Here is a 60,900-nt window from a genome sequence, read left to right on the forward strand (position 1 = left end):
TTCTCATAGAGGTTTATGCAAAGTATTTAAAGACTATTAAGAATAATTCTTTGCGTAATTGAATTGGTCTGTACATGCATGAAAATTTTGAATTGCATATTACTTAAAAATTAAGAAATAAATTGGGGGCAGGCAGTGGTGTACCTCGTTAAGCATGCACACTGCAGTGCACAAGGACCCAGGTTCAAGGCCCTGGTCCCCACCTGCAGGGGAGAAGCTTCACAAGTGGTGAAGCAGGGCTGCAGGAGTCGCTTTGTCTCCCTCCTTATCACCTCTCTCCTCTCAGTCTCTATCCAATAACAAATAAACTTTAAAAAATTAAGAAATAAGTCAATCATAGATGCTTATGAAAGGATTTATTCTATTTTTTGTTTTATTTATAAAATGGAAATATCGACAAAACCATAGGATAAGAGGGGTACAATTCCACAAGGTTCCCACCACTGGAGTTCTGTATCCCATCCCCCCCCCCCTTGAAAGCTTCCCTATCCATTATCCTTCTGGGAGTATGGACCCAGGATCATTATGGGGTGCAGAAGGTCGAAGGTCTGGCTTCTGTAATTGCTTCCCCACTGAACATGAGTGTTGGCAGGTCAATCCATACTCCCAACCTGTCTCTCTCTTTCCCTAGTGGGGCAGGGGTCTGGGGAGGTGGGGCTGTAGTATACACATTGGTGGGGTCATCTGCCCAGGGAAGTCAGATTGGCATCATGGTAGCATCTGGAACCTGATGGCTGAAAAAGAGTTAAGATATAAAGCAGAACAAATTGTTGACTAATCATGAACCTAAAGGCAAGAATATTGCAGATGAAGATTTGGGGGTCTCCATTTTGGAGCTAGTAGGTCTATTTTAGATATATTCCAAGGGACCCATGACTTTACTAGTTTTTGCCTGAGTCTGACAGCTAACAGGCAGGTGGACCCAAGATATTGTCAGGGAAGATAATGTCATAGTTGGATGGGGTTTACAGTTAACAATATTTATATACTTTCCCCGTATTTGAGAGCTACTCTCTTCCCTGATCCAGCATTCTAGTCCTTCTTCCAACTATGGAAGGATTTATAACTAACATATCTAGATTCACTCTGTGGTCTGACCCTGTCTTGAGTCTTTGTCTTCTTTGATCATACAAAGTCACCTGGAGAATATTTATTCCAGGGGTCAAAATTTACTAGTTTCTATATGATATGTCATCATATGTTAAAACTACAGCAGTTTGAGTTTTTTGTAATATTTGTTTATTTATTCCCTTTTGTTGCCCTTGTTTTATTGTTGTAGTTATTATTGTTGTTACTGATGTCATTTTTGTTGGATAGGACAGAGAGAAATGGATAGAGGAGGGGAAGACAGAGGGGGAGAGAAAGACAGAGGGGGAGAAAAGATAGAGAAAGAAAGCAACTGCAGACCTGCTTCACCTCTTGTGAAGTGACTCCTCTGCAGGTGGGGAGCCAGGGGCTCGAACCTGGATCCTTACGCCAGTCCTTGTGCTTTACGCCATGCGTGCTTATCCCGCCATGCTACCGTCCGACTCCAACAGCCTGAGTTTAAAATGAAAATTGTTCCAATATACTGAAGAGTTCCAAGTCCAGACTGTTCTGTTCCACATTAAGACATACTGCTCTCTCCCTCAGGGATCACTGACAACTGTTGACACAATTTCCTTCATTCGTTTCTTCCTACCCTTTGGACTTGCAGAAAACACATCTTGGCTTAACTTACTCATTGTGCCTGAACAGAACTTTCTTCAGAATGGCTTGACTTGGAGTCTTTCTTTTACCACCAGTGCCTACTAAACAGAGACAGTGTACTAGCACCAAGGTGAAGCTGTGTGTTTAACTTGATGTGGTGTTCACTGAGTGTGGGGGAAGTACTGCTTTTAAAAACTGAGAACTCAGTAGAAACTCTTGTTTGTTTTTGCACTTGAGAAAGTATAGTTTTTTGAACCTCAACAATTACAAGGACAAAAATACATAATGACATCACAGGAGGTTCTGTTTCCAAGGGTATGATGCGGTCTAAATAACACATGGACACATCTACACTATGAAATCCTGGGCAGAAGAATGATGTGGGGAAACTGGACAGTTGTCAGTGAGTTTGTTCTCGTGAGCTTCTCAACTTTGTCTTCTGAACTACAAGTTCTCCTTTTTTTCCTTTTTTTGACCATTTACTTGATTACCCTCATGGGCAATGTCCTCATTATCTTAGTCACTACAGCTGATTCTGCCCTACAAAGCCCTATGTATTTTTTCCTCAGGAACCTGTCCTTCCTTGAGATAGGTTTCAACCTGGTCATTGTGCCTAAGATGCTAGGAACTCTGATTATTCGAGATACCACCATATCCTTCCTTGGCTGTGCCACTCAGATGTATTTCTTCTTCTTCTTTGGGGCTGCAGAGTGCTGCCTTCTGGCCACAATGGCATATGACCGCTATGTGGCCATCTGCGACCCTTTGCGCTACCCAGTCATCATGGACCACAGGGCCTGTGCCCAGTTAGCAGCTGCCTCTTGGGCCTCGGGGTTTCCAGTGGCCACTGTGCAAACCACATGGATTTTTAGCTTCCCATTCTGTGGTCCCAACAGAGTGAATCACTTCTTCTGTGACAGCCCCCCTGTCATTGCACTGGTCTGTGCTGATACCTCCTTGTTTGAACTAGAGGCTCTGACAGCCACAGTCCTATTCATCCTCTTCCCTTTTTTGCTAATCCTGGGGTCGTATGTCCGCATTCTCTCCACCATCTTCAGGATGCCATCAGCTGAAGGAAAACGCAAGGCCTTCTCCACCTGTTCTTCACACCTGCTAGTTGTCTCCTTGTTCTACAGCACCGCCATCCTCACATACTTTCGGCCCCGGTCAAGCACCTCTCCCGAGGGAAAAAAGCTGCTGTCACTCTCCTACACAGTGGTGACACCCATGTTGAATCCCATAATCTACAGTTTAAGAAATTCTGAAGTGAAAGCCGCACTGAAGCGGGTCATCCGCAAGGCCCTCCACCCTCAGAAACCATGACGGACTCAAATGAAGACAGAAAAGGCAGAAAGGAAGGACAGGTGAAAGACAAATAAATTCCCCCAGTGGATTTTTGTCTCATGGATTATAGGAGTATACCCACTGGGATTCTGGACTCTCCACAAAGGTCCATCTCTGAGTGAAAGAGATGAATAATGAGAAGTGAAAGAGTGGCACTTGGGCAGTTGGCCCAACGTTCTGTGAGCTTTGGTACCAGTGTTTCTGGGGATGCTGATAATCTATGCAAATTAGTAACCTACCTGAAGTGTCTTAAACTCATTACAATTTTCCACTTTTATTTGGTTGTCTTTCAATTTCTTTATCTTTTTCTTTCCCCAGGGTTATCATTGTGATTTGGTGCCAGTGCTGTGAATCCACTGCTCCTGATGCTCCCCCTTTTTTTTTTTTACTTTCAATTTTATTTGATAGGACACATATAAATTGAGGAGGGAGGAAGAAACAGAAAGAAAGAGAGGAAGATAGAAAGATAGACACATGTAGGCCTGCTGCACAGCTCGTGAAGCGTCTCTGCTGCAGGTGGGGAACAGGGGCTCGAACCTGGGTCTTTGTACAGGTCCTTGCATGTAGTACTTCCTATATTTGCTACACTGGGTGCACCCAGCTACATTCATTTTATTTTTAATCTTCAGTGTTGTTTTCTCTGTATGTCTAAAAACTCTGCCTATAACTTTCAAAGATCTCTGTTTATAGCACAAAGTAATAAAAATCTTGATCATAAATAGTAGATATTTGCTTTTTTCATTCTTTTCTACCCAACAGCTTTATAAAATATGTTAGACTATAAAGGCTCTGAAGAAAAATTCGTAGACAAAACACAAATTTCTTATCTCATGGGACATAAATTTTAGTGAGATAGTAAAACAATGAAAATATACTAAAATTTTCAGTGACTTATGAAGTACACATATTTAAAAAATATTTATTTATTTATTCCCTTTTGTTACCCTTGTTTTATTGTAGTGACCATTGTTATTGATGTCGTTGTTGTTGGATAGGACAGAGAGAAATGGAGAGAGGGGGAAGACAGAGAGGGGGACAGAAAGAGAGACACCTGCAGACCTGCTTCACTGCCTGTGAAGCGACTCCCCTGCAGGTGGGGAGCTGGGGGCTGGAACCGGGATCCTTATGCTGGTCCTTGCACTTTGCACCACATGCACCCAACCCGCTGCACCACCACCGGACTCCCATGCAGTATACATATTTATCATGCTAACAACAGAGGATTTCTTCCTCTGCTCCCATAATTAGACTGGGGAAAAATCTACCTCACACTGACAGCTACCTCAAATCCTCCAATTTGAATATGAGAGTTGCTTGGCAGAAGGGGTGAAAAGGAATCCCCAGTCATGAACAGACTATATATAGAAGGTTTCTGTCAGTAACCCATATATCCTTCCTTTATTAGATATTTTCTGATATAATCTTAATGGGATTCTATGAAATTATCTTTTTTTTTTTTTTTTTTTTTGCCTCCAGGGTTATCACTGGGGCTCAATGCCTGCACTACGAATCCACTGTTGCTGGAGACTATTTTTCCCATTTTGTTGCCCTTGTTGTGGTTGTTATTGTTGTTGTTATTGATGTTGTGGATAGGGCAGAGACAAATGGAGAGAGGAGGGGAAGACAGAGAGGAGGACAGAAGAAGAGACATCTGCAGACCTGCTTCACCACTTGTGAAGCGACCCCCTTCAGGTAGGGAGCCATGTGCACTTAATCCACTGTACTACTGCCCAGCCCCCGAAATTATCCTTTTTATGCCTTCATATTCATTCAGTCACTCTTTATGTTTCTACGTAGTGAACATATTTGATTCTAGATTCTTAGTAATGTCAGACTTGAGATAAGGGCACCATAATTTTGAGTAGATCAGTCATAAAGTTATATTGCTAATTGACAGAGGAAAATAGCATTTATTGCATAGGCATGCTCTCTGCATAAACTCTGCAAATAACTCTAACTCTACTATAAAGACACTAGGAATAGCTTAGTATCTCACATGAAGTCCCCTTCAGCTCTCACATAGAAAGAGTTCATTTTTCATGTATAGTCTCTGATTTTAGTTGAATTCTAGTTACTAACCTGGTTGTTAATGTAAAAATAATTTAATTCAAAAGTATTCCTTCTCTGTGCTTGAGACTGATATATTTAATGAAAATGAGAGCAAGGGGAAATATAATAAATAGGGAATCACTCTAGTTATGCAGTGCCAGGGATCAAACACCAGACTGTACGTATAAAAGTCATGTGTTCTACTACTGAACAACTTCCTGACCAAGCATATTCACTAGTGATCGGTCCTTGGTACTGTCTCTCTAGTTGCCAAAATGCAACAGTTAATTAATGAGAAAATACAAATAGAGTCACATATTTGGTTGCAATATCAAATAGAAACCACTGAGGGGGGGTAGGTGGTGGCACACCTGGTTAAGTGCTCACATTACGGTGTACAAGGACCCAGGTTCAAACCCCTGGTTCCCACCTGCAGGAGGAAAGCTTCACGAGTGGTGAAGAAGAGCTGCAGGTGTCTCTCTGCCTCTCTTTTTCTCTGTCTCCCTCTCCCACTTCAATTTCTCTCTGCCTCTATGCAATAATAAATAAACATAATAATAATAATAATAAAAAAGAAACCACTGAGGATGTTGGCTACTCATCCCCACTTTCTCAGGCTTGGTTAACTTAGTGTTTCTCATGCACAGAAAAGGAATGTCCTTAGTGTGATCATAATGGATTGGATGCATTCAGCTTGTTGGTGTTGGAATCTTCGTAATCCTGAACAAGCAGATAAACAAGAGGAGTCACTTTATAGTCCAGCAAGATCCCATTTGGAAAGACATGTAGTGAGGGTAAGGAAGACTTCTTGAATTCAGAGGACTCACCTGGATTATCTTTCCTAAATAGATAGATGGGTGATTGGTAGATAAATTAGATTAGATAGATAGATTAAAAAGAGGGGGGGATCATGAAGGACTCAGTTACTACAGGAAAGAAATTGTATGTTTCCTTAAAGACCTCAAGTGAGCTGGGGTACTAAAAGTGGTATAAAAATAAAATAAAATCTTTGATGATGGCCTAACTACCAGGATCTAGACTTACAGTAGCTGTGTTTTCTACTACTTTCTTATCCCCCCTCTTTCTCCTCCCCTTTTCCCAGCTTTCTAAAATAAATAGTCCTAGTGGGAGATACTGTTTTAGGTATCAAACAGAAGTATGACCTAACTGATATCATACTGGCGTGATAAAGTTGTTAAAGGAGATTTAAAGAAGTCGGGCTGTAGCACAGCAGGTTAAGCGCAGGTGGCGCAAAGCACAGGGACCGGCATAAGGATCCTGGTTCGAGCCCTCGGGTCCCCATCTGCAGGGGAGTCACTTCACAAGTGGTGAAGCAAATCTATCGGTGCCTATTTTTCTCTCCCCCTCTCTGTCTTCCCCTCCTCTCTTCATTTCTCTTTGTTCTATCCAACAACAATGACATCAATAACAACAATAATAACTACAACAATAAAACAACAAGGGCAACAAAAGGGAATAAGTAAATTAATAAATATTTTTAAAAGTCTAAAAAAAAAGATGCTTTAAAATTTCCTCATTTGGGGGCCAGGTGCTAGACAGCAGGTTAAGCGCACATGGCGCGAAGACAAAGGACCTGCGCGAGGATCCAGGTTCCAGCCTCCCACTCCCCAGCTGCAGGGGGGTTGGTTGCTTCCCAAGTGCTGAGGCAGGTCTGCAGGGGTCCATCTGTCTTCCCCTCCTTTCTCAACTTCTCTCTGTCCTATCTAACAACAACAACAAGGGCAACAAAGTGGGAAAAATGGCCTCCAGGAGCAGTGGATTTTTAGTGCAAGCACTGATAACACTGGATGCCAAAAAAAAAAAAGTTCCCTATGTTGAGAACATGGATTAATCATTGGACAAAGAGCAAGTGCATGCTGAGGGCAAAAAGGAAGTATACTACACCCTTGGTTAGCCTTTTCATATTCATTCTCTGTCCTATCCCACCTTGCTATGTGCCTTAGAAAGTTGTTCAGGTTCCCTTGGTCTCTGACTTCTTTCTTTCTTTTTAATTTTATTTATTTATTTTTTACAGTAGCGACTGACCATCTTCTGGGAAGTACAGGTTTTGAACCTGAAAACTCTGTCTGTCTGTGTCCTAGTCCACAGAAAAGAGCCACTAGCCCAGCCAGATCTCATTAATTTTATTTTTTAATTTGGTTTTATAGATACAGAGAGAAATTGACAGGGAAGGGGAAAATAGTGAGGGAGAGAGAAATAGAGACACCTGTGGTACTGCTTCACAACTCATAAGGCTTATCCCCTGTAGGTTGGAGCCTGGGACTTTAACCTCAGTCTTGAACATGGTAATATATGCACTCAACTGGGTGCACCACCCCCCACCCCACCCCCAGATCTCTGGTTTCTAATTGAAAGACAGTAATAGAAAATTAGAAAGTAGGCTGAAAATAAGCTTAAGATATTTATTCCCATGAATTCTTCACCTCTCTACACATAAATTCACAGATCCTGTTTTGTGGCCTTCTCTGTCCAAGTTCTAATCACTTGTGTCATTGAAAATTTCTTACTCTTGCTACCCTGACATATCACTTTCTTGTTGCTTCCCCACATCTGTCTTTAGCTTTATAAAGAGGTATTCTGGGGATGTGGGCAGTGGCACAACTAGTTAAGTGCACACATTACCTGGCTACAAGCTCCCGCTCCCCACCTGCAGGAGGGACACGTCATGAGCAGTGAAGCAGATACCTGTCTTTCTTGCTTCCTCTCTGTCTCCTCCCTTATTGATTTCTATCTGTCCTAGCTAAGAAACATAGAAGGAAAAAAAACAGCGGCTGGGACTGATGGATTTGTATTGCCAGCACCCAGCCCCAGTGATAACCTTCCCTGGTGGCAAAAAAAAGGGGAAAAAATGTTCTGATATGTGTGATACTTTTGTGTCTGAAAGAATGAGAAGAACAACAGAAACTATACACTCTGACTCTGCCCCACTGTAGTTCTGTTCTCACCACCCACCACACACACACACACACACACACACACACACACACACACACACACACACACGGGCACAGGCAGTACCTGGCAAGTGGTTGAGTAGTGTGAGTTAATTTATTGATTTTTTTTTTGATGGTGCAAAGAGATTCAGAAATGCTGAATGACACAAATGAATTGGGTTAGGATCTGAGATGGGTAGATAATAATGCAACCCGATTAAAAAAAACCAACTTGACAGATTGGTACATTTTATATAAAATGTGATAGTTACACAGGGAATAGCTTAGCTCTTAGGTACCAAAACACCAAGCAGAAGGAAGCAGATCCTCCTTCATTTATTAAATTCCATAATTTACTGTCTCCATATTATTGCTTTCCTGCTACAAAAGAAGTTTTGGGTGAAACATAGAAGATAGGTCCACATTAAGGTCCAAGGGTAAGAAACCATAGTCCACTCATACTGGGGGCATGACTCAAAAAGTGTTAGAAGCAGGAAGCAGGAGGGTTTCACTTTTAGTGAAAAATTCACAGTCTGCATGGAAGGTTCTTTGTAGCTACTTTCCTCAGAGCCCCCTTCACATCCTTGTTCCTCAGACTATAGATGAGGGGGTTAAGCATGGGAGTCACCATTGCATAGAACACAGATACCAGTTTTTCTTGTTCTTTGGAAGATTTTGGTGTCATATAAGTGACAATTGCTGATCCATAAAAAAGAACCACCACCATGAGGTGGGAGCCACAGGTAGAGAATGCCTTGAGTCTTCCCGCAGCTGACTTCATCCTGACCACAGTCACTATGATGTGACCATAGGATACCAGAATTAGAGACACGGGGATGAGGAGAATTACAACCCCCATAAGGAAAATAGCCATCTCTGAAGTGTGAGTGTCTGTGGATGCAACGACCAACAGTGCAGGCGCCTCACAGAAGAAATGAGAAATACTGTTGCTACCTCGATAGGGCAGCCTTAGTGTAAAGCTGGTGTCCACCACAGACACCAGGATGCCGCTGGTCCATGATCCTGCAGCCAGCTGAACACACACCCGCCAAGTCATGACGCTGGAGTAGTGCAAAGGGTTGCAGATAGCCACATACCGATCATAGGACATCACTGCCAGAAGGGCACACTGGGTGCACCCAAAAATGAGGAAGAGCAGAAGCTGAGCTGCACAGCGTATGAACGAAATGGCTTTCATCCTGGAGAGCAGGTGGACTAGGGCCTGAGGGACAATGTTGGTAGAGAAACAGAGATCAGCCAGAGATAAGTTGCAGAGAAAAAAATACATGGGTGTGTGAAGCCGGGAGTCAATCTGAACAAGGGACATGAGAAGCAGATTTCCAAGCACAGTGACCAGGTAGACACCCAAGAATAAGATGAATAGCAGATGTTGAGTATGGGGGTCATCAGAGAGTCCCAGAAGAAGGAATTCTGTCACCTGTGTCTGATTTGTGTCTTTCATAATGTCCCTCCTGTTTTTTTTAGTCAGAAGTCGCTATATGCTAACTATAAGTATACCGAACCTATAAAATTGGATAATACAGAGTTAGAGGACTTTGGAATCATAATAATCATACCAACTCTCTTAAGAAGCCACTTTATAAGGTTTTTGGAGATAATTGTGCTGTTTTTCAAGGTTGCAAGACTTCATACATCATAAGATGACATGTTCGTTTCTATAGTCTTCTGACAAGTGAAGGGTAGCTCAAAAGAATCATCTTCTTTAGTCTGAATATCACATTTCTGATAATAAGACAAAAATTTCATTTATCTATAAAGCCATGTCATTTTCTTCCACTTTTTAAATTTATTTTTAAGTTTATCTTTTTTTTTTTTTTTTTTTGCTTCCAGGGTTATTGCTGGGGCTTGGTGCCTTCACTACAAATCCACTGCTCCTGGAGGCCATTTTTTTCCATTTTGTTGCCCTTATTGTTATCGTTGTCATTATTATTATTGCCATTGATGTTATTGGATAGGACAGAGAGAAATTGAGACAGGAGGGGAAGACAGACACCTGCAGACCTGCTTCATTGCTTGTGCAGTGACCCCTCTGCAGTGGGGAGCTGGGGGCTCTAACCAGGATCCTTACCAGGGTCCTTGCGCTTTGCACCACGCATGTGCTCTTAACCCGCTGTGCTACTGCCCCCCTCCCCTTTCTTTTACTTTATTATGTACCAAACCCCTTTATTCTTATGCTATTTTTAACAGACTTTCCCCATGTCATATGCCATAGATTTCCGAAATTCTTTGAACTGTTTATATTGTCTCTTATCAGACAATCACTATGAGTTTTCATATAGAAAAGCACCTGTCTGAAGGAACTGGGAAGCCATCAGTTACCTCCACAGGAGTGTGTCACTATCTCTTAGGCGATTCAATCCGTAGTTTCAGGAGTTCTCAATTATCAGTGAATTTCCAAAATAGCAGACACACCACAACATTATTTCCATCTTAAGGCAACAGCTTGGCTAGTTTTCTTTGTTCAAACTAAGAACTACTTTGCCCCCTCCCTTTTTAGGGTGTTTGCCTCTTTGTACAAGGAAGTGAATCTGCATAACAGCCATGCCTTGGCTAACTATGCTTTTCCTGCTGCCCTTCCCAAACTGGTATTCCCACTCTCGTAGCCCCAACATCCTTTGTCCTTAGAGGAAAGGATTAGGTCATTTCAGTGAGTAACTCAGTTTTTCTGGACCTTCCTATATGTAGAGCAAATAGATGTACTATAAACCTTCTGTGTGTTATTTCCTGTTAATTATTTCAGGGGCTGTGCCAGCAGAGAAATTGAAGAGAAATAGTTAATTATGTTGCCTCCGCTACTTATACCTAATGTTAGCATTGCTTTTCTTGAGGGTCCACCGCACGTCATATATCCAGCTACCTTATGGGTTGAACAAATATCGTTGACCCCTCCCCACCTTGTGCTCTGATAATAGGCAAAAATGTCTGAGGTCAAAGAATTTCCAGTAGGAAATTGCAATATGAAATGAAATGAAAAAAAAAAAGTTCAGGGCCAAATGAGTCTGTATAACTTAATAGTTCCTTAAATCATATAGTAGTTATATAGAACCACTTCTAAAGGGAAATGTCTATTTTCAAAATCAGATATAATAATACATTTTGAGAACACAAATTAATTTAAGATGGATGATTGCCTTTTCAGAGTTGGGCGGTAGTGCAGGTGGCACAAAGTGCAAGGACCGGCGTAAGGATACTGGTTCGAGCCCCTTGCTCCCCACCTGCAGGGGGAGTTGCTTCACAAGTGGTGAAGCAGGTCTGCAGGTGTCTATATTTCTCTCCCCCTCTCTGTCTTCCCCTCCTCTCTCCATTTCTCTCTGTCCTATATAACAACAACGACATCAATAACAACAACAATAATAACTACAACAATAAAACAATAAGGGTAACAAAAGGGAATAAATAAAATAAATAAATAAAAACCTAAAAAAGAACCAAGGACAACAAAAGGGAATATAAATATATATATATATATATATATATAAAACAAAGATGGTTGCCTTTTGAAATGGTAACAGAAAGAACCAATCATTGGTTCTTAGAATCTTCAGGGTCAGGTTCATCTCAGATCTTCTGAACTGACATGGCTTTCTGTCATAGTTCATACCTTCCCCAGAAAAGAAAACAGTGTGAGTCTGTCGATCATATGTCTAAATCTCAGAAAGAGAAAAGAAAAAAGTTGGCAATGTTTCTCAGTTTGCATGAGAAGAGATACAGAGCATAAAAATAAATATTGTTAGGGCTTGCATAAAAACAAAATGGTTATGTAAAAAGATTCATGCCTGAGGCTCTGAGGTCCTAAATTCAATCCCCAGCACCATCACAAACAGAGGACCTAGTGGGGGTTGTACTGTTATGTGGAAAACTAAGAAATGTTATGTATGAACAAACTATTGTATTTACTGTTGAATGTAAAATATTAGTCCCCCAATAAAGAAATAAAAATAAACCAGAGCTGAGTAGTGCTCTAGGGTCTCTCTCTAAAATATATACATACATAAATAAATAAAATAAACACTGTCACAAAGTCTAAGGGGCACCTGAAATCAGAGGCCAACTTAAATAAAAAGCCAGCTTTAGTAACAGCCAACTTATATGCCTTCTTCATCTGGCTAGCAACTATAAGTTTTCAAGATTTCATTTAGGAAAAAATCCTATCCAGCGGGGCCAGTTGATGGCGCACCTGGTTAAATGTGGAAGTTCCCATGTGTAAGGCCCCGTGTGTGAGCCCCTATTCCCTCTCTGTGGGGCAGGGGCTGGGGGTGGGGTGGGGTAGGTTTCACAAGCAAGGACTACAGGTGTCTCGTTGTCTCTCTCCCTATCTCTCCATTCTCAGTGTCTCTCTGTCTTATCAATAAAGAAAAAAAAAAATACCACCAGGAGTGGTGGATTCATCCAGCAGACACCAAGCCGCAGAGATAACCCTGGTGGCAATTTCTTTTTTCCAGGAATTCTTTCTTTTCTGACTCCTACATTTTCCTGCATGCCCCACACCCAATCAGTAAGCCTCCACACACTTAGAGAAACATGCAAATACACACATTCTCAAGCATCTAATTTATCTTTATAGTGTTATGTACTCACCTCCATCATTGCTCTTAACTAAGTATATTTCAAATATTTTCTTTCTCTGTGACTGTAAGATGTTCAAGGACTGAACCACATCTCATTTTGTTTGTTTGTTTCTGGAGAACTGTTGAATTCTGACTTAGGGTGGTACTGGGGATTAAACTTGGAACCTATGGTGCTACAGGCATTAAAGTCTTTTTGCATAGCCTTTATGGTATCTCCCCAACTCCTGACTTATCTTTACTCAAAGCAAGTAAGAGATATTGTGGCACAGAGTAAGTTAAGTGCCCACTACATGTTTTTTTAAGCTGATTAGACCTGAGTAAACAAGTAGGAGACAGTGGAAGGAATGTGAGTCAAGTGCATATGATTTGCCACCTGTTAAATGGCAGGACCTTTGACTAACCCAGGGAGTAGAGCATTAGAAGCCTGTACCCCTGACCACTCCTGATTTGTTTCTAAAAACATAATACCCTCCCATGCAAATGTGAAGGGAAAAAATGCTCTCCCAAGTAACTGTATAATTGCACCTAAGATCAGGAAGCTTCTCCAAGAAAATCATGTTTGTTGTTGAACTTTCTCTCTTGCTATTCTCACTGTCTCCCAGATATAACATCAATTTATAAGTTTCTCAAGAGATGGCATATTGTATATAGGATGATAAAGTACAGAGCCATACTAATCTAACTTTTTTCAGGAAAGGGATACTGAGGAAATACATTAGAACCAAGAGAAAACTCACTGATTCCAATACCCTTGTTCTCAAAATTATTATTTCCCTACCCACCTTACCTACTTACTGTCTTCTGAATCCAGCTTAACAGAAGGTTAAGAATCCTCACACAAAGGATAAATTCTGTGGAAGTTCTGCTTATTTCTGTCAGGCTAGGAGCACAATTCTTCACAGGGAATTTGACATTGTAAATGTCATTTGATAAAATAGATTCATTCCTGGACAAAACTTTCGTTTAATCTTTTGCAGAGGATTTAGTCATAAGAATCAGATTCTTTGGATATTAGCTGAATTTAGAAACCAAATCTAGAAGGAACTGAAACACATTCACCCTCCATATGAACTAGATTATCGCTTTCTGTTGTACTCAAACCTCTTTCTCACCTAATAATTCTACAGGCATTTTCTTGGTTGTTGGGGGCGGGGAGATCAAATTAGAATGTGAAAGCCAGTAGAGACACTTGTCTGTTGGGGGGGTAGATTGCAGTAGGTGTAGTGGACAGCAGTTGGGGAAGAGCAAAGTGCAAGCCAATAGGGAAAGAGCTGGGTAAAATCTCCCAAAGGCAAAGTTAGATGGGAAGTGGCACACCTTCCTAATTCTCCTGCCTCTTCCAAAAGCCCTGCCACTGAGTTCAGGGCACATCACTCAACAACAGTTGCATTTAAATGAGCTAAATAGGGGGGCTGCTAGGAGCAGCTTCTGGAACTGCTAAAGTACTCAGGAGAATTCTGAATAATTAGGGTGGATCCCTAATTAATTAAGCTGTGTTTCCACAAAGAAAATTCCCAAGTGGTTTGAATTAGGACAGAAAATCGCATATAGTTAGCACTTACATTTCCATTTATAAACCCTAATCCTAGTGCTGTCACCTTCTCTTTTGGGAGATTTTGTATTGTTGTGATGAGGCATTTGGCTTCCAGAGGGAAGAATTCTAGTTTGCAGCTCAGGTATTATAATAGTATACACCCTCTGTATGATTTTTGAGGTAATGCAGATTTGTAAAATGTGAAATAGTGAGTTCTAGATGATAACTACATTTTCCATCTGTTGGTGTTTTAATATTTCTTTTATATTTGTAGAAAGGTTCAGTCATTCTGGGAAGGAATCTGGCATTAGTAGGTCACTTTCCCTTTACGTATATTCTTATGGTGAAGCAATTCTTGCTGAGTATAGTGTAAAAAAGTTCTCACACATTCCTGGTATTTTACAGTTACTTTATTTCTGTTGGTGATATGTTAGATTTGGATGTCATTGGGAGAAGAGAGAAGAGAAAATTCCATGGGAATGCCCCAGGATATCCTATCACAGGAGGAAAAGATTAGATGTGTCTGCGGTAACACAAAGCTCTTAAAAACTTGGATTCAAGTGAAAAAAAGAAAACAGACATATAATACAATATCACTCACCTCCAATAAAATTGCACATACAATAAAAAATTATTTTCTGAGAACAAAATAAAAGTAGAGCATACATTAGCATAGTTGTGAGACCAATAGAAGTAGAATATGGACATGTAGTAAACATATAATTAGCCAAATAAACGTATAAAAAATAAGAGAAATACTTTGAAATCACCAATCACTGCACTATGCCATATACTAGGGAATATAATTCATTCTGCCACCTGAAAATCAAACTAATGAAATAGCAGAGGGAACTAAGACTGCGTGGCAGAAAAGTCAGAAAAGGAATAGACTAGAAAGCATGAATATAGACTGACTTTAATAGGAATTTAGTAGCCTCTATAAAAGAAACTTCAGGGGCCAGGCGGTGGAGCACCAAGTTACGCGCACACATTACAGTGCACAAGGACCTAGGTTCAAGCCCCTGGTCCCCATCTGCAGGGGGAAAGCTTCACAAGTGATGAAGCAGGGTTGCAGGTGCCTCTCTCTCCCTCTCTCTCTCTCTCTCTCTCTCTCTCAATTTCTCTCTGTCTCTACCCAATAATAAATAAATAAAATAAAATAAACTTCAAACTGATGGGAAATTTTTCCATAAATAGTACTAAATAAGCTAGCACAGAAGCTCCAGAGGGGAAATAACATAGATTACGACCTCTTTTATTACATCAAAATAAATTATATGTGAATTATGATGTAAGGTTATATACAGAAACAAAGCTATTAAAATCTTGGAAACAAAATATGTGATTTTTTAAAAAAATTTATTTATTTAATTTATTTATTCCCTTTTGTTGCCCTTGTTGTTTTATTGTTGTAGTTATTATTGTTGTTGTCGTTGTTGGATAGGACAGAGAGAAATGGAGAGAGGAGGGGAAGACAGAGAGGAGGAGAGAAAGATAGACACCTGCAGACCTGCTTCACCGCCTGTGAAGCAACTCCCCTGCAGGTGGGGAGCCAGGGTTCGAACCGGGATCCTTATGCTTTGCGCCACCTGCGCTTAACCCAATGCACTACAGCCCGACTCCCAAAATATGTGATTTTTAAAAAGCATCAACTTTTAGCAACAAATACCTTTAAAATATTAGGGCAGAAATAAGAAGTTATCAGGTCACAGTTATCTGTGTAGACTGCTTTGTGAATATGTGATGTGAAAATTCATAGTCAGTTGACAAAGTAGAAAACATTATTTCCAAGGCAAAATCAAAAAGGTCATATTTTCACACTACTTAAGGTTTACACACAACAGTAAAAAGAAATTTGAACAGTTCATTGAAAGAAAATTTATAAAGGAAATAATTATTTCCCATAAAAACAAAATGCAGGTAATCAATAGAGTTATCTCACAGTTATATATAAAATATATAATAAAATTATGATACTATTGTTTCTGCATTAGTATAATTGAAGAGTTTGACACTGCCAAATGTTAGAAAAGGTTTAACATTGGAACTTTGAGGGCGGTGGGTAGATAGCATAATGGTTATGCACAGTGCCTTAGGCTCAGAAGTCCCAGGTTCAATCCCCCCCATACCACCATCAGCCAGAGCTGAGCAGTGAGTGCTCTGGTAAAAAAAATAATCACTCACAGGAACTTTGATGCAAGTCTGATGAGAGTATAAATACATATAGAGTGAGAGTAATGGAGAATAGCTTAAAATTAAGAATTGATCTAAGGAAGCACATACTTTCAAATGTAATTGACAAGAACATAGAGATGTTCACTGTGGTATCATTTTATTGTGTAAAGATTAGAAATAACCCCAGTGTCCATTGATACAGATATGGTTAAATAAATTATGGTATAGTTATGCCATGGAACATAGTACATTTATCTTGTTAGATTTGTATGTGATGAGAAATCAAAAATGAAATACAAATAAAGAGTAAGTCAAATTATAAAACCAGTAAGACTATAAAATTAATATTAATAGGTCTCTTTAATGAAGTGGATGATATTTAGCTGAAACTAAGTTATAAATGAGGTCTGATTTGGGGTCTATTTAGGGGATTAAAAAAACTTCCATCTGTACTACCACCATTCTTCCACTATTATTTTTATTACTACCACTATTCTTCCACTATTTTTTTATTACATCTATTGACCTTCAGAGAATATGGATACATAAATGAGATATAAAATACACCTATTCTGGGGGTGGTGGTGGGAGGTGTTGCACCCGGTTAAGCACATGCTACCATCCTCAAGGACAAGGTTAGAGTCCTTGCTCCCCACCAGCAGGGGAGAACGCTTCAGGACTGGTGAAGCAGGTCTGCAGGTGTCTTTCTCTCTTCCTCTCTATCTCCCCCTCCCCATTTCAATTTCTCTCTGTGCTACTCAATAAAATAGAAAGAGGAAAAGAAAGAAAGAGAAAGAAAGAAAGGAGAGAGGGAGGGAGGGAAGGAAGGAAGAAGGGAAGGAGGAAGGAAGGAAGGAAGGAAGGAAGGAAGGAAGGAAGGAAGGAAGGAAGGAAGGAAGGAAGGAAGGATGGAAGGAAGGAAGGAAGGTGTTGTTTTAACCGGGCTGGCTTCACGGTCGGGTAACAGAGATGACCAGAGACACGCGGCTGGGCCGGGAAGCTGTATTTCTTTATTCACAAACAACGATTCATAAACTAACCCAAATTAATCACCAAACAGAACTCTCCTGCATCCTTCTCACATAGTGGAGCCAAGAAGTTCTAACTCTGTCGGGGTTCTTTGGGGTGGGGACAAGCGGGCCGCGAAACTAGCAGGACTAAACCAATTTTCCTGGCAGGGGGAGAGCTAGACCAAACCTATGCAAAGCATACAACAGGAAGGAAGGAAGGAAGGAAGGAAGGAAGGAAGGAAGGAAGGAAGGAAGGAAGGAAAGAAAAGAAAAGAAAGAAAGGAAGGAAGGAAGAAAGAAGGGAGATGGCCTTTGGGAGCAGTGGCCATGGAGCAGTGGTAACCCTGGTGACTGTGTGTGTGTGTGTGTGTGTGTGTGTGTGTGTGTGTGTGTGTGTGTGAATATATATGTGTGTGTATAATTAAAAATACACCTATTCTGAATTTATTAGCCTAATTGAATTCCATCTTTACATAACCAAATAAAACTCTTTAATAGTTTAAGAAACTAAAGTCTCATTCTAAAAAACTGTCCTCTAACTGAATTAGCCCCACGGAAGGAAAATACACAACGGCAAAGTAGGCGCCCACTGTGTTGTCGGGTTGACAGTAGTAGAGTGTCCAGAAAATTAAACTCTACCGCTTAAGATGGTCATATGGCACTAGGCAAATAAAGTATAAAAGCTTTTCTAATCAAACTGTGTTACTCAAAATTGACATGCGGAAAATCCATCTTTATAAATGATGAAACAGTGCTGCTGGTACCTCTCTCTCTTCTACCTCTCCCTTCCCTCTCAAGTTCTCTCTGTCTCTACCCAAAAATAAAGAAGATACAAATTTTAAGAAAATCCAATATTATTTTAATTGATATTTAATTGCCATATACATCAAAACATGAGGTTGCTAACTGAGAATATATCTGCTAATGTCATATTGAATGATATTGATGGAAGGTGTGAAAAAGGGATGAGTACGTGTAAAGACCTTAGTTTGTGATTTCACATATGACTGAAAATGCCCTTGGGTTTCTCAGGAAGAAAGGTAAAGTTAAGGGCTTTTAAAACTCCAGGGAATGATTCTCTGTTTACATCACTTTCAGGACCTTACCTATAAACACTTCCTGGAAGGAAAAATCTTCGTTAAGAACTGGAGACCTGTAGTTTATATTTTGAATCACTCAGACATAAAGGCTTAGGAGACATTTAACTCACAGGATGACTGTAGGGGAGGCCTTGTGAAGCTTGGCTCAGGATGCAGCCCACAACTGGTGCTGAATTCAAGTGGATGTGCAGGCCACAGATACCATCCCCTGCTACACCTGAGCCATACTTCCTTCATCACGGCCCCTCAGCACTGTTTCCGTCTCCTCTCTGTGCTCAGGTGAGAGAGGAAAATCAGCAGCTGGATAGGCATCTATCCAACTATATACCATACTGGTTGGATGTTTAGCCGGTGTTGGGAGTGAACTTTTATTCTTTATTCTCTACATGAGTGCTCTCTCTCTCTCTCTCTCTCTCTCTCTCCTCTGTTCTTTATTTCTGTTCTGTCTCCTCTGTTCTTTATTTCATTTTTTTCATTGCCACCAGGGTTATCACTGGAACTCAGTGATATGAATTATGCATTATGAATCCATGGATCCTGGTTCTCATTTTTTTCCTTTTCTTTCTATTTCATTTTTATTTGACAGGAAAGAGAGAAGTTGAGAGGGGAGGGGAGATAGAGAGGAAGAGAGAAAGACAGACTCCTGCAGACCTGCTTCACCACTCATGAAGCATCTTCCTTGCAAATGAGGAGCAGGAGCTCGAACCCTGATCTTTGATCATGGTGTTATGTGTTCTTCTTCTTCTTCTAGCGTTTGCCCTTCTTCCGTAGCCAGTCAACAGCATCAGGTTGAGCCTGATGTAAAGTTTCGAGACCTCCTTTGAATCTGGAGAGGTGGCAGTGATGTGTTATTAACCGTGTACACCACCGCCCGGACTTCTACCCCAATGTTTTCCTTGCTCTATCCCTACAGACAATTCTGTGATCACTGTTGTCCAAAATCCTATCCCAAAAAATCTTTTCCAGACGTATGCCTTCAGGATAAGGCAATTTCCAGAGAAATCAGAGACAGCACCCTCTCTTGATGATTATTACTTTCTCTTGCTCTCCCTGATATCTATCCCCACCCCAGCCTCCACTGTCATTCCTTCCTTGTGCACTATTTCCATCAACTTGTATTTGTTTCACTAGTTCCTACTGACCAGGCAAGTTGTTGGAAGAAAACTAGGAATCTTATTTTGAGAAACTCTGCCAAGAGTTTCTTGCCCTTGAACATCCCCTGGGAGATGTGAAGGGCCTGGATCATACAGTACACTAGTCTAAAGCTGCCAGCTCTTCCAGCTACACTCACCTGAGTAGTTAGGGGAGAAGAGTCATGCTCCAGTTGCAATCCAGTTGCAGTCTAGTCCAATGGAAGCTTCTGTCACCACTACTGCTGTCCTCACACATAGACCCTAGAGCACACCCACAGCCAGAGTTCTGTTCCATGATGTGGTGAACGGTTTTCCTACATATTGGTTATGCTTGAATTGCACGTGTTCTTTATTTAGCCATTTATTTTAAATTATTTTACGAGAAACTATATCAATCTTAAGTTAATGACTAGGGCTTTTTTTTTTCCCTTTCTTTCTTTGCCTCCAGGGTTATCGCAGAGGCTCGATGCCTGCACTGCAAATCCACTGCTCCCGGAGGCCTTTATTTTTTTCTTTTTGTGGTCCTTTGTTGTTCATCCTTGTTGCTTTTACTATTATTGTTGTTATTGCTGTCATTGTTGTTAAACAGGGCAGAGAGAAATCAAGAGAGGAGGGGAAGACAGAGAGGGAGTGAGATGACTAGGATTTTTAAGGTGTCTCTAGAAGGTTATTTCCCACACAGAGATTACAGAAAATACACATATTTTCTCCTACTAATATTATGATGCCATTTTATTTGACTCTGTTTTAACATTGATAGATTTCACACTTCTGGATTTGGCAGGATAACAAGAATTTCTATGAAATTTTTTTGTTTATAGATAGAGAGCTACATATGCTAATGTATTCCCCTGTTGATTTAGGTAATATCTTTAGCATTAATTACCTATATACTTGTGTTTTATTTTGAATTTTCTGTTTTAGTCCACTGAGGTATTGATTTATGAGCTAACACAATATATATATATATATATATATTTACATCACATATATGTGTATACATATAATTTAATAATATTATTTCATATAAAATACATTAAAATTTCCACCCTCTCTATCAACACATTGTTCTTCCTTTCTTCCTCCCCTTTTTTTTTTCTTTTCAGGCTTTATTTCCCTGAATATTTTTTTTAAACAATCAAAGATGTATTATAGCAGTATTAAACAGTATATATTAGGTGAAGCAAAATAAGGCAGTTATCAGCAGAGGTAAGACTAGGCTGGGCTCATGAGTCCGTCAGTTAGTTACTATCGATTCAGCTCCATGCGTTCACTTTCTCTGGTCAGAAGCAGCCTGACAGATCTTGGGCAGCTGAGCTGGGATCCATGTGAGCTGTAGAAAGAGCCTGTGACTCAGTGTGTTACCAGAGTAATCCTAGTCTTGTCTTGTTGCCTTCTCAGGTGATCCTCTGCTCCCCTGAATATTTTTATATATGTTCTTGTAGATACATTTCAAGATTATCTTAATACATTTTCCATAAAAACTGCTTATTGTCAATCAGCTGAATAGGCCTAATCTCAGAAGTGAAGCAGGCTTAGAATTAGCATGGAAGAAATTGCTCATGGATTTCTGAGTATTTATATTATAACTGCACTTTATTATACTGGATAATGGTTCTTAAGGTATATTCCTTGATGTTCTCATATTCTTTCTTTTTTTTTAAATTATCATATTCTTATGGACCTCAAGTTTTGAGGCTTGCATGCAAGTGAAACTGGCAAGAAACCAGTTATTCCTAGACAAGATTTACATTAGAGTCATAGGTTCTAACATGGAGAAGTCAGTCATGACATCACGCCCACAGGTTGTCTCTCTCAAGGACATATTTCAGTACTAAGGGGGAAAAGAAGGTCCTGAAGCCAGTGTGTGGACTAACAGCATCCTCCACTGAGGTTTAAATCAATTCTCTATTCGGTGAAGATGATTCATGGTCAGGCTTTCTGTTCTACTCATCATGAAAGCTGTTCTGGATAAGCGGGACTTCCACTCAGGGATGCTCAGTTACTCTCTGGCTGACAATGGGTGCTGCCATGTTTTCCAATCATTCAAATGATAAAATTTGAAGGCAGGTTCATGCTGGGGCTCAAGGTCATGAGTGCTATACAGGAGGGTTATAATGAGCTCAACTACAAAACTTGCTTCTCCAAAGTCTCTCAGGGCAGCCTGAGTTGAGCTTAAAGGTAAATAGGTAGACAGAATTGTTGGGGTTGTTTGTTTGTTTCGTCTTCATTTGCTTAGTGTTTAGGAAGGAGGAATTTTGATTCTATCTCAGGATCACTGGGTAAAATTGTTTAAGAGGCAAATTTCTTTTTTTTTTAAGGTAAATTTTTTTATTCAATCACAAACCAAATGAAAATACCCAGTGCCCTTTTCTTAACTATCCAGGACCAAAATATTTTTCAACAAACTCTAATAAATTGTCAGGAACCTTAACCTATGAAAATTAGCAAGCAGGGGCCAGGTGGTGGCACAAGCAGATAAGTGCACATGTTATCATGCTCAAGAGCCTGACTTTGAGGTCCTGCTCCCCACCTGCAGTGGGGATGCTTCACAGCTGTGAAATTAGTCTGCAAGTGTCTCTCTTTCTTTCTTCCTCTCTATCTTCTCCACCCCTGCTTACAAAAAAAAAAAGGAAGAAAGAAAGAAAGAAAGAAAGAAAGAAAGAAAGAAAGAAAATGGAAGCAATAACTTCATAGAGCTCCCATGAGTCCCAGCAGTAACCCTGGTGGCTAAGGGGGGAAAAAAAGGAAAAACTGATATATTTTTTACAATATTTAATTCTCAAGTAGAAATTAGGTATGTTTGTGTCACGTTCTGTGTTCATTATTAAAGTAGTTCCTTTTATTGGTTCTGAGTGTGTACTTTTTTTTTTTCCAATTTTTATTTATAAAACAGAAACAGTGACAAAAACCATAGGATAAGAGGGGTACAGCTCCATACAATTCCCACCACCAGAACTCCATATCCCATCCCATTCCCTGATAGCCCTCCTATTCTTTATCCGTCTGGGAGTATGGATCCAGGGTCATTATGGGGTGCAAAAGGTGGAAGATCTGGCTTCTATAATTGCTTCCCCACTGAACATGGGTACTGACAGGTCAATCCATACTCATAGCCTGTTTCTCTCTTTCCCTAATGGAGCAGGGCTCTGGGGAAGCAGGGCTCCAGGACATGTTGGTGGGGTCGTCTGCCCAGGGAAGTCTGGTTGGCATCATGGTAGCATCTGGAATCTGGTGGCTGAAAGAAAAGTTAACATATTGAACCAAACAAACTGTTGACTATTGTGTTCTTTTAACCTAAGATTATGGGATATGGTGCTAATATGAATTATCTATTTTGAGAACTTTCTTTTTTCACCAGAGCAATGTTTGGCTCTGGTTTATGGTGATGCAGGGGATTGAATCTGGGACCTTAGTACCTCAGGCATGAAAGTCTTTGTGCATAATAATTATGCTGTTGCTCCTCCCCAAGAAAATTTTCTAGTTAGTTTCATTAGTATATAAAAGATATAACGAGAGAAAAAGCTCAACAGATTTTGCAATTTTAACTGATTTTCGGATTCTTATTTATTTATTTATTCCCTTTTGTTGCCCTTGGTTTTTGTTTGTTTTGTTTTAGCATTTAGAGGTAGAGAGCTGGAAGGCCTGCTTTATCATGAGTGAGACCCAGGTTCAAGCCCCCACTCACTATATGGGAACACTGTGCAAAGGGGGAGCTTCATGAGCGGTGAGGCAGTGCTATGCTGTCTCTCCATCTCTTCCTGTCTATCTCCCCTCTCTATCAACCTCTATCAGGACAAAAGAGAAAAATAAATTTACCAGGAGCAGTGGAATGAAATAATCACAAAGCTGTAGTACTACAAATGAATGAGTAAATAGATAAATACATAAAATATGGTAATAGTTTGCTTTATTTTCTCTCTGACACAAAGTAACATAGAAGTGTGTTCATCTCTAAATGCTTACAGTTCTTCCCAATATGCTTTATCATTAATTTATAATTTGTTTTGTGATGATCAAAGAACATGTCATATGTGAGTTAAATCTTGTGTTACCCGGATTCGATGTATTGCCTGCAATACTTAGTCTATCAGCAATGACTCTTCTTTTTGCCTTTGAGAAGAACATTTGTTCCATTATTCTAGGTGTAGAATTCTATAAGTGTACATTAGGTTAAGTCATTTTCTTAACAAACTTATTTTCATAAGTTTGTTCTATCAGGTGAAGGTGTTGAAATCCCCAAATATGTATCAGTGGATTCTTCTATTTTCAAGTTCTCTAATTTCTTCTTTGTTTTCTTGGAAGTATGTCATTAAAAGTCTACCTATTAAGTTTAGCTTCCTGTTTGTGACAAATGACATTCTTGTTCATGGTCTCCTTTGTTTCTGATAATGTGCTGTGGATTGAAGTTTACTTTGTCTGCTAGTGGTGTAAACGTTGCAGTTTTCCTGTGATTAGTATTTGCATGATGTGTCTTTTTTTTAAATCTTTTTCCTTTGACTAAACAGTATATATATATATATATATATATATATATATATATATATATATATATAGTATCTGTCACCAGCAAAAAGTTACTATAACTTACTGTTTTGGCCAAATGATAAGCTTTGCCTTTTAATGGTAATGTTTCCCCTGCTAGCTTTCCTGTGTTTATTGACATGTCTAGATTAAGTCTACCATCTTGTATGCTTTCTGTTTTTCCAGCTCATTCATTGTTGCTTGCATCTTCCCGTCTTGAATTACTTTGTTTCTATTTTATATCAGCATTTTCCAACTTATTTTAACTCTAGCTCTTGTTTTAAACATTGGTGATGACTTTGAGGTTATAACACACATACTTAACTAATCACAGTCTTCCTCTAAGGACTGTGCCTTCTTAACTCTGGATGGATGAAATTTCAAACATACTTTTAAACTCTTTTATTTTATTTATTTATTGATTTATCTCCAGGGTTATTGCTGGGGCTCGGTGTGGGCCCTACAAATCTAATGCTCTTGGAGATTATCTTTTCCCCTTTTGTTGTCCTTGTTGTTTATCATTGTTGTTGTTATTATTGTTGTTGTCATTGTTGTTGGATAGGACAGAGAGAAATCGAGAGAGGAGAGTAAGACAGAAGGGGAGAGAAAGATAGACACCTGTACACCTGCTTCACTGCCTGTGAAGCAACCTCCCTGCAAGTGGGGAGCCAAGGGCTCGAATCAGGATCCTTATGCCGGTCCGTGGGCCTTGCGGTTTACACTATGTGCATTTAACCTGCTGCGCTACCAGTAGCCTGACCCCTGGAATTTCACATTTTTATAGCTTTGTAGAGGTTCCCTCATGCAGCTTGTTTGTGGGTTTACATGATCTTATCCGGTGGGTATGTACAGCTTAACATTTAGCAGAAGTCTGAATGGAGTTTTTGAGTGTGTTTACTGTGCAGTGTCTTCCTTCCTGCTACTCCCATGACCTTGAAATGCTTTGACACTACCTGTTATGAATTTCTATCCCTTCAGTTCAGTAAGATTCTACTTAGTTTCCAAAGATATGATCTATGATCCTGAGAATGCTTCCAGACATAAAACTGCTTTGGATATGGATATGGGGCTCACCTTGTTGTTCCTTCTATAAGGGATTACTAAAAACACTCATTTACATGTAAGTCTTAAATGGATTTTTTTTTTTTTACCCAGACAGAGCTGACATCATAAACCCTGCATTTGCTCTTTTTGCTTGTGCCAAACAGGACAACTGGCATAAACCTCAATGGGAGAAGAAAATCAAACATTTGTGACTGAATTTATCTTCCGTGGTCTCTCGCAGGATTTACAGACCCAGATCCTGCTGTTTATTCTTTTTCTCTTCATTTATCTGATGACGGTGCTTGGAAACCTGCTCATCATCGTCCTCATCTTCACGGACTCTCATCTTCACACCCCCATGTATTTTTTCCTTAGGAACCTTTCCTTTGCTGACCTCTGTTTCTCTACAAGCATCGTCCCTCAAGTATTGGTTCACTTCTTGGTAAAGAAGAAAAGTATTTCTTTTGTTGGGTGCATGACACAGATCATTGTCTTCCTTCTGGTTGGCTGTACAGAGTGTGCACTGCTGGCTGTGATGTCCTATGACCGCTACGTGGCTGTCTGCAAGCCCCTGCACTACTCCACCATCATGACCCAACAAGTATGTCTCCAGTTAGCCATCGGCTCCTGGGCCAGTGGGGCTCTAGTGTCTCTGGTTGATACCACCTTTACTTTCCAACTTCCCTATCGAGGACAGAATATTATTAATCATTATTTTTGTGAACCTCCTGCCCTGCTGAAGCTGGCTTCTGCAGACACTTACAGCACAGAAATGGCCATCTTTGCCATGGGTGTGGTCATCCTCCTAGCTCCTGTCTCCCTGATCCTTGTCTCCTACTGGAATATAATCTCCACTGTGATGCAGATGCAGTCAGGGGAAGGGAGACTCAAGGTGTTCTCTACCTGTGGCTCCCATCTTGTTGTGGTGGTCCTGTTCTATGGCTCAGGAATATTCACTTACATGCGGCCCAACTCCAAGACTATAAAAGAACGTGATAAGATGATATCTGTATTCTATACAGTGGTGACTCCAATGTTGAATCCCATAATTTATAGCCTGAGAAATAAGGATGTCAAAGGAGCTCTCAGGAAACTAGTGGGAAGAAAGTCCTTTTCTCAGAGACAGTGAGTGACCTCTGGAGGTAACATCTTTAAGAGAGGAGGGGGTATGGAAGGGGAGGCAGGCAGTGGTGCACCTGATTAAGTGCACATATTACAGTGTGTGAGGACCTAGTTTCAAGCCCTCAGTCCCCACCTGCAAGGGAAAGCTTCATGAGTGGTGAAGTAGGGCTGCAGGTGTCTCTCTGTCTCGTCCTATATCTCCCTTCTTAATTTCTCTCAGTCTCTCCAATAGTAAATAAAAATGAAATGAAAGAGAAGGTTTTCATTAGGCAATTAAGAAAGAAATAAGAAAGTGAAAGATGTATTCTGGAAGCTTAATGCTCAACTCTAAATTTTAACATAGGGAAGAAATAAAAGGGTTAAAAAGGGGATTGTCTCACTTATGAAAAGCGTCAGGAGCAGTTTTGTAGGAATTTGTGGTTAATACAGCAAACAGAAATATTTTAAGCATGACCACTGTCTAGGAGATTTACAGTGGATTATCCTGACCTAGCATCTAATATGAATATGATCTATGATTCTAATATTAGGGACATTGCAAGTTTGGCTTCCCAGGTTATACATAGAACTAGGCTCTGATTAAAACTATGAAATATCGTCTTTGATTCTAGGATCATTGATTGACCCAGAGCATTTAAACTTGGAAAAAGGTAACAGAAGAAACTCCCAAGTTCATAGTTTGTTTTGTTTTTTTTTTATAATGTCTCCAAGGTTACTGCTGGGGCTCGGTGCCTACACTACAAATCCACTACTCCAGGAGGCCTCCCCCCCCAATTTTGTTGCCCTTGTTCTTGTCATTATTGTTGCCACTGATGTTGTTGTTGGATAGGACAGAGAGAAATCAAGAGAGGAGGGGGAGAGAAAGATAGACACCTGCAGACCTGCTTCACCACTTGTGAAGCGACACTCCCCCACCACCCCCTCCAGGTGAGGAGCCAGGGTTTGAACCAGGATCATTGAGCTGGTCCTTGCTCTTTGCGCCATGTGTGCTTAACCTGCAATGCTACCGCCGGACCTCCAATAGTGTTCTTTAATGAGAGTTCCAGAAAATGAATGTTTTATAGCACCTTGACTTCACATAAGCATAGACTCTCAAAGTAAAAAAGTAGTTTAAAGTTACCTAGTTTTCATTTCTACTGGGTAATTTTCCAGCAATGTCCCATGTAAGAATAATATAGCTCCTTGTTCTTTTGAATGGATCCCTCTCATGTAATATTTTCTGCCATACAGAGCATCATAAAACTACTTTAAGTATAAAGAAAATGTGGTTATTTATTACCGAAGGAATCAGAGCATCACTCGGGCATACTTAGTGCTGGAGAATTAACTCAGCATCTGTCTTTAGCTCTGCTTAGTGTGCAGTCTCTCAGGCTACCATGTTTAGTTTTTGTTTTTTCAGTTTGCCATTAGAAAGATTTTCCTGATGGTAAACCAAAATACATTTTCTTGTATCTTCAACTCACTTTCCCTAATTTTACTCCTATTGCAATTTTGATTTCTTTTCTATACCAAAACTCACGAAAGTCAACCTCTGTACTTCCACTTAAAAAATGTAGGGAGTGTGCGGTGGTTCACCTGGTAAAGCACATATATTTATGAACACAAAGACCTGTGTTCAAGCCCCTGGCCACCCCCACCTCCTTTTCAAGGAGGAAGCTTCACACGTGGTGAGGTACTTCAGCTCTCGATTTCTCTCTCCCTCTTTCTTTTAAAATTCTCTTTGTCTCTGTCAAAAAGAAGAGAGAAAAAATAAAGAAAAAAAATCATCACCAACCAGCCACTTACTTTTTTAATTACTTTACTTAGTATGCAGTAGGACTCTGTATATATATTGGTTGTCCTTATTTGAATGAGCTCAATTTCCAAAGTTCTTATATGTTTTTAATCTAAATAAAATGAATGGGGAGTCGGGCGGTAGTGCAGCGGGTTAAGCACATGTGGTGCAAAGCACAAGGACCGGCATAAGGATCCCGGTTCGAGCCCCCGGTTCCCCACCTGCAGGGGAGTCACTCACAGGTGGTGAAGCAGGTCTGCAAGTGTCTTTCCCCTTCTCTGTCTTCCCCTCCTCTCTCCATTTCTCTCTCTCCTATCCAACAACGACAACATCAACTACAACAACAATAACTACAACAACAATAAAAGCAACAAGGGCAACAAAAGGGAAAGTACATATAAATAAATATTAAAAAATCTTTAAAAATGAATGAAAATCACTTGTATATTTTACCTAGACTGTTAACCAATCAGAAGGGATTTCCTGGCAGTCATTTTAGAATTACAGGGAATATGGAGCAAGGAATAACAGAACTCAGATAGAATCTGCAGCAAAAAATATCATTCCCCACTTGAGAGCTATCTAATAGCTAAACTTTGTACTCCCTTCATTCAAGCACTCATACACTTTATGTTCATTTCAAAATTATTTACTAGACTTTTATTCCATTCTACCTTATACAGTTCTAGGTGTGTGCCCAATGATTAACATCTAATGCATACTTGGCAGTTTTACTAATCTCTTAAAATTACTGGTACTGTATTACAATAGATACTTAAAAAAAAACTAGAACACTACTCAGCTTTGCATTTCTAGTACTTGGGATAGAAGTTAGAATTAGTATGTTTCAAGTAAGAAAGACTTTGTGTAAGCCACAGTGATATTTATCCTATATATAAGAGGCACATTGTAATGTAGTGTGTTATGATCAGAGAAAAAGCAATCACTCAAGCAACAAGCATGAGGTGTTTGTAATGTAGATAAAGATAGAAAGTTCGATTAATAGTTGAAGTGATTTATTTGCCCTCAGGTGATGTTCTATTGTGGATGAGATCTATTTCAGCAGTAGCAAAGAAATGTAGATGGAAAGTTTGGACACTAACTTGGGGAAGTTTAGTCATCCGATAAAAGTAGGATGTGACCACAAAAGTGAGATTGTGGTCTTTTAATTTAGTACTTTTAATATACTTATGCCATACCTTCTTTTCCTAGGAAAGAAGGTATGGCATAAGTATATTTACTTCCTGATTGAGTATCACCTTCCCAACAGAGTGTTCCTATTATAGAGCTTGACTGTTTTCACATACAATGAAATATACTAATGTTCAATATTCTCAGATTTCTTTGATCTCAATTTCTTCAATTATCTCGATCTTCACTCCCTTGGTCATATCTTAAAAATTGTCATTCCTAATAATTGCCATCCTATACAAAACCCAAACCTCTAATATCCTAAGAAAAGTTAAAAGTTATTGAGTAGGGAGTCGGGCAGTGGCACAGCAGGTTAAATGCCCTTGGCGCAAAGTGCAAGGACCAGCCCAAGGATCCCGGCTCAAGCCCCCCGGCTCCCCACCTGCAGGGAAGTCACTTCATAAGCGGTGAAGCAGGACCACAGGTGTCTGTCTTTCTCTCCCCCTCTGTCGTCATCTCCTCTCTCCATTTCTCTCTGTCTTATCCAACAACAACATCATCAATAACCCCAACAATGTTAAACAACAAGGGCAACAAAAGGGAAAATAAATAAATATTTTTAAAAAGTTATTGAGTAAAAAAAAGCAGTTTTGAGACAGTAAATTTTGAGATGGTTTATTGTAAAGATTAGATAACTGAAATATAGAGAATCATGCTTCTGTTAAGTCCATTTAAAAAAAATATGACATTGTCAACAACAACAACAAAGTCAGCATTCTTGAAACAACTGCCTTTCAGTGACATGAAAGGGGAAATAGAATGTCAAGAGAGTATTTAAGATAGGTAATGCATATGCCACAAATCACATTAAGATGATATCACATCTAATGATTTAAGCTAAAACGATATGTAAGAATATTGATTTTTCTGATCCTGCAGCCAGAACCACGGGTGAATTATTCTGTCACAGAATGATGAGGATTAACACTAGATGCTGCTGTTTGCTCTTCCAGCACCAGATGGCGCAGTTTACACTCTCAGCACTAGATGGCACAGTTTACCCTTCCAACACCAGATGGTGCAGTTTCCTCTAGCAGCACCAGGGGGCGCAATTTACAATGTTAACATCATGTCGCAGTTTGCACTTCCAGCACCAGATGGCGCAGTTTTCATTCTCAGCACTAGATGGCACAGTTTACACTTCCAGCACCAGATGACGCAGTTTCCTCTACAAGCACCAGGGGGCGCAGTTTACAATGTTAGCATCAGATGTCGCAGTTTGCACTTCCAGCACCAGATGGCGCAGTTTACACTCTCAGAACTAGATGGCACAGTTTACAGTTAGCAACATCAGCTTAGATGCCCATGGCAGGTTGACTTAAACTGAAATAATGATGTTACTGCTTTGTCTACTCCTGAAAGAAAAAGAGAGAAAGAGATTTGCAAGCAGGAACTACTCAGTCAGGCCATCATGGTTAACATCAACAGTGTTCAGGCATGTTAATAGAATGTTCCCTTGATATGTTATAAAATTAGTACTTTCTCTCTGGGATCTTTCTCCCCTATGATCGCACAACACACAGCCTCAGTCTAATTATGAGAGAAACACCAAACAATTTGTAATACATGAGCTTTCTGTAAAATATATGACTATTACAATATAAAACTGTACAGGTAATCAAAAGTGATCTGAGCAAGTCTGAAATCTATCACTGCAAAAGGAGCTCAGGACCCATGACAGCAGATATAGCAGGACATCCTGCACGGGGTCCTGGATCAGAAAAAGGACAGAGGGTCAGAAACAGACAAAGATTTTTTTAAAGCCTAAGGAAATTCAAATAAAGTATGAAATTAGTTAATAATAAGTTATAAATATAATTTTCTTAAATGTTACATATGTACAAGAATGTAAGACATTAAATATAAGGTAAAGAATAAAGGATGTCAAGGGACATTCTGTATTCTTTTCAATTTTTCTGTAACTCTAAAACTGCTTAAAAATAAAATCTATATTCTCTCTCTCTCTCTCATTCTTTTTTGTTAACCAGAGCACTGATCAGCTCTGGCTTACAGTGGTTCAGAGGACGGAACCTGGAACTTCAGAGGCTCAGGCATGACAGTCTCTTTGCCTAACCATTATTATGTTATCCACGTCTGCCCTAAAATCTATTTTTAAAAAGAGCAGAAATAGAAATTACTCTTCTTGCATTACATGTCACTAGCTATTACTTTTATTTTATTTTTTGCCTCCAGAGTTATCGCTGGGGCTCAATGCCTGCTCTATGAATCCACCGCTCCTGGTGGCCATTTTTTTTTCCATTTTGTTGGATAGGACAGTGAAATTGAGAGGGAAGAGGGAGGTAGAGACGGAGAGAGAAAGACATCTGCCGACCTGCTTCACTGCTTGTGAAGCTTAACCCCTGCAGGTGACGAGTGTGGGCTCAAACCGCAGTCCTAGAATGGGTCCTTCTACTAGGTACTATGTGCGCTTAACTGGGTGTGCCACCACCATCCCCATCATGTCACTAGCGTTTAAAGTCTAGGCTGGGGACAGGTGAAATGGCTCACTTGGGTGGTCCGGGAGGTGGTGCAGTGGATGGGGCATTGGACTTTCAAGCATGAGGTCTTGAGTTCAGTCCCTGGCAGCACATGTACCAGAGTGATGTCTGGTTCTTTCTCTCTCTCCTACCATTTCTCATGAATCACTAAAGAATTTTTTTTTAAAAAATGGCTCACTTGGTTAGTGTGCTACTTAGCCCTATGCATGACCCAGGTTCAAGCCCAGTTTTCACCACATTGAAGGAAAATTCCATTCTGTGACCTCTTTTCCTCTTTCTCTCTCCCTCTCCCTCTCCCTGTCTCTCTAAAAAAAAAAAGCATAGACTGGGGAAAAGTAATTAATTGAGTCCAACTTGCATGTTGTCCCATAGCTACAATGAAGATAATGTGTATTTGACGTCTGTTGAGGGAAACAGATTTTTGAATTTTGAAGAAAACTATATACATAGAAGAAGTATCCAGGCGACCCAATGTCCAGTGTACACGTATAGTGAAACAAAATCTTTCCCACCAGTGTGATGACTACATACACATTTTAGAGTGCCGAGTGCAACTCAGTCTGCACAGCATGATATTTTGAGGCTGAATGCGACGTTTGAGTGAAGAGACACAGTAACTTAGCCTGAGGGGTGCTTCACTGGGCTGTGCAGTACTCCTCATCTACCTGGGTTTGCTGAGATATACCCCTGGTTGCTGGCATAGTATCTGCCACATGAAAGATTCTCAGTAAAATAATTTGATGAATTAATGTGGTCTGGGGAAAGTATTTATTTGCATCATATCTAGTTTTCAATATATTTTTTTCCTTTAAGGGAAAGATAAGTTCTAATTTGAAAGATGTTTTTTATACTTTAAAAAAAATTTTGTCTTTATTTACTGACTGGATAGAGACAGGCAGAAATTGAGAGGGAAGGGAATGATAGAGAGGGACAGAGATAGAGAGACACCTGCAGCACTGCTTTATCACTTGCAAAGCTTTCCCTCTGCAGGTGGGGACCGGAGGCTTGAACCCAGGTACTTGCACATTGTAACATGTGCGCCATAGCCGTGTAAGATGTGCGCCATAGCTGTGTAATAATGTGCCCCATAGCCATGTAATATGTGCGCCATAGCCGTGGGCTCCTATTTGGCTGTAGAGTATATTTGATTCTGTTTACTGATAATTCTTACAGATAATTTTCTTATTTTGCCCAGTTAGTTAAGTATGGCTTTAAAAGGAACCCTCCTGCACTGCTGGTGGGAATGTAAATTGGTCCAACGCCTGTAGAGAGCAGTCTGGAGAACTCTCAGAAGACTAGAAGTGGACCTACCCTATAACCCTGCAATTCCTCTCCTGGGAATATATCCTAAGGAACCCAACACGACCATCCAAAAAGATTTGTGTATACCTATGTTCTTAACAGCACAATTTGTAATTTGTAATAGCCAAAACCTGGAAGCAACCCAGGTGTCCAACAACAGATGAGTGGCTGAGCAAGTTGTGGTATATATACACAATGGAGTATTACTCAGCTATTAAGAATGATGAATTCATCTACTTCACTTCATCTGGGATGGGACTTGAAGAAATCATGTGAAGTGAGATAATACAGAAAAAAAGAAGGATGAATATGGGCTGATCTTACTCATAGACAGAAAGAAAAACACACAAAGAATTTGGAGTGAGTTTGGTGTATTGAACCAAAGTAAAGGACTCTGGGGGTGTATGGCTGGGGCAGGGTTCAGGCCCCAGAACATGATGATGGAGCAGGACCGAGGTTGGGGGTGAGTATTGTGCAGAAGACTGAGAAATTTTACATGTGTACCAACAACTGTATATACTATAAATCATTAAACCCCAATAAAAATATAAAAAATAAAAAGGAAACCCTTATTACACATCTCACAGCATCCACCTCCAACACAGAAAATATCAGCCTCTTCCCCAGTTCTATGGTAGCTAACAGCCCATTAAATCCAGAAGCAAGTAGCAGTATGAAATGCAGGATGAGTATGAAGTCATCTGTTTTATGTTGGCAATTTCATGTTTACATTAGATTTTCCTTGATTTACTAGCCCAAGTTCTTCCTCTGAATTTCAATCCTAAACTTACCCCTGTTAATAAAATCCCATCTGTTTCTGGTCCTTTCCATTTCCCATCTTTCTGGAACTCACAGCATTGATTATAACCTACCCAGGATTGACATGAATCTTACACATTTAGCTCGAGATTCTTCCCCTCCCTCCCTCCCTCCTTTCCTTCCTTCCTTCCTTCCTTCCTCCCTCCCTCCCTCCCTCCCTTCCTTCCTTCCTTCCTTCCTTTTTTCTTTTCAGCCAGGCAGTGGCGCACTTGGTTAAGTGCACACACTACAGTGCTCAAAAACCAGGGTTCAAGCCCCTGGTCCCAACCTGCAGAGCAAAAGCTTCAGAGTGGTGAAACAGAGCTGCAGACATCTCTCTTTCTCTCTCTCTCTCTATCTCCCCTATTCTCTCTCAATTTCTCTCTACCCAATTATAAAAATAAATAAAATAAAATTTTATTTAAAAAATACCATTATTTACTGATTACTACTAGGGGCTTGGTGCCTGCACTATGAATCTACTACTCCCAGAGGCCATTTTTTCCTCCCTCTCCCCTTTTCTCTTATTTTTATTAGCTGAGAGGGGGGAGAGGGGGAGAGAGAGAGAGAGGGAGAGAGACGCACTTGCAAACCTTCTTCATTGCTCATGAAGCATCCCCCTTGCAAGTGGGGTCTCGAACCCCACTTGTACAAGATAATGTGTACACTTCACCAGCTGTGCCATGAGACCATGCCCCCTTCCAGATACTTTCTAAGTACCAGATGTCTTTATCTAATTGTCTGTTTGACAGTGCTTCTTACGTGTCTCAGAGTGTCTTATGCTCAATAAACCAAAACTAAACACGTGTAAATTGACTTTGCAAATAGACTTGAATGAATGAGCCACCAAAAGGTCCCAGGTTCACTCGCAGCAACGCCATAAGCCAGAGCTGAGCGATGCTCTAGATAAAAATAAAAATACCCTAAAATGAGTGAATAAGTGAGTCAATAAATTAGTGGCAACTATGTTATGTAAAGATAGAATCTTGTCAAAATAATGTCGTGTCGTTCCCCCCCCCCCCCCCCCCCCGCGAAATGGTGGGGGAGTAGGTGGGCAAAAAAGTATTCAGCCAGTTTTACTGAGTGGAATGGGGTTAGAGGGTATGGATCTAAAAAAAAAAAAAATGTCAGAGGGTCGGGCTGTAGCATAGTGGGTTAAGCGCACATGGTGCCAAGTACAAGGTCCAGCGTGAGGATCCCGGTTCGAGTCCCCAGCTCCCTACCTCCAGGGGAGTCGCTTCACAGGCGGTGAAGCAGGTCTGCAGGTGTCTATCTTTCTCTCCCCCTCTCTGTCTTCCCCTCCTCTCTCCATTTCTCTCTCTTACCCAAAAACGACATCAAATAACCACAACAATAACCACAACAATGATAAAACAACAAGGGCAACAAAAGGGGGAAAAGTAGTTTCCAGGAGCAGTCGATTCTTGGTGCAGGCACCAAGCCCCAGCAATAACCCTGGAGGCAAAAAAAAAATCAATAAAAGCAGCCCTTAGGCCACCCCAACAGAACAGCAGTCTCCAGCACCCTTTCCTGTCCCAAGGTTGCAAACAGCCACGGGATGGGCGGGGCCTGAGGAAAGGGGCGAGGCCAGGAAAAGGCCCCGCCCAGTCCCCTCCCCAGCTCCCGCAGCAAGGGATTCTGGGAGACCGGGTCCTAGACTGGTGCGCATGCGCAGCAGTGGGCAGAGGCCCCGGCTTGTGGACACCCGCGGTGAAGGTGCTGCTCCCCGCGCCCTGCTCGGGGTCGGGGCAGCAGGTGCGGTGGCTGCAGGAGCTCCCCAGCCGCCGTGGAGTGGAGATCACAGACTGGAAGGCGGAGATCACAGACAGGGTGGCAAGCTGCACGCCCATCTTCCGGATCCATTTCTGCTGAAGGAGGAATTTGGCTTCCCCGCCGTCTCTGACACTCTGTAACCAGGGGCCATCGCCATGAGCCTCACCTGGTAATACTGTCTCCATCAGCCGCTTTGGGAATAGCCCCGTATTATCTTGACTGCGCATGAAAAAGTCAAGTGGATGCTTCATTCGTTTTTGACTCAAATGGTGTGTTCGTAGCCACTGTGTATTGTGGGGTTGTTGGGAGGAAAGGGACAACCTATTTCCTGGTCTTTTAAAAAATATTTTAATTATTTTAATGAGAGAGAATGAGGGGTAATAGAGTGGGAAAGAGAGAGACCGATCTCTGAGAACACTGCTCAACTCTGACTCATGGTGATGCTGGGGATTGAACCTGGGTCCTCAGAGCCTTGGGCATGAGAGTCTCCTGCATAACCATTGTCCAGTCTCCCCAATCTCTGTTTTCCCGTCTTAAAGGAGGAAAATATGAAGGGGAGAAGAATCCATAGTATTGATGTTGCTTGCTTAATTTGAGAATATTACTTTGTCAGCATTATACAAAATACATGCTCATTACCTGTAGGGTTTATTTGTGTTTTTCTCCCTGATCTCTCAGGAATCTGAATATTGATTTTTTTTTTTTTGTATTTGAAATTCCTGAAGCGCTTCTCTTATGGAGATATAACTTTATTCAAATCATAACGTTTTATATGTTATACAAATGTTTACTTAACCCAAACCTGCGAGTTACTGAGAGATCTTCTGATAAGACAAATACAAGCTTAAGAGAGAATTCCACATAGGATCATGCAGCCACTGAGCAAATCGATGGCTATTTCAAAACCTCGGAATCTGGCTCTTCATGAACAAGGTGAAATCCTGAAAGGAGATGTGTCTTGGCAGCAGAAAACTATTCCAGTCATGCAGACAAGTGATTCTGAGGCTTCTCGCCAGAAGTTCAGAACATTCCAGTATTTGGAAGTATCTGGGCCTCATAAAGCCTTCGCTCAACTCTGGGAACTCTGTCTTCAGTGGCTGAGACCAGAGGTTCATACAAAGAAGCAGATCCTCCAACTTTTGGTGCTGGAACAATTTCTGACAGTTCTCCCAGAAGAGGTCAGAATTTGGGTGAATTTACAACATCCAAAGAACAGCAAAGAAGTGGTGACCCTTTTGAAGGATGTGATCGAAATACTTGAAGACAAAGGTGAGAATATAAAACACTGGAGTCAGAGTAGTTGAACTTTCCCATGTGAAGTGAACTTACCTTTATCTAAAGCTAGAATATACTAGTGACCAGAAGGTAAAGGCATATTACTATACTAGGAAAGCTGGCTGGTCCTCCCTCCCTCCCTCCCTTCCTTCCTTCCTTCCTTCCTCCCTCCCTTCCTTCCTTCCTCCCTTTCTTTGTTTCTCTCTTTCTTTCTTGTTTGTTTTGGTTTTTGCCCCAACACCCCCCCACCACCACCAAAGCACTGCTCAGCTTTGGCTTGTGGTAGTGCTGGGGTTTGAACCTGGGATCTTTGGTGCCTCTGGCATGATAAGCTCTTTGCATAACCTTTCTGCTGTCTCCTAAGCCAAGGAATCCAGACTTTGTTCCTTAAGCAATAGAAATAGAGAACACGATCTCACAGGTTGGATACAGGAGCTAAATGATTGGATTTACATTTTAAAAATATCCTATGAAATGGTCCCGGAGGTGGCTCAGTGGGTAAGGCATTGGACTCTCAAGCATGAGGTCCTGAGTTCAATCCCTGACAGCACATGTACCAGAGTGATGTCTGGTTCTTTCTCTCTCTCCTATCATTTCTCATGAATCAATCAATAAATTTTTTTTTTAATATCCTGTTGATGGCCCAAGGAAATGGATTAGCAATAGAGTTTATGTCTTATGCATAATGTCCCATCTTTCATGTCCAGTACCACATAGTGAGCAACAGAGATAAAACAAGTAGAATCCCATGGAGGGTGAAGTAATGCATTGCCTCCACGTCCTTTCTCTTCGTAAACAAAATAAAACCAGGCCAAAGAGATGATTTAGCAGTATAGGGTCTGCCTGCATGTGTGATTCCCTAAAAAATCCGGTATTCCCCTTAAAAAAAGAAAAGCTGAGTGGGACATTGGAAACTATGACCCAGAGACCAGATAGTTATGGTAATAAAGTTTTATTGGAACATCGTTGTTTAGGGCTATTCGTATACATGCTGGTTTACAGTTGTTTTCACTCTATGACCAGATCTGATTAGTGGTAACAGATTATATTGTTTGCAAAGCCTCCAAATAGTTACTGTCTAGGTCTTTGCAGAGAAATGTAGTCAACAGGGAATCGCACACCAAACCTCTGAACAATGAGCCGGGTAGGATGGGTATAGTGAAAGGTTAGGGAGGATGTGAACTAGTTGGAACCTTCTTACATTGATGTTGGGGATATAGAATGGTACGTGACTGTGGAAAAGTTTTGTGATTCCTCAGAAAAAATAGAATCACTTATACTCAAGAATTGAAAATCTTGGGGCTGGGTGGTGGTGCAGCTGGTTGAGCACACATGTTACAGTGCACAAAGACCAAGGTTCAAGCCTCCGGTCCCCACCTACAGGAAGAGAAAGCTTCATGAGTGGTGAAGCAGTGTTGTAGGTATCTCTTTATCTGTCTCTATCTCCTCCTTCCCTCATAATTTATGGCTGTCCTTATCCAAGAAATAAATAAAGATAATACAAAAATAAAAAAGAAACATGGTTTTGAAATAATGGGAATAGGGATGTATAGGTTTGTCAATACAGTTTCCAAGGCCATATTACTGAAGATGAAAAGAAGTAGTTTTAATGACAGCCAAGGTCCATTTTGGGTAGAACGGAGAAAGAACATTTTATAAAGACTTTGAAGTATATGTTGATTTTTCTTTAAATAGAATAAGAGCTCCATATATTTGTAAAGATTCAAGAAATATTTAAGGTAAGAAAATGATTCAGTGGGGAAAAAGTAATTAAAGGGATAGCCATTGGAAGTTTTAATACCTTTTGTAGAAATATAGCATATTTCCAGGAATAATGAGAATACACATATTTCATTTACTGTTTTAGAGATGATGGAACCGAATAGACAGGTTTCAGTAAGTGTTACAGGTATGAATAAAGTTCACAGACAAATTTTGGGTTTTTTTTTTGCAACTTCCAGATGGTATATAGCTGAGAAATTCTTTTTTTTTTTCTTCAAATTCTATTACAGAATGGTCTGATAAAATACTCTTCACCACTCTCCACAAATATTTTCTTTCTTTCTGATTAATTTTGTTCAATGATTTTTCCCCTTTTGTTTCCCTTGTTGTTTATCGTTGTTGTTGTTATAGCTGTTGTTGTTGGATAGGACAGAGAGAAATGGAGAGAGGAGGGGAAGACAGAGAGGGAGAGTGAAAGACAGACACCTGCAGACCTGCTTCATCACCTGTGTAGCAACCCTCTCTGCAAGTGGGAAGCCGGGGGGTTCAAACTGGGTTCCTTAAGCCGGTTCTTGTGTTCGCACCACATGCACTTAACCCGCTGCACCAACGCCCAGCTCCCTTCACAAATATTTTCATATTTTCATACTCTCTCAACACACTTCACACACTGATTTTAGTAAGTTAAATATCGACATTCGTTAAAGTCAAGAAAATTTCATTAAGGTTACTTTACTGATTCATAATAAAGCTATCTTTGAATCCACTTATACTTAGGTTTACTTATTATTATATAATATTATGGTTCTCAGATTTTCTGGTTTCATCACAGATTGTTACTGGTCCAGAACTGTCACGTGTAGTGAAGTCACTGACACCTAGCAACCAGATAACCACTAATATACCTTGTATAAAATTTGAGATAGTGGCTTATGGGTGTGCTTCTCACCTAAAGTCTGGAAAAGATAGCTACTGTTATTCAGGTTTCCATAGACTGTGTCAGTAATTCAGGGTGGTCAGCCCACTTGTCTGTCTAAAACAGAAGCTTAGAGGAAAATAACTCTTGACTAGAATCCACTGTGGGAGTCCAGCTCCAGGCGGTCTGAAGGAGGGAGGGAAATGAAACACTCAGGCAAGGAACCTCGGAACCATTCAGGGAATGGAACCCCAAACACATTTATGGGAGCATTTTTATATAACAGTGTTTGCCACACTTCCCCATGAATCTGGATGTGTCACCCAATTATGTAATTATTTGTCTTTTCAGTCTGAGACAGTCTCTTTCTCTTCTGGGAGAAGGTCAGGAACAGCTACTGGCGGTCTTTACAGCACGTAGCATATTGAGATTTTGCTCAGTGAGCTGAGGAAACCACCAGGGAGGTTTGCCCCTCACAGCTGTACAGTGTGCACTGCTCTGAGCTTTGTCTCAGAATGCTGTTTTAAGTTTTCCACCATTTCTTTGCTTAGGTCAGCATGACCTGGTCTCCCACCTGATCTTCCACCTCTGTGCTTAAGTAAGAGATTGGCTCAATTGCAGTAGAATTAAGAATATTTAGTTAGGTCAGGGATCAAGTTATTTTTTTAAAGCCTGCAGTAGCCACAAATGAGAGCACAAAACTATTCTTTTTTTTAATATCTATTTATTTATTCCCTTTTGTTGCCCTTGTTGCTTTATTGTTGTAGTTATTATTGTCGTCGTTGTTATATAGGACGGAGAGAAATGGAGAGAGGAGGGGAAGACAGGGGGAGAAAAGAATAGACACCTGCAGACCTGCTTCAACACTTGTGAAGTGACTCTCCTGCAGGTGGAGAGGCAGGGGCTCGAACCAGTACCTTTACACCAGTATCCTTGTGCTTTGTGCCACCTGCATTTAACCCGCTCTGCTACCGCCCAACCAACTCTCCACAAAACACTATTCTGACTGATCTCTGTAATCTAGTAGTACTCAGTCCCTGGTATAGGATATCAGTAGTTTTTAGAGCTTTCTAAACATATCAGATCTGGGGTCCACCCTTAAGAGAGTCTGATGGCTGCTGGGGCCTGACATTAATTCTTCAAAGTGCTAAGGATCATTTCCATATATGCATTTTAAAACTACCATAGTCACTAATATTTCTCCAGAGTAAAGTTCATTTCCTAATGTTTTTCTTCCTTTTCCGCAGGTATACCCTCCAAGGATTCTGCTCTACTCCCAAAGGGGAACATCATGGAAACTGACCCTCCAACAGGTGAATCTTGGGTGAGTTAAAGTTCCACTCTCCTGGAATGCCATTAACTTTTAATTGTTTTTCTGCTTCTGCATTTTTAATTAATTAATTCATTAATTATTGTGAGATAGAGACAGAGAGATTGAGAAGGGGGAGATAGAGAGAGAAAGAGACACCTGTAGCTCTGCTCCAAAACTCGTGAAGTTTCCCACTTCAGGTGGGGACTAGGGGCTTGAACCTGGGTCCTTACACACTGTAATATGTGCTTAACCAGATGTGCCACCACCTGGCCCCACCTTTTGAATTTTGAACTTTTGCCAAGCATTGTTCATCTAGAGGCATGAGACTGTTACTGTGACAGTGAACCTATTTCAGTCTCTAATACATTCTTTAGTAGTAGATAATATTTGTAGATATCTTATGCACCTGTCCCCTCTAGATTGTAGATAATAATTTAAATTCTAAAAAAAAAAAAAGAAAGAAAAAATCCTATGGATAGATTAGACCTAATGGGAAGATCTATATTCAAAAAAAGTTTAGAGTTAAAAACTGAAGGGAGGAATCCTGAGCAGTGATATTTTATAGGCAGGAGCTGAGAAGACACATCACAAGGTACCAGAAAGGATGGACCAAGGTGACCGAGGAAACTAAATCACTAAAAGTAAATGATGAGAATGTCACAAAGAGAAATTCTTCAAATGTTCAGGAAAATTCAGCCCAAGTAGAATCTGTTCACTTACTACAGTGGAGAGACTGAGATGCCTGGGAATAGAAGTGGGGTTGTAGACAACTGAGGAAAGAGATGAGAGAAATGGATGCCCACTCACTCGAAGTGATTATGCTTAGTAGAAGCAGATGAAAGACAACTGCTGTATGGTTTTGTTCATATGTGGAATATAGAGAATTCAAACACTTGAGCTTAGGGTGGGGCGGATACTGGGCAAATAGTACCCAAGACTTTGTGAGGACTCTGATATTATCATGAGATATGGAGCAGGGTGGGGGGGTATCCTTGTAATATAATCTTAGGAACTGCCATTAAGTCACACATACAGTGAAATAGTAGAAAAGAGGATGGCCACTGGGGTCATCAGAATGATCTGTGTGACAAGGTGATCTTGGCTCTGAGATCTAAATGAAAGATAAGAAATTAGCGGGTGGACAGAAAATGAGAAATAAGAACAGAAAGGGGAAAGACAAAGTAGCACTTGGACTGGCTTTGATGGATCGCACCAAAGCAAAGGATTCTGGGACTGGGACTGGGACTGGGACTGGGCGTGGGGGTGGGGGTGGGGGGAAGGTCCTTTCAGGTCGGGGAACATAAAAGTGGAGGAGGACTTAGGCTGGGGGGGGGAGAGTGTTTTTCAGAAAACAGAAATTTTACACATGCAACAACAACTGTATCTACTGTAAACTATTAATCCACCCCCATAGAAAATAAAATAAAAAATAAAGGAATCATCAGGTTGGGGGCTGGGTGGTGGAGCACCAGGTTGAGTGCACATATCACCATGTCACCAGGCACAGGGACCTAGGTTCAAGCCTCCAGTCCCCACCAGCAGGGGAGAAGCTTGAAGAGTGGTGGAGCAATGCTACAGGTCTCTCTTTCTCTCTCCCTCTCTTTGTCTCCCTCTCTGTCTCCCCCTCTCAATTTTTATCTGTCCTGTCAAATAAGATAAACACATACTTTTTAAAAAAATTAAAAGAAATTAACAAATTATTATTATTATTTTTCTTTTAAACCAAGCACTAAACGGCTAAGCTCTGGTATGCATTGTTGCTAGAGTCTGAAGTTTGGTGCTTCAGAAATGAAGTCTTTATATAAACACTATATTGTCACCCCTGCCTGTATTTCTTATTATTTTTATTTTATTTGTTTGCCTTCAGGGTTATCACTGGGGCTCGGTGCCTAAACCCCAAATCCACTGCTCCTGGAGGCCGTCTTTCCCCTTTGTTGCCCTTGTTATTTATCGTTGTTGTTGTTGTTGTTATTGTTATTACTGCAATGGTCAGAACAGAGAGAAATCAAGAGAGGAAGGGAAGACAGAGAGGGGGAGAGAAAGACACCTGCAGACCTGCTTCACCGCCTGTGAAGCGACTCCCCTGCAGGTGGGGAGCCGGGGGCTCGAACCAGTCCTTGCGCTTTGTGCGCTTAACCCACTGTGCCATTGCCCGCTCCCCCCTTGTATTTCTTAACTAGATAAATTGTCCTACCTCTTCTGCTAGCAGAACCTACCTATTGCTTCAATACAATGTTTTCTCCATTACGTTTTACACTACCTCTATGCTTTCATATAAGCTGTACTTCATAGTATCAATATTATTTGGCCCACAGTTTTTTCAGCTGTTTTTTTCCCTTTTAGCTTCCCATAACCTAGTTGCTAAGTTTCCAATATCATTTTCTTTTCACTGCTTAGATCCCAAACACTATCCAGCAATTGCTTGTATATTCTGGTCTTATTTTTTTCTCCAGTGCTTCAGGGAGTGACCTTTTATTTAAAAGGAACTTAATGTTTTAGGAACCAGTGACATTCAAAGATGTGGTTGTGGAATTCAGCAAGGAGGAGTGGGGGCAACTGGACCCGGCTGGAAAGGACCTGTACAGGGATGTGATTCTGGAGAACTTGAGGAACCTGGATTCACTACATAAAGGTGGCTTCTGCTTAAGCAATCTGCCTTTCAGTAGCCTCTTCATTCACCGTTCAGGCCTCTAGGAGCACTGGGTGCTTTGGGCCTTTGGGTTTTGGATCACACTTCCTAATATTCTTTGGGCATAAAAGCAGGTTTCCCTTCTGTGTCTAAAGAGTTCTTTCTGATGTATAACTGGAAAGACATAGGTGATCTTTGGTCTTTTCTTTTCATCACCTCTTAGGCTACCTTTTTTTGGTGAATGCCTCTTCCATATAAAAGCGCCTCAAGTGTCATGTCATATTTGGCTGGTTTTTGTTTCTGTTTTCATTTTCCTTATGAACAGGAAAGCACCAACTTTCCGAACCAGTTACAGCATGTCAGTTGAAGAATAAGACAAAAAAATGGGCAATGAAGCAAGAAATCCCAAGAACAACTGTTTTGGGTAAGAACAAGGCAGATAGGAGACATTTCTTTTTTTTTTTTTTTTTGGTAATATTCTTTTGTTTGTTAAACACAGTGCACAATCCAGACCTTAAATTGATAGTCGGGGAAATGATTCACAGTCACCTACATGTTAAATGAAATAAATTGTTTTTTATTACAGATTCTTTTTCTTACACAGGCAAAATAGTACCATGGTTTAGTGACAGAAACACATGGATTGAAGCTATAAGCTAGCCTAACACCAAGTAATATTCTTTATTATGTTTTCAAAAGATATATCAGAAAGACAAAGACTGGGAGGGGGGGAAGGAAGGAGGGAGGGAGAGAGAGAGAGAGAGGACCAGAGCATCATGCTGGCACATGTGCTGCCAGGGGCAAAGACGACCTCCTGGTTAAGAGGTCAATGCTTTATCCACTGCGCCACCTCCTGGGCTATGTTACATCGTTTAGTATAAAGAAACAGAAAATAGCTTTATTCTAAAGTGATTTTAGTAACCTATTTTTCACTTTTTTACTGTAGTATTCTCAAACTTGGTCCAAGCTTCAAACTTTCAACAGAGTCTTTTATGTTTTGTTAGCATTTTGGTTTTGAGTTGATAAAGGATTGTGTGCTTACTGTAAATTTTTGTAAGAAGAAGCGTAGAACTCACCCCATTATCTCACTACATAGATATATGCAATGTATCTCTATTAACAAGAGCAGGGGAGTCGGGCTGTAGCTCGGGTTAAGCGCAGGTGGCACGAAGCACAAGGACCAGCGTAAGGATCCTGGTTCAAGCCCCAGGCTCCCCACCTGCAGGGGAGTCGCTTCACAGGCGGTGAAGTAGGTCTGCAGGTGTCTCTCTTTCTCTCCCCCTCTCTGTCTTCCCCCATCTCTCTCCATTTCTCTCTGTCCTATCCACCAACAATGACAACAATAATAATAACTACAACAGTAAAACAACAAGGGCAACAAAAGGGAATAAATAAAAAAAAATAAATATAAAAAAAATTTAAAAAGAAAATTATATATATATAAACAAGAGAAAACATTGAATATTACTTACCAGAAGTCTTTATTTAGTAGGCACATTACTCTTTTTTTTTAATTTTTTTATTTATAAAAAGGAAACGAGTGAACCATAGGATAAGAGGTACTGGTACAACTCCACACAATTCCCACCACCAGAACTCTGTATCCCATCCCCTCCCCTGATAGCTTTCCTATTCTTTAACCCTCTGGGAGTATGGACCCAAGGTCATTGTGGGATGCAGAAGGGGAAGGTCTGGCTTCTGTAATTACTTCCCTGCTGAACATGGGCATTGACAGGTCAATCCATACTCCCAGCCTGTCTCTCTCTTTCCTTAGTGGGGAAGTGTTCTGGGGAAGTGGAGCTCCAGGACACATTGGTGGGGTTGTCTGTCCAGGGAAGTCTGGTCAGCCATCATGCTAGCATCTGGAACCTGGTGGTTGAAAAGAGAGTTAACATACAAAGCCAAACAAATTGTTGACCAATTATGGTCCTAAAGGCTGGAATAGTGCAGATGAAGAGTTGGGGGGTGAGGTCTCCATTTTGTAGATAGCTAATAGACATATTTTAGTTATATTCCAAAGGGTCTGTAGCTATACTCGGTTTTGTTTTTTTTCCCCTGAACTTGAAATCTGATATGCAGGTACATCCAAGGTATTGTCTGGGGGAGGTGATGTCATGGCTGGAAAAAGGACCAGAAAGCTGCATCAGGGAAGAGAGTAGCTCCCTAATATGGGAAAGGTGTATAAATATTGTTGACTGTAAACCCCATTGATTTGACGTGATCTGGGGCCCATATTCAGCTTAGGAGCCTGTGTGACCTCTACATCCCTGTAGATCTGAGCTCACATCCTGTGGTCATCAGTAGGAGCATTCCAACCTGCCCCGGCATATTACTCTTTTATCTTCCCTTTCTGTGGCATTTTGCTCTCTCTCAAATTTCACCCTTTGAATCATATTTCGCTTACCTTTTTGTAAAACTCAGATGATCTTTTTGCCATATTAGCTTTTAAAAAGTATTTATTTACTTATTTTTGTGAGTGAGAGAGAATGAGAGAGATGCCAGAGCACCGCTCAGTTCTAGCATGTACAGTGCCAAGGAGAGAAGCTGGGCTCAGGCAGACAAGTCCTGTGCTCTGTTCTGCCACTCTGAGATAGCTTCCTGAACTGTTCTATAAGGTTCTTAATTTTTTTTCTCCTTTGTTTCCATTCCCAATAGGGTTATTGTGGGGGCTTGGTGCCTTCACAGTGAAGCCACCACACTGGTGGCAATTTTTCCTTTTTTTTAATTTATTTTTTATTTGCTAAAACAGAAATTGAGAGGGGGAGGGAGGATAGAGATAGAGAAAAAAGACACCTGCAGCCCTGCTTCTCCACTGGTGAAGCTTTCCCCTTCAGTTGAGGAGAGGGGCCTCACACAGGGTACATGTGTATACTTAACCAGCTGTGCAACGTCTGGCGTGATCTTTAACTTTTCTAAAGTCATTGGTAATATTTAAACTTTTTCTGTCAACCCTACATCCTCTTTTGTTTATCTTTTTTTTTTTTCACCTTCACTAATTAAAGGGACAAGTTTTCTACATCCAGCTAACATCAATCCACTCTGTACTTTTGAAGCAGAGAGGGAAAATATACAACCAATAGTCCTCCTTGACTCCTAGGTTCCACCACAGGAGATTCTGATTTAATAGTCTACTTTCCCGCTTGAATCCACAAAATGTGGTAATTTCTGCTAGACTCAGTCATATTATGAATTAACATATATTTGATAATGTTATATATGTTAGTGGGGATACTTTAGGTTTAAAGTCTTTCTCCCCCTATTTATTTCTAATTTATTTGACAGGACATAAGGATATTGAGAATTGAGGGAGAGGTAGAGAGGGAGAGATAGAAAAAGAGATAAATCTGCAGGCCTGCTTCACCACTCACAAGGTTTCTCCCCTACAAGTGGGGAGTGGGGCTGTTACCCAGGTTCTTGAACATGGTAATGCGTGCACTTAACCAGGTGTACCACCACCTGGTTGTTCAAAGTCTTTAACAAAATAATAGTACCTAAGAAAATATTAGAAGCCTAGGAACGTGACTCAGACTCTTCCATGTATGAGGTAAGAGCTTTAGTCTCTGGCACTACATTAAAGAAAGAAAGGGAAAAAGAAGAAAGAAAAAAGAACAGATTAGTTATGAGAGATAATGAACAATTATCTCTTCATGTAATCAATGGAAAATATTTAAGAAAATGATTTATTAAATAAAATGAAGACATTGAGGAAGGGAATTTCTTTCACCATGAAAGGTGAAACCCTCAGTCTCCCATTTGGTAAGTTGGGAAAAAGTAAGAGAGTCAAATGGTGAAGTCTTGAGAAGTGGCAAAAACCAAGGGTTGATACTATATATGAACCTGAAAAACTAAATATAAAATTGACTCTGATAAAACATAGGCTAGAAAGTCATTAGACAAACTTGGAGTGATGCAGGAATGGAGTAAGGAAACCAATAAAATGTAATATTTAAATTCTTAGACTATGCAGTAGACTGAATATATTTGTGCAGATGCTAAGTAAAAAAAAAAGTTCTGAGGAGTAGAACTTTATGAAATGAAACATAAACTGAAATCGGAATTATAAAAAAGAAAATCAGCCTTAATTAGAACAGATACAATTTAGACTTCTAGAGAATACAGGGAAAAATGCTGTAGAACTGTTAAACCAAGAGTGATCTTGAGCCCGGAGGAAGAATGATCGCCTTTCTGTCATATCTTTCAATGTTGTTAGCTTTGTTCAGTATGGGGGATGATTGCACTTGTATGGAAAAATAGAGACACTCTGATGGCAAGTCTGCTTTCAGCTGATTAAGAGATAGTGCCTTTAAGCATAGACATGTTTCTAAAGATAGGATTAAATTGGTGTCTTAGCAAGTGGCATTACTAGTGAACCACTTGGGATAAAAGAGACATGCAACCAGAAAAGAATAAACTAGCTGTCATCTTCAAAGACTAGTTATGAGCCTGTGATAGCTTGGATCATGATTGTGCTCAACCACCTTCGTTCATATGTTGATCTTACACACCCTGCGTGTTCTCCTTTCCTGATCTTGAATATTTCTTTTATCTCACGATCTCCTTTATTTTATCACTTTCATTCCATTTATGTTCCTTTTCTAATCCCACCCATATTTCCAATCTGCTTCTCTTTCCTACTTAAGCACATTCCATTCAGTTTATGGAATTGTTAAAATTTCTTTTTAGGTAGAGAAGTTCTTTCAAAAAACCCAGATTCAGTCCCGAAGCAGACAATTGCTGGAAAAGAATCACTGGAAGTGACTGTGACAAGAGTGACCAAAACTGGAGACCCTTCTTTACATGCCTGGAAGAGTCATGACTGGTCCCATAGGGACCAGAAAAAATTGGAATTAAGTTTGCAACAGGAATCTTTCATTCATAAGATGAACTACACTGAGGAGGGAGATTATAAATGTACTAAAAATAAGAAGAAGAATGATAGTATGTCACTTAACTCAATTTTTGACACACAAGGTGGAATCCCTATGAGAACAGAGTATTCAAAATATAATAAGGTCAAAACTGCCTTCCAATTTAATGTACAGTCAGTAGGTAATCAAGAGTCAGATGATGATAAGAAATGTGAGAATTCCTTGAGCCTGAGTTCAAATGTGCAACACCTGAAAAGTCACAGCACCGTGAATTCCTATGAATGCTACCAGTGTGGAAAAGCTTTCAGCCGGGGTTCATCCCTCATCCGACATCAGATCATTCACACAGGAGAAAAACCCTACAAATGCAGTGAGTGCGGAAGATTCTTCAATCGACGCACAAATCTCACTAAGCATCAGAATCTTCACTCTGAAGGAAAGGCCTGTGAAGGCAATGCAAATGGAAATACCTTGAGTAATAAAGAAGACAGTCATACCAACACAAGACCCCACTCGGGAGGGAATTCTTACGCATGTAGTAACTGTGGGAAAACCTTCAACCGTAGCTCCTCCCTGATCCGACATCAAATGATTCACACCGGGGAGAAACCATTCAAGTGTGTGCAATGCCAGAAAGCCTTCAACAGAAGATCTAACCTTGTGAAACACCAAAAACTTCATACTCAGAAAGTTTGGTAACAGAAGGCAATGCAGAATTATTTCCAGAACAAAAACTGGGCAGGGGAGAGAGCATAAGGTTACACAAGAAGAGAGAGATGATGCTTTGGTCTCTCCCATATCCCTCACAACTAAGTAAATAAAGCTTTAAAATCAAATAACCCTTTGAGGGATGCAGTGTCCTCCACCTGCTGGACAACTCTGCAAGCCACCTGACTCATGTGGTCAAATTCCCAGGTGTTTATGGTAGCACTCCCATCACATCCAATTTTGAGAAAATTCATGTATGCTTGCCATCATATACTTAGTACACTTTTAACATCTTATGTCTAAAGTGGCAGAACCTTGGTTTTGTTTTTGTTTTTGTTTTTGTTTTTGTTTGTTTGTTTCCCTCCAGGGTGGTTGCTGGGGCTCGGTGCCTGCACTACAAATCCACTGCTCCTGGAGGCTATTTTTCTCTTTGATGGCCCTTGTTTTTTTGTTGTTACTGTTGTTGTTGTTATTGCTCTTGTTGTTGGATAGGACAGAGAAATCGAGAGAGGAGGAGGAGGCAGGGAGGGGGAGAGAAAGACACCTGCAGACCTGCTTCATCACTTGTGAAGTGACTTGACTCCCCTGCAGATGGGCAGCTGGGGGCTCAAACCGGGATCTTTGAGCCAGCCAGTCCTTGCGCTTTGTGCCATGTGCACTTACCCCGCTGCGCTACTGCCCGGCTCCCTGAACCTTGTTTTTAAAATGAAATATTGTGGCCGTCTTTAATTAAAATCACATGTAAATCGTTGACATGGAGTTAGATTTGTGGTTCTTTTGTCCTCATGAACCATATGGAGGTTCTTGGCACACACCTTGAAAATTTGTGCTTGCCAGGCAGTGGTGTACCAGGTTTAGCACTCATTAAAATGTGCAAGGACTCAGGGTCAAGCCCCTGATCATCTCCTGCAGGGGGAAGCTTTATGAGTAGTGAGTCAGGGCTGCAGGTGTTTCTCTGTCTATCTCCCTATCTCCCCCGATATCTCACTTTCTCTGTCTCTATCCAGTAATAAATTTAAAATATTTTAAAAAAGAAAACTTGTACTTGAATCAACATACCACTTTTGGTATTACCTTTATTGAACAGAGATAGTCAGAAATTGAGAGGGAAAGGATGATAAGAGAGGGAGAGAGACAGACTCCTGTAATACTGCAGGTAGGACCTGGGGGCTTGAACCTGGGTCCTTGTGCATTGTAACATATGCATTCAAGCAGTGGTCCCTAATCAATATATCACATATAAGCTGGAAACTGAACCTATTCCACCAATTATCTCAGCACCATTTACTCAATAATCCTTCATAGATCTTTATAGAACCATTATTGATTACATTTCTGAAGTATATAAGCATATGTACTATCAATAAATATATGTAAATTTAATTCACAAAATTATTAGTTATATAACATTATTATTCTGAACTTTTTTTTTCAAATGTACAAGCTCTAAGATAGCCTCTTAGATACAGGGTCATACACTGTTTTCCTCTCATTCCTCATAAACAACTGAATTCTACTGCTAGGATAATTCTCCCATGACTACAGGTTGTCCACCCAGTTGGATTTTCAGGTTTTATGTGTTTTAGTTTTTTTATTTAAAGATTTATTAACATGAAAGAGGAGGAGAAAGATCTTTGGGCACATACAATGCCAGGGCTTAAACCTAAGACCTCTTGCTTTCAAGTCCCAAAGCTGTAGCCACTGTACCACCACCCAAGACACTATTTTCATTCACTTACACATAGTTTCCTAAGCACTTTATAGGGAAGTGATAATTTGATATTAGAATTTGATAAAATGTAATGCCAGCTGTATTCCTTATTGTTCTTTGTTACATCTTATCTAACCTTTTAGCCATTCATTATAACTATATTTTTATCTTAGATATTCTTCACTAATAGATTTCTATTATAGTTTTATTTCAGGTATCTTATCATGCTACTAGAGATGTCAGTCCTACTTTTTTTGTTTTAATCTTTCTTTGTTCATTGGATAGAGATAGCCTGGTCTGATAGCAACTCAAATTCTACTATGTAGATCTCTGATTTTGAACCACTTCAGTGTTTATAGTTTCTAACGGCATTCCTGTCAGCTTTGTCCACATCTTTCACACCTGACGTAGACAAAACAGTATACTTCTTATTTTATTTATTGATAAAGTATCTCTAAGCTATCCAATTTTAGAAACAGGGTCATATACCGTTTTCTTGCCATAAGCAGTTGAATTCTACTAGTATGCTAATTTGTTTCACATGTTTTCATTTTTGTTTTGTTTAAAGATTTATTTATTAACATAAGAGAGTTGTAGAGATTCACTCTGCCATATGTGGTGTCGTGGACTGAACTCAGAACCTCGTGTTTCCAAGTCCCAAATCTCTGGCCACTGCACCACCTCCAAGACCACTATTGATACACATACACACGAGCTCCCTAAGAACTTTATAGGGGAGTCAAAATGCTGTTTTATAGAAAATTAGACAATTTCAATCCAAATCAAGACTTGAAGTCAGTAAAAATATAAAGCTGCCTTATATTGGAAGTGAGAGTGTTTCACAGACACAGATCACAGAAAGATGAGAAATTGTACCCAACTGTACTCTGTTGATGCCCCCACTCATAAAGGGAATGTGTGTGTGTGTGTTTTGACTACATAGTATCATTTAATACACATAAAAATGCATAGACAGCTGTAATGAGACAGGATGCAGAGTTCTCTCTTTAATCTTTTATAAGGACTATGTATAATATTTAGTAAAAAACTACACACTTTAATTTCAAATATAGGAATCTTTCTAAGGATCTCCTTAAACGTGGCTTGTATTACTTAGGTTATTTAACGAATCTTCTTCTCAGCAGTAATGGTTAAAGACTAAGCTCTGATGAAAACTGCTCACTAAATGACCAGAATTATAAGGTTTCTCCTTTGTGATTATTGTGAAGATGTGGATTCTGATAGAATCCCTTATAATACCAATGATGTTTATAAGGTTTGTCTTCTGTGTGGACTCTGATGAATCTGAAGGGCTGAGCTATGACTGAAACCCCCTACCACAATTAGCACATTGATGAGGCTTCTCTCCTGTGTGGACCCGCTGACGGATGTGAAGATTAGAGCTGTGACTAAAGCCCTTTCCACAGTCATTGCATTTGTAGGGTTTTCCTTCTATATGAACTCTCTGGTGAATGAGAAGATATGAATGCTGACTGAATCCCTTACCACACTGCTCACACTTAGAGGGTTTCTCTCCAGTGTGCACTCTGATGAGTGTGAAGCTTTGAACTCTTGCTGAAACCCTTCCCACATACATGGCAAGTATAGGGTTTCTCATCCATATGGACCTCTGATGGATCCGAAGAGCCGAGCTGTGACTGACATCCTTCCCACAGTCTTCACATTTATAAGGCCTCTCTCCTGTATGCACTCTCCAATGAGTTTGAAGATTGGAGCACTGAGCAAAGCCCTTCCCACAGTCACCACATTGGTAAGACTTCTGTCCTGTGTGGACTAACCAGTGAATTCGAAGATTTGAGCTTGTACTGAAGCCCTTACCACACTCATCACACTTAAATGGCTCCTCTCCTGTGTGGACTCTCTGAATGTGAACATGAAGGGCTGAACTTCGACTAAAACTCTTGCCACACTGATCACACTTAAAGGGCTTCTCTCCTATGTGAAGTCTCTGGTGAATGTGAAATAATAATTTCTACTGATGTCCTTATCACAGCTGAATTGATAAGATTATCTCATCCGTGTGAACTCTTTGATGATTGTGAAGAGTATAGATCTGACTGAGGGGCTTGCCACACACAGTACATAGAGAAGTTACTTCCCTTTTGTAGACTCTCTGATGAAAATGAGCACCTGACTTTGACTGAATATACTGTCAACTTCATGAGCTCCATGTAGCTTCTTACCGATGTGTATTCTTGGATGTTTGTGTAGGTCTGACTTCTGTGAGAAGTTTGCTGTGCTGATGGAGCCCTGGTAGAACTTACCTCCACGTTGGTTTTTCTTATGGAGAAGACACTGAGTTCAAATAATAATGTTCTTGACATTTCTTAGACTCACAGGATTTAACTTCTATAGGGACTTTTAGTAGGTTGCTTTGGCATATCTTCCCAATGTACTTTGGAAGGGCTTCCTCTTTGAGGACACAGGGATGCTCAACTATGAATGCCTGTTCCTTTCCCATGGAGTTGTCTTCCCTGGATATGCCAAAATGATGTGTGCTTCTTTGAAAGCTATGTGAATCACCCACAGAGATGTCTCTATTACAGTCTTCAGTGTGTTTTATTTCTAAGGAGTGCCCAGGTATAAACTTTGTATACTTTAAGTTTCCTTGACTTTTGCCTTCAAAAGTCAATTCATAGTTCCCGTAGCCTGGTACATGTGTGGAAATTATTACTCACTCGCTGTGGTGGGAAAGGCTTTGGTGTTTTAGCTCATTGGAACATATCCTTGGAATCATTTCCATATAACTCAGATTCTCAGACACCTGAGTGCTCACATTCCTGCAGTCTTGCCAGCAGGGAAGATTTTCATGTTCTAAATATTTGAATCTTCTCGTGGTTTATTCCCATTTTCTAGAAGAACAAGCAGATGATTTGTGGTGAATTATAAGCTATATTTAAAATTTGTCAAATATCTTGTGCAGTGAGCTCGAGAATCATAGAAATATATGTTTGGGTAGGAGTAGGAATGAAAGGTTATGGCTTAGATTGTCTTAAACATGAGTCTAAAATTCATTTGTTTATTCCTTCATATGTGTCTTCATTCACTCTTATTCATTCCACAAACATACCTTGAGCATCTATGCTAATTAACAGGTACTATAAGGGGTAAGAGAAACTTTGACTATTACATGGAAATAGTTTTAAAGACATTAAGATTACTCTATTCAGAGCATAAGAAAGAAAATACTGTTTCTTTTTTATGTTATGGAATAGTGCGATATAATACATGCAAAAAATAGCTACACTACTAACCAAAGCAACAACAGATCGCTGGGTAGGGCACCTTCATTGCTTTGTGTAGCAACTAGATTTGAGCCTTGGCAACACCTGGGACGTGCTCTGGCAATGGAAAGGAGTTTCAGTGTGCTGATGTCCTCTTTCTGTCTCCCTACCTGATTTTTTTTTTTTTTTTTAGTTTTTTCACTAGAGTAGTAAAACTACTTTCACAAAGCCGTGGTTTACACACACACCCTACATTAACTCTCCACTTCATATCTTTGGGTAGCTCCCTTCCACACTGATTTTAGGCTTGGCTCTATAGTTAGTTTCACTTACTGGAATGATAAAGTTAGGGCAGAAACTAGAAAAGTGCTTGCATATTTGGATTGGCTCTACTTCCTACTGGTTTTGGAAATCTCATGACCATCACTGTGTAAACAAGCCTGGGATAGCCCTCCTTAAGACATGCAACTAACACATACCAGGTAGGCCCATTGAGACTGGTGCTGACCTGACAGATAAGTCAGTCTGACTAGCTTCATCATAGCCCATCAATTCCTGATGAACTTGCTCTATGAATAAAAAGGCTCATTAACAGATTGCAGACTGTAAAGGAAGAAGGTTTTGTCTTATGTCACTAAGTCTTGGGTAGTGATATAATGAAAGATAATCTGAAAAACGAGTGTAAAGAGAACAAAAAATAGGGGGAAATAGTCTTAAGTGGAGATCTGTACTTTAATTGTAATACAAGAACTAATAATAAATATAAATTTCATATCATTTTGTCTTGAAGGAAGTCTTCCTCTTTTTTTTTTTGCCATCTGACTTATTCTTACCTTTTTTTTGCTCCTCTTTTCATTAGTATTTAATGGATTTTTATAAAATTACAAGATTTCAAGGGTATAATTTCACAACCTTACATGGTCAGTAAAGTTACTACCCCTCCACCAAAGTTCAGTAACCACTCTCCCATCTTTGAAAATATTTCTTTTACTTATATATAAAGTATAGATTAAAAAATTGACAACAAAACTAGCCCCAGAGGAAACTAATTCTATTCCCAAACAACTTGGTGAACTTAACCTACTGACATGACATTTGTATAGTTCTGCCGCATGACCTCTCTTTAGAGCTTTTTTTGAGAATTCAGAATTGTCCACTCATCCCAAGTAAAAATAATAATCACATCTTCAGATGTTAATGTCAAAGGTCAGGATTTTTAGGAAGAAGAAACCTAGGTGAAAAAATGGATTAAAACAACATTCAGCAGGTAACATAAGTGACAAACGAAATGATAAAGAGTGAATTTCAGTAATGAAGCAAAATAAGAGACATAGGGGATCGGGTGGTGGTGCACCTGGTTAATTGCACACAGCGCAAGACCCGAAAGCCCCTCTATCTCCCTCCCCCTTTCAATTTCTCTCTGTCCTGTCAAATATAAAAAAAAAAAAAATGTGTGTTGGGGATGGGAAGGAAACGGTCTCCAGGAGTGGTTGATTCATAGCCAGCACTGAGCCCCAGCCACGGGAGACAGAGTGAGAGACATAGAAATAGTCAAGTGGCTAGATTATATTTCCAGTAATAACTACTATCAGCAGATGACACATAGATATGTTTAACTGCTAACTTTTATGCTCAATTATTCAAATATATGTCAAACATATATATTTCCTTAGCTGTAAATACTATTATTTCCCCAGCTTACAAAAGAGTAAATGATGCTTGGAAAAGGTTAACAAATTCTTACCTTTTGAATACAACATCTTCTTTAATCACATTAATAATACTTATTGGGAGTCGGGCGGTAGCGCAGCGGGTTAAGCGCAGGTGGCGCCAAGCACAAGGACCAGTGTAAGGATCCCGGTTCGAGCTGCCCCAGCTCCCCACCTGCAGGGGAGTCGCTTCACAGGCGGTGAAGCAGGTCTGCAGTTGTCTGTCCCCGAATAGGGTTCCAACTGATGGGGTGGCCTGAGAGTGCCTAAAGAGTCATTGTTAAAGGATGCCAGTCTCTTGCCCTAATTCAGCTTTTGCAGTCTTTGCTTTGATAAGGTTAACTTTGTAGTGAGTAAGAGAACTGTAATAGGAAGTAGGTGAGAAGGGTATCTAAATCTAATTAGACACTATTTCATTAGGAACTTTATACTGACTCACTTCAGACTATTGTGTACTTTTGCTTTCAGGGATATATTTTGCCCTAGTTTATGGATACATGTGAACATATGCTCTGTCTCATGGGACCTGGTCTATATCTAGGTTTTGGGACTTTGTTAGGAAGTCTGGAATGGAATTAGAGAATCCTATGAAAAGAAAGGTCTTGCCCAAGTAATGAAGCTGAAGGGTTGTCATTCCACACCTGAAGTCTCTGGACACAGTCTGAAGTGAAGCATGCTGAGGTGGTACTCATTGTGTTGATTATGTTGTGATCAGTGGATGCAATATTATTTGATATGAATTGAAAGAAGCATGCAGGAAAAGTGCGCCCCTCTCTAAGGTTCCAGGACTGGGGGAAATATAGGCTCTATAGTGGAAATGTGAGCTTCCTGCTGTCTTAGGGTTCAAGAAGACAAGATAGTGACTGTTTTAATCACATTATTTGGTAATTGGGTTAACTTTGAAAAATCCCTTTGTTAGGATTTGCTGTATAACACTCAACATCACCATAATTTATGTCCTTTGACATTATTTGTATATAGCCACCGGTTGCTTCTGTTCTCCCTGGTCTAGGCTTTTTATATTATTATCTGTATTTATTTATGGAATAGAGACAGCCAGAAATCAAGAGTGAATGGGGAGGCAGAGAGGGAGAGAAATAGAGAGACACCTGCAACACTGCTTCATCACTTGCAAAGCTTTCTCCCTGCAGATGGGGACCAGCGGCTTGAACCCTGGCGGCCCTTGCGCATTGTAATGTGTAGGCTCAACCATGTGTGCCACCACCTGGCCCCCTCACTCTCAGTTTTCTAATTTGAAAGATGACAATTTTACTATGGTTAACTACTTACAGTCCATGATAAAGACTGAATGCAAAGTCATTTACAAGTATGAGTGAAGACTGGAGGTGAGCTGCTCCATTAGTCTTTCCACTCATAGGACATTAATTCTGACTGGAAAGGAAGAAGTGGTGTTTTGAGATTGAATGATGATATATCAGAGTGAGTGGCTAAGCTGCCTGAAACCTGAACTTTTTTGAATTAGCTTTGTGAGAAAAGTGGAAGTCATAAGGCCTTGATTTGCATCCTTCTTATAATTAGTGACTGTGGGCATTTTTTCTTGTCTGTTGTCCATCAGGATACCTTTTATGGGGAATATTCTATCTGTGCCCTCTCCCCATTTTTAATGGGTCTGTTTAGTTTTTGTTGTTGTTGTTGAATCTTATGAGCTCTTCCATTTGTAATATTGGAAGCTAGAAAACAGATAGTACTTACATACTGGCAAAATAAAGGGGCTGCATTCTACTTGCCATAATATAATTATTTACATGTTTCAGTGAACTAACCCTTTGCAAGAATTCACAGTCTATTTCACTAGTGTCTACTGTATCTGAAAAAGCAATTCAAGAAAGCGCTCTGAACAATATCAGATACACTAGCAACAAAGAAACATGTCAGGAAACTTATGGAAGAGAGACAGAGGAAGTCATGGTGTAAAACAAATACTAAACTTGAAGTAATATATGAAAAGCATAACAAATTATCAGTTATGTTTACTACAGGTGAATATACTGAATTTTCTTATATAAAGTTAGAGGGTGGATCAAGCAATGATATCCAACTATAAGGAATGTTTGAGGTTGGTCAAAAAGCTATCAGACGTACAGAAGGAATTTTGATACTGCAAATTGAATGTCAATTTAAGAATCAGAGAGATGGACTACACATTGATAGAAGACACAATTTATGAAGAAGTATAGTAATACCATCAAATCTGCCAAATATATTGAACACAATTTATGAACTTGATAACTTGAGGGGCCTAGTGCACCTGGTTGAGCGCACGTGTTACACAATGTGCACGGACCTGGGTTTGAGCTCCCAGTCCTCACCTGCAGGGGGAAAGCTTTGTGAGTGGTGAAGCAGTGTTGCTGGTGTCTCTTTGCCTCTCTCCCTCTCTATCCCCCCCTTCGCTTTCAATTTCTGGCTTTCTCTAGCCACTAAATAAAGACAATACCAAAAAATTGTATTAAAAATAAATTTGAGAACTGGTAAAAAGTACAATTCTACAAGAAAATTTAATATATTTGTTGTCAGAATTAGCTCTAAGAGACAAAAATAAAGCCAAACAGAAATTGACTAGTGTAATTAAAATCAATATAAGAGTTATCTAACAAAAATTATTTCCCGGGGACCAGGCAGTAGCTCACCAGGTTAAGCACACATAGTATGAAGCACACGGTCCTGCGCAAGGATCCTGGTATGAACCTCCAGCACCCCACCTGCAGGGCAGTTGCTTCACAAGCGGTGAAGCAGGTCTGCAGGTGTCTGTCTTTCTCTCTTCATCTCTATCTTCCCTTTCCCTCTCAATTTCTCTGTCCCATCCAAAAAAATCAGAAAAAAAATTGCCACCGGAGTAGTGGATTTATAATGCAGACACCAAGCCCAAGCAATAACCCTGGAGGCAAAATAAATAAGTATTAAATAAAAATTTTGTAAAAATTATTTATTTAAAGAAGAAAACATAATTTGAATGCATGAAACATCTACAAAAACAAATCATGAACACTGCTACTCTCCTCCCCAATAAATAAAGATAATACCAAAAAATTATTATCCCAGCTGATGAATGTTCTTTGTTGTCCTGAGAAGACAAACAAAAAGAGCTCCTACAACTCAGGGTAAACTTGCATTGGTGTCCTTTTGTTCTCCTGTTGCTGTGCCTGCCTGTGTTACTACACTAGATTTCATTCATTCTTGCCCACATGCAGACCTGATTCCAGCAGCTACCCTGTCCACTTTAACCGGATCTTTCACAGTTGAAAAATTAAGTATCCTGTTACTTCTTCCATCTTAAAAACTAAGCAGAACTAGGGCCAGATGGTGGCAGCCAGTTGAACACACACATTATGCACAAGGACTGGGGTTCAAGCCCCTGGTCCCTGCCTGCAGGTGGAAGCTTCTCAAGTGGTGAAGCAATGCTGCAGGTGTCTCTCTTTTTCTCTTCTGTCTTCCTCCCCCTACCCTCTCAGTTTCTCTCTATCCTATCAAAGTAAAAAGAATGGGGAGGGGGGGGAATGGTGGATTCGTGGTGCAGACACCAATGATTACCAAGGTGGCAAACAAAGAAAACAGATAAAACCTCTTGGATGTATTTTCCCATCACTGTTTCTCTCCTTTTGATGCAAAGATTTTGGAAAAGGTGTTTTTTGTTTGCTTGCTTTTTTCTAGTGATTCTTGAAACTACTTCACCCTATTAGGTTTTCACGCCCCTCCCCCCATCACTACATTGAAACTTCTCAGAATCATCAATTACCCAGAGAAAGGGTCAGGTTCGGAGAGGGTGCTCACTAATTATACTGATTATTGGGTGGATGAAGACATAAATGCTTACTGGGAGTCAGACTGCTAGCACCCAGGATTTAGTCCCTCCCACTCCCCCCACCCCCACCCCGGAATTACTGATTTCTGGACAGCAAGGAGGCTGTGTGCCTCCAGGTGTGGTAAATCCAGAGGACCCTCCACTGAACAGCTGGTCCTCTCCGGAGAGCAGTGGGTGGTGGAGCAGGTGCTGGGAGGGAGCCCCGCCAGCCAATGGGGAGAGACCCTCGCTGGGCACTCCCTTAGCACATTGGGCCAGGAGGATATTAGACCTTGGGCCCTGAGCTAGCAACCCTTGGCTGAAAGCTTTCCTTCCTTGCTTTCTGGCCTGCTGGGAGCTGGGGGCTTTAACCATCACCGCTGACATTTGCTGCGGCACAAGGTAGAGATGCACCCCCCCCTTCCCTGCATTTAGTTTTACCGGAAACTATTTCCCTGAAATAGTTTTACCCGCACTGACATAGAAAGGTAGACACCTTGACTGTTCCCCTCACCTGCATTCAGGACTCAGGGCTAGGAAGGCCATATAGACGCCCAGCAGGGAACATGGCCAGGTCGCCCCCTCCCAGGCACTAGGCCACGGTCACCCAGGGAAGCAGGAGCCCTGGTCCCCTTGTGCACTGGTCCCTTGTTGGGGAGGGGGGCCTTTCAGCAATGGGTGTAAATGCTCCTTTTCACTAGTCCCCATGAATTCGGACACTTCTTTGTGCCCTTGTCCCGGAGCAGGTGATGGTCCTTGAATTTCAACAGACCACCTCTACCTGTTCTGAAGCTTTATCCCCCTCTCCACAGCCGCTGAACCTCTCTCATAGGCGAAATTGAAATAATTTTGCAACAAAATTTAAAAAAAGAGGGGTACAATTCCATATAATTCCCACCACCAGAACTCCGTATCCAATTTCCTCCCTTGAAAGCTTTCTTATTCTTTGTCCCTCTGGGAGTATGGACCCAGGATCATTATGGGATGCATGATTAGTCAACAATTTGTTCTGCCTTACATCTTAACTTTTTTCAGCGACGAGGTTCCAGACACATTTTACCTCTTAACGTCTCTCTTTCTGTTGGCAAAAGTTCTGTAAAGAGCAAGACAGGCTTGCTTCCATCCACTCCACACATTGCAGAGACCTAAAACTGTTCTTTCCAGAGGGTGCAGAAGACCTCCCACAGTTAGCAGACATTTCTTTATTGGAGGGGGGTTGATAAATTGATAGTACCTTTGGAGTACCCTTTCTTAATTTTAAAGAACGTGTTCTGATTAAAAGAACGTTGTCACAAACTTTAGACCCAAAACACAACCATAATTAAGTTTGGTTATTTTTGTCCATTTGATTCTAAAAGCCCAGTGTCATCCTTTATACAGGAATATCAATTGGTTATCATCGA

The 60,900-nt window shown here is 40.4% G+C and overlaps 4 protein-coding genes across 5 annotated transcripts; 3 read left to right on the forward strand and 1 right to left on the reverse strand.

Annotated features, from left to right (window-relative positions):
• The first annotated feature begins 2,043 nt into the window (after positions 1 to 2,043).
• LOC103117634 (olfactory receptor 10A4) lies at positions 2,044 to 3,357 on the forward strand. Its single transcript, XM_007527731.2, has one exon. The coding sequence runs from the start codon at positions 2,065 to 2,067 to the stop codon at positions 3,010 to 3,012; it is 948 nt and encodes a 315-aa protein (XP_007527793.2). The 5' UTR covers positions 2,044 to 2,064; the 3' UTR covers positions 3,013 to 3,357.
• A 5,205-nt stretch (positions 3,358 to 8,562) lies between these two features.
• On the reverse strand, positions 8,563 to 9,498 carry LOC103117690 (olfactory receptor 2D2). Its single transcript, XM_007527800.1, has one exon. The coding sequence runs from the start codon at positions 9,496 to 9,498 to the stop codon at positions 8,563 to 8,565; it is 936 nt and encodes a 311-aa protein (XP_007527862.1).
• A 15,816-nt stretch (positions 9,499 to 25,314) lies between these two features.
• LOC103117633 (olfactory receptor 2D3) lies at positions 25,315 to 26,274 on the forward strand. Its single transcript, XM_007527729.3, has one exon. It carries the CDS (start codon positions 25,330 to 25,332, stop codon positions 26,272 to 26,274), a length of 945 nt encoding a protein of 314 aa, XP_007527791.1. The 5' UTR covers positions 25,315 to 25,329.
• A 9,377-nt stretch (positions 26,275 to 35,651) lies between these two features.
• On the forward strand, positions 35,652 to 52,620 carry ZNF215 (zinc finger protein 215). Of its 2 annotated transcripts, none has more exons than XM_016190254.2 (6): positions 35,652 to 35,841; positions 36,329 to 36,872; positions 40,764 to 40,840; positions 43,328 to 43,460; positions 43,783 to 43,881; positions 48,141 to 52,620. In XM_016190254.2, the coding sequence occupies exons 2-6, from the start codon at positions 36,473 to 36,475 to the stop codon at positions 49,022 to 49,024; spliced, it is 1,593 nt and encodes a 530-aa protein (XP_016045740.2). In that variant the 5' UTR covers positions 35,652 to 35,841; positions 36,329 to 36,472; the 3' UTR covers positions 49,025 to 52,620. The 2 variants fall into 2 exon arrangements, with proteins under 2 accessions (XP_016045740.2, XP_060032953.1); XM_060176970.1 differs by having other exon boundaries at positions 36,469 to 36,872.
• Positions 52,621 to 60,900: the final 8,280 nt, after the last annotated feature.

The sequence above is a fragment of the Erinaceus europaeus genome, chromosome 17, assembly GCF_950295315.1.
Source record: "Erinaceus europaeus chromosome 17, mEriEur2.1, whole genome shotgun sequence".
NCBI classification, from domain to species: Eukaryota; Metazoa; Chordata; class Mammalia; order Eulipotyphla; family Erinaceidae; genus Erinaceus; species Erinaceus europaeus.

Coding starts and splice junctions, on each gene's coding strand:
- LOC103117634 (XM_007527731.2), top strand. CDS start 2,065: ATGATGTGGGGAAACTGGACAGTTGTCAGTGAGTTTGTTCTCGTGAGC.
- LOC103117690 (XM_007527800.1), bottom strand. CDS start 9,498: ATGAAAGACACAAATCAGACACAGGTGACAGAATTCCTTCTTCTGGGA.
- LOC103117633 (XM_007527729.3), top strand. CDS start 25,330: ATGGGAGAAGAAAATCAAACATTTGTGACTGAATTTATCTTCCGTGGT.
- ZNF215 (XM_016190254.2), top strand. CDS start 36,473: ATGCAGCCACTGAGCAAATCGATGGCTATTTCAAAACCTCGGAATCTG. Junction 36,873..40,763: donor CGAAATACTTGAAGACAAAG/GTGAGAATATAA, acceptor CCTTTTCCGCAG/GTATACCCTCCAAGGATTCT. Junction 43,882..48,140: donor CCCAAGAACAACTGTTTTGG/GTAAGAACAAGG, acceptor ATTTCTTTTTAG/GTAGAGAAGTTCTTTCAAAA.